The sequence below is a fragment of the Helianthus annuus genome, chromosome 9, assembly GCF_002127325.2.
Source record: "Helianthus annuus cultivar XRQ/B chromosome 9, HanXRQr2.0-SUNRISE, whole genome shotgun sequence".
Taxonomy (NCBI): domain Eukaryota; kingdom Viridiplantae; phylum Streptophyta; class Magnoliopsida; order Asterales; family Asteraceae; genus Helianthus; species Helianthus annuus.
Genome location: NC_035441.2, coordinates 65,151,490 through 65,223,578, shown reverse-complemented (window position 1 = coordinate 65,223,578; position 72,089 = coordinate 65,151,490). Strand labels below are relative to the sequence as shown.

Genomic DNA, 72,089 nt, shown 5'->3' with positions numbered 1-72,089 from the left:
GTGTATATTGCCTACTTGTTAGTTACGTAGTACATTGCTCATGGTATACTTGATTAGTATAACTACTGTTGTTTGAACACGTGCGTGCTTACTCTATCCTACTATCGTACTTTCGCGAACCTCTCTCACTCGTGTTACTCTTGTTATGAAGAATCATGTCTGGACGCGTTAACATGACACAAGCCCAGTTGACGGCTTTGATCAACGAACGAGTTGCCGCAGCGCTTGCAGCTGCAAACGCAGGAGGTATATCCTGCAGTCCGAACTTATCCTAGGATCTTTAGGATCCTACTCTCGTGAACCAACCTTTGTGTTAAACTCTGTCTTTCTTTCACCTACCTTAGGTCAATATGCTCAGGCACCGGTGTGCACTTTTAAGACCTTTATGGACTGTCGACCCACTACTTTTAGCGGAACTGAAGGAGTAGTAGGTCTCCTACACTGGTTTGAGAAACTAGAATCTGTGTTCGAAATGTGTGAATGCCCCGAAGCGCGCAGGGTAAAGTATGCTACTGGTACTCTCGAGGGTTTGGCCCTCACGTGGTGGAATGCTCAAGTGCAAATGCTGGGGTTGGTTGCTGCCAACGCCACCCCATGGGAAAATTTCAAGGAAATGATCAGGGAGGAATACCGCAGTCGCGATGACATCCATAAGCTGGAAGATGAGTTCTACAACCTCAAGATGACGGGGTCAGAGATTGAGGCATACACTAAGAGATCGCATGAGCTTGCCTTGTTGTGTCCTACTATGGTGGACCCTCCGTATAAGCGAATTGAACTCTATCTCAAGGGCTTGGTGCCAGAGATCCAAAGTCATGTGACTTCAGCAAATTTGACTACTATCCAGCAGGTTGTTCAGTTGGCTCACCGTCTTACTGACCAAGCGGTGGAGCAGAACAAGTTACCAAAGCGCATAGGTGCTGCAACTACTTCTGGTACCTCTAGTGGGGACAAACGGAAATGGGATGGAACTTCAAGCAAGGGTTCAACTTCTGTGCAATCACAGTCTCAGCAAAGAAAGACTGACGACCACAAGAGCCCCAGTCAGCAATCGTCTGGTGGTCAAAGTCATGGTGGGTACAAGGGGAGTCACCCTAAATGCAATCGTTGCAACCTACACCACAGTGGGCCATGCACCAGGGGCAACTGTCATCGGTGCAACAAGCCTGGTCATGTTGCAAAGGATTGCAGGAGCGCATATCCCGCCAATCAGAATCGTCAGCAACCTCAGCAGAACCAGCGACAGCAACAGGGTAACAACAAAGGGTGCTTTCAGTGTGGAGCTGAAGGCCACTTCAAGAAAGACTGTCCCCAACTGAACCAGAACAACAACAACAACAATCAGGGGAATGGTAACAATGGGAACCACAACAACAACAATGGTGCTAGGGGACGAGTGTTCGTGATTGGTCAAGGTGAAGCAAGGAATGATCCCAACGTGGTGACGGGTAAGTTCCTTCTCGACGACTTTTATGTTACAGTCTTATTTGATTCGGGTGCCGATACTAGCTATGTGTCACTAGAAGTTAGTAAAATGCTTAAGCGTATTCCAACACCCCTGAGCGACAAGCACACTGTAGAGCTAGCTAATGGTAAGAGTTTGGAGGCCTCGCACGTAGTCAAAGGTTGCCAACTTATTCTCGCTAACCAGACTTTCTCTATTAACCTTATCCCTATCGTCTTGGGTAGTTTCGACGTTGTCATTGGGATGGATTGGTTATCCCAACACCGAGCAGAGATTCTTTGCAACGAGAAGATCGTTCGTAATCCTGGTTCGGGTAGTGAACCACTCATGATTCGTGGCGACAAGAGAAGTGCTGTTGAGAACATCATCTCTCTTCTTAAGGCCCAGAAGTGCTTACGAAAGGGCCACACTGCGATTTTGGCTCTAGTTACTGATACCACAGAGAAAGAAAAGAAGCTAGAAGATTTTCCAATAGTACGAGACTATCCTGAGGTATTCCCTGAGGAATTGCCTGGTCTTCCGCCCCATCGCCAAGTCGAGTTTCAGATTGAACTAGCTCCTGGAGCTGCGCCCATAGCACGTGCACCTTATCGTTTAGCGCCATCAGAGTTGGAAGAACTCTCCACGCAACTACAAGAACTCCTGGATAAAGGTTTTATTCGTCCTAGTTCATCGTCTTGGGGAGCCCCAGTACTATTTGTGAAAAAGAAGGACGGTACTTTCAGAATGTGTATCGACTATCGTGAACTCAACAAGGTGACTGTGAAGAATCGTTATCCTCTACCGCGCATTGACGACTTGTTCGACCAGTTGCAGGGGTCGAGCTACTATTCAAAGATCGATCTGAGATCGGGATATCACCAGCTGAGAGTTCGAGAAGAGGATGTCTCTAAGACAGCCTTTAGAACCCGTTATGGGCACTATGAGTTTTTGGTCATGCCGTTTGGGCTGACAAACGCACCCGCAGTCTTCATGGATTTGATGAACCGAGTGTGCAAGCCTTACCTAGACAAGTTTGTTATAGTCTTCATCGACGACATCCTGATCTATTCTAAGAGTAAAGAGGAGCACGAACAGCATCTACGGCTTATTTTGGAACTCCTTCGAACAGAACAGCTTTACGCAAAGTTTTCGAAATGCGACTTCTGGCTTCGCGAAGTCCATTTCCTAGGGCATGTGGTGAACAAGGATGGGATTCACGTTGATCCATCCAAAGTGGACTCTATTAAGAACTGGCCTGCACCTCGCACACCAAAGGAAATTCGCCAATTCTTGGGATTGGCAGGTTACTACAGGAGATTCATCAAGGATTTTTCTAAGATCGCGCAACCTCTCACCTCGCTAACGCAGAAAGGCGTTGTCTATCATTGGGGAAATGCACAAGAGTTAGCTTTTCAGCATCTAAAGGACAGACTGTGTAGTGCTCCTATCCTTTCATTGCCAGAGGGCACAGACGATTTTGTAGTTTACTGTGATGCATCAATTCAAGGTCTTGGTTGTGTATTGATGCAACGAGATAAGGTCATAGCCTACGCCTCACGACAACTCAAAGTTCACGAGAAGAACTACACTACGCATGATTTAGAGCTGGGAGCTGTTGTTTTCGCACTTAAGTTATGGCGGCATTACCTGTACGGAACCAAGTGCGCCATCTACACCGACCACAGGAGCCTAGAGCACATATTCAAACAGAAGGAACTGAATATGCGGCAGCGACGATGGGTCGAGCTGCTGAACGACTACGAGTGCTCCATCAGGTATCACCCGGGCAAGGCCAATGTAGTGGCTGACGCCCTCAGTCGAAAGGACACTGCGCCTAAGCGCGTAAGAGCTCTACAACTCACGATTCATTCTAGTCTACCTTCGCAAATACGAGCTGTTCAGATGGAAGCACTGAAACCAGAGAACGTTAGGGCCGAAGCCCTACGCGGGTCAAGGCAACGCTTAGAACAGAAGGAAGACGGTGCTTACTACGTAACAGGACGTATTTGGGTCCCACTCTATGGCGACTTACGAGAACTTGTGATGGATGAAGCGCACAGATCTCGCTACTCGGTACACCCTGGTTCGGACAAGATGTACCACGATATTAAAACTACGTATTGGTGGCCTAGCATGAAGGCCCACATAGCAACTTACGTCAGCAAGTGTTTGACTTGTGCGCGAGTCAAGACAGAATACCAGAAACCCTCAGGCCTACTCCAACAGCCAGAGATACCACAATGGAAATGGGAGCAAATTTCCATGGATTTCGTTACTGGCCTACCTAGATCACAGCGCGGAAACGATACTATCTGGGTGATCGTGGATCGACTTACAAAGTCCGCACACTTCTTGGCAATTAAGGAAACGGATAAGTTCTCCACTTTAGCGGAAATATACCTCAAGGAAGTTGTTTCGAGGCACGGGGTGCCCACCTCTATCATCTCTGATCGAGATGCACGTTTTACTTCAGAACTGTGGCAGGCAATGCACAAGTCTTTTGGCTCACGTCTAGATATGAGCACAGCGTATCACCCACAGACGGACGGGCAGTCCGAGCGCACGATCCAGACATTAGAAGACATGCTTCGCGCTTGTGTAATCGACTTTGGCAACAGCTGGGAAAGGCATCTGCCACTCGTGGAATTCTCGTATAATAACAGCTACCACACTAGCATTAAAGCAGCTCCGTTTGAGGCATTGTACGGACGTAAATGCCGGTCACCTCTTTGTTGGGCAGAGGTGGGGGATAGTCAGATCACTGGTCCTGAACATGTGGTAGACACTACTGAGTGGATTGCTCAAATACGACAACGCATGGCGGCCGCTCGAGACCGTCAGAAGGCCTACGCCGATAAGGGCAGGAAACCACTTGAGCTCCAGGTTGGGGAGCGGGTATTACTCAAAGTTTCACCCTGGAAGGGTGTAGTTCGTTTTGGTAAACGAGGCAAACTCAACCCACGATACGTTGGACCTTTCGAAATCATTGAGAAAATAGGCAAGGTGGCCTACAGACTGAACCTACCAGCAGAACTCGGTGCAGTTCACAACGTTTTCCATGTGTCAAATCTGAAGAAGTGTCTGTCAGATGAGACCCACGTAGTTCCTCTGAAGGAACTCACGATCGACGAACAGTTGAAATTCGTCGAGGAACCAATCGAAATCACGGACCGGGATGTTAAGGTCCTCAAGAGCACTAGAATACCTCTTGTTCGAGTTCGTTGGAACTCACGTCGCGGCCCAGAGTTCACCTGGGAGCGCGAAGATCGGATGAAACAAAAGTATCCCCAACTGTTTGAGAACAGTACAACCGCTACTGAGGCTGAAGCTACGGAATTTCGGGACGCAATTCCAGATCAACGGGGGGTGGATGTGACACCCCAGGAAAACCGGGAAAACCATACAACTTGACTAGCTTCCTCAGTGAGTGCCATCAAATTTCGGGACGAAATTTCTTTCAACTTGGGGATGATGTGACAACTCGAAATCTAGAACCTTCGTTGTGTCTTGATGCAACATACTTGTACGTTATGTGACTAGTTAACTGATTAAACTTAATGATAAACGTGAACCTTTTATGTGTTATGTGCTTTGTTATATGTGCATTTGTATGTATATATGTACGTGTTATATGTGAGCCGAGAACCCGACCGAGAACAAAGGACCCGACTCGAGACCATGAGGTCTCGAGTGAATAGTGACCGATTTGGGCCTTTGGGCCGTGACCTCCTTAACCGGCTAGTAAACCCTTTAGGGTGAATCATGAAGGACTAGTATATATACTACACTCATGGCCACACTCACCATTTCTTTGGACACCACACATACTCCTCTACACACATTCTCCTATCTCCTCTCTCACTAAAACCCAAAGAACACAAACACACATCATTTTCGGATCCAATCGGTTGGCACTAGGACTTTCGGTTCAAGCTTAGAATCGACACTTGGAGTTCACCTTTCCCATCCCTTAACCGGTTAGTGATTCTCATTATGTTTAGTGTTTGAGTTTGATTGTTAAGTTGTTTATACATGAGATGATTGTTTATCAAGATGTTTGTTTGATAAAATAGCTATTTGTTGTCAAAAGATGAAACTATATGCATGATTGTGACAAATCGGTTGATATGTCTTGATTTCGGATACATTGCATGATGGGTTATGATATCTTGTGTTAAATGGAGTTCAAAACTACTAGTTGTTGATGTTCATGAAACCGGTTTACATGTGTCATAGAATCGGCTTAGTATAGAACCGAGTTTGTAGTGTTCGGTTAAATGTGTTGATTTGTTATTCATGACTATGTTGATGATTGATGCAAAATGTGTTAGAATAAGGGTTGTTTGTGATTTGAATATTTGAAGAACTTGTTGAATGTTTGAAGAACATGAAGAACTACTTGAATATGCTTTGAATGTGGTTTGAATATTTGAAACCTGCATTGTTTGATCCATTTTGGGTAAATTTTAGACAACAAAACATGTTTAGTGGCTGGTACATATTTCTGCATGAATTCTATTGGATAGTACGATCTGCGCAGAATCAGCAACTGTTGGGGAGTTGGAACCCCTGGTTGCGACTCGAAACCTCCACGTTGCGACACCAGTTGCGAGTCGAGAACACCTGGTTACGACTCGCAACCATAACATGACAAGCCGAGACCACAGGTTACGAGTCCCGTTGCGACTCGAGACCTCAGCATGACGAGCCGAAACCATGGTTTATAGTATTAATAGTAGTTTAACTTATGAGGGGATCAAAGAGTTTGGACCCCCGCAATCCAATACCTATGGGTATTGAAGGAGGTCCTACTAAATTTGACCCAGGTCCCTTGCAGGACCTCTAAACGCTGAACAAGGGCAAGACCCTTACCAAACCGTTCCCTTAACCCCCGACCAGGTAGCCAACATACCTCCATATAGACCGTGGAGATATGAATGGTGAAAATCTTTTATTTTATATAGACAGTAAAATAATGCCAAGACACCACGGACAAACGATAAGGAAGAGTCACCTTCAACATAAGAAACTAGTTATTAAAGTCATTAATACAAAACCAATTAAGAAGTGCAAAAGATTAAAAATAAAAAGTATTATTCTAAACACTTGTCTTCACCAAGTGATGTAAGAGACTTAGGCAAACATGGCCTTGATTGTTAAGAACTCTTACGATCAATCTTGGATCCCGAGACGACTCACACACTCTATGATGGACAATGGATGATGGTGGTGGATGATGGTGTTGTGATGGTGGTGGGTGGTGGATGAAGTGTGAGAGAGGTGGTGTGCCAAGGGATGAGTTGCAATGGCTCCAAGCACTCCTATTTATAAGCTGAACAGAAGCCTGGGCACGGCCCCATGTCCGCTGGGCACGGCCCAGTGCCCGTCTGACACTCTCTCTCTTCATTAATTGTAATTCGCAATTACAATAAATGCGCCTGCAGTACTTTGGCCACGCTCCCGTGTCCGCTGGGCACGGCCCCGTGGTGGGCAATAGAAGCTTCCACAGTTTTGTCTTTTCTGTTGCTTCTTGGGCACGGCCCCGTGCTCGCTGAGCACGGGGCGTGTTCAGTCTTCTGTCTTCTTTGTTTTGCTTGGGAAGATGTTGTCGAGGGGTCGGGCAATCCACTTTTGTTCCTTTTCTTGTATTTATGTTGGATTTTGCTGTCTTTTTGCTTCTTTTGTTAATTTGAGCTCATTTAATCTTGAAATACAAAAGGAAGACAAAAGCACATTTTTCCAACATTAGTACTAAAAAGGGTTAGTTTTATGCCACAATTGATATAATTTATATGTTGCATTTTGCGCGTATCAGCTCTCTACGTCGGAAAATGCCTGACTTGCGCAAGGGTCAAGGCTGAACATCAAAGACCCTCTGGCTTACTCGAACAACCACCGATCCCTATGTGGAAGTGGGAGAGTATAGCTATGGACTTCATAACGAAGCTTCCGCACACGTCATCAGGTCACGACAGCATTTGGGTTGTTGTTGATCATTTGACCAAATCTGCTCACTTTTTGCCAATACGGGAAGAGTACAAAGTAGAACGATTAGCCCAAATCTACACCGACGAGATCATTTGTAATCATGGTACGCCTCGTGACATCATCTCTGACCCTGATGCTCGGTTTAACTCGCGATTGCAGGAAACGTTTCAAGCGGCTCTCGGTACGACGCTTAACTTAAGTACCGCATTCCATCCTCAAACCGACGGACAGACTGAAAGAACGATCCGTACTCTTGAGGACATGCTCCGCTCGTGTGTCATAGACTTTGGTGGTAATTGGGATAAAAACATGCCGTTAGTTGAATTCTCGTATAACAACAGCTAGCATACCAACATACAAATGAATGCTTGTTTGTTATGTTTACACATGGAATGTTGTCTGCCTGCCTTAACGACAATAGTACAATAGTTTGGACTCATCACCCGCTCATGCGGGGGTTGTTAAGGACAATTATTTGCATGGATTACAGTGGTGATCATGTATTACGAACTGCCTCGGGCAGTCAACCCGCAGTCATTGGTATCGATAGGTTCATGTCGATAACTAACATGCTTTGTTTTCCTATGTGTACGTGCTGGTTATGCGTAAACTATTTCGAACTCTATATGCTATTATCAAACTTGTATACTCGCCTTTACACTATGTGTATTGGCTTTATTTTAACGTATGTGACAGGTGTTTAGATGTTTTTCTGCTAGGAAAGTGAGGCTAGAATAAGGCTCTAGAGGCCAACAAATAGTTGTCTGTACAAACAAAATCAAGGGTCTCTAGAAGCAGATAAACAATTGGGCTTTATGAAAAATCTGAGTTGTCGGAATAGAACTATTTGCCTAGATTCTGTCTGTAATAATTTGTTTACCTTTTGAGACATGGTATGTGATATGTTATTTTAAATTGAATGGTAATGATAATTATTATGGAAACTTCTGGACAATCTGTTTCGCTCAGTGCCACGCCCCGATGTTTCCGCCATCGGTTGGGGTGTGACAATATCTGTAGCTTACGTCTCGTATCGAGTCTATGTTTAATGTTTGTGTATGTATTAGTATTAAACTGAAATGGTTTTGTAATGTGTAAGTCCCTTCGTAGGAAGGGACATCATAGTTCAGGTTAGTACTAAGTGACTTAGACACCCCGGTTCGTACGAAGCTGCATGTAGCTTCGTACGAAGCCATGACAACTATATATAGGGGTGTAGGGTTCATTTGTTATGTAACATTTTGGCAAACTCTAGCGAAGCTCTGCCAAATTTTCTACAGGTTTTGTACAAGTTCAAATATCAATCAGAATGAAGTTTAATGGTGTCTGTGTGATTATCACGTCATTTCTGTGTCATGGATTCCGCACGTGTGCATAGAATTTAAGATCCGGTCGGAGCGTTACGAAGACGAACACGGTCCTCACAAGTGGTATTCGAGCTTGGAGGCCGGATTCGTGACTGAAAATCAAATGATACCGGCGTTTTCTATATGTTTCGAGTCGATTCGAATCACATTTCATCTCATTTCTACTCCTATTTCTTCTTTTTGAACTTTTGGAACTTTTTCAGACTTAAAATCAAAATTCACGTCGAATAACAGACAAGTTCAACTGAATTTGTGATATATTGTGCGAAACTCATTATTAAACAATCCTACAAAGTTTCAGACCTAAATTCAACTTAAATCTCATAAAATCAACAAAAAAACCCATGAAAAACAAACAAGTTTCTTAGCAAGTTAGCTTCGTACGAAGCCACACTCTCCAGCTTCGTACGAACCCACGTCTCTGTTGTTATTTTTACAAAAGTTTGATTTATACGAAGCTTCTGTTACAGCTTCGTACAAACGCACTTTCTGTCTGAACAAATCTTCTTTTGCAGCTTCGTACGAAGCCACAGTTTCAGCTTTGTACGAACCGACCAGTTTGGTTATTTGCATTCTTGAAATTTCTAAGTGTTTGATTTGTGCAGGTATTTTCAAAAGATAGTAATCATGTCGGACGAGTTCTACAATGAGTTTTACAATGCTTTCACCACATCAACACCGACGTCTACTTCCAACCCGAAGAATGTTTCAAGTGTCATTTCTGAGACACTAAACGTAGACAACGCATATGGAAATTACCAAAAGCCGCCAAAGCTTATGAACATCGAGGACTACAATCGATGGGCTCTGAGGTTTATCAATTGGCTGAAGGCTTATGCGTACGAGAGTTGGAAATATTTAGAAACCGGGTATACTCTTCCATTAACTCCACAAGGAGAAAGAATCCCATTTACAGCTTTGGGAAAAACCGATCAGAAGAATTTTGCTGCTGAACAAAGAGGGATCGTTCTTATTCACCAATTGGTTAGAGACGACATCATATCGTTGCTTCGATATGATAATACAACAAAAGGGTTATGTGAATCTTTGAAAAAGAAATGTACTGGTGGGGACGAAATAGTTAAAAACAAAAAGTCATTATTGAAAAAGGAGTTTAATTATTTCAGCTGTATGAAAGGAGAGGGTGTTAAGCAGATGATTGAAAGGTTTTGCCATTTGAAAGTTGAACTGGATAGATTTGGTATTGAAAAGACAGATGAAGAAGTTAACGAAAAGTTGATCGATGCACCGTCGAACGAGGATGATTGGCAGTATTACGTGTTGATTTTGAAGAATAATCTGAATTTGAGTACGGTTAGTCTGGATACTCTGATTGAGAAGTTAGAGGGGCATGAATTAGATATCAGAAAACAAAACAAATCAAATACCTCCAACTATCAACAGAATGTGAATCTCTATTACCGAGGAAGTCTACTTTCACCAAATGTTCAATCACCAAAGATTGGGACAGCCTTCAATGTCAGAAGTTCTAAAGAGTCACCAACAGCAGTACAAGTGGTGGATCTTTAGGAAGTAGTGGTTTCGGATATTCAGGGTCAAACTCAAACACACAATCACAGTCTGCACCAAATACACAACAGAGTCAAAACAACTCTAACACCAATGTAGTTCAATGCAACATTGTCGTAAACCTTAGCAACGCACAGAGTCTCAGTGTAGAAGCGGCAAAACAGCAGATGGTGTTCCTCACGTCTATCCTCGAGAGCTATGAAAGTCTGGTTGCAGGTAAGATCGACAACCCAAATATGATGAAAGAGGATTATGATTAGATAGACCAGAGAAAATGGAGTTGATAGATATCCGCTGGTGTATGGCGAGTGTGATCCGACGAGCACAAAGATTTATAGAGATCACAGGCAGGGAATATGTGGGTGGTCCGAATACCAAGCTGGGGTTCGACAAGTCAAAGGTCACCTTCTTCAAATGCAAACAGAAGGGGTATTTCAAACGAGAATGCCAAAATCAAAATGTGAACAACAGTGTCAACCGTTCCATGAGGATTACTATAAGAAGGCCATTTACCACCGCAATATAGAACAACCTCTGAAAATCAACCGTCCACAAATCAAAGAGGGATTATCTTTATGTTTCACGATCCTTACGTTTATATTTTGTTTGTGTATTAATGTGCAATAAGTAGTTCAAATAAATAAACCTAAATTTAGACTCAAGTAATAATAATCTAGACTCTCTAACTTGACTAAACTACTCACCAACAAGTGAACCGGTCGACTCTAGTAAAGAAAAGCAAGTGCGGATGTCGAACACACAAGGACTCTAATTAACTACGTTAACGACTCTATTTAGACTGTTACTAACACGATTTAACTATTTTTGTGTTTTAAAGGGGGGGTTTACTAAAATCCTAAAATTGGAATTAAAATAAAACTAGACTAAGATACGAACAAGAACTAAGGTTTAATTCAATAGAGATTAACGACTACCTAGGCTTGAATCCAGTTTAACTAGGAATGGGTTTCTAACGGTACTATTGTGGTATGGAAACGGGATCGTGAAGTACTAAACCCTAAGGTATTTCATGTTAAGACCTCCCGACCCTTCTCAGGAAGAAACCTAGGAAACCCTACAAGGCTGTTATAAACACCGATTGTTAGACTTCCTCTCAATCCTCTAACGTCTCTAAAAGTGCCCTAATACGACAATCTACCTCTCAGCGCGAAAGTCTAAGGCAATCCTAAATTCTAACTTGGTTTAATAGACATAGGTGCCATTAGGGAACTAAGACCGACTTCTCTCAAAACCTATCTTAGCTATATATCGTACCGAGACCCACTAACTAACTCGAGCCTCTCAGCGACAAGTTAAGCAGAATACTTATTTCTAATTGTATTTTAATTACTGTTTCTAAGGCTATCGGCCGATTTACCCAAAGATCACCTGAACCCGCAAAGATACGAATAATCAACACAAATTCATTATGTGAAAGACGTCCACCAAAATTTATGTGAAACAGCAAGTAATCAACAATCAAAATTAAATACGCATACGCACCAAATTAAAGGTTCTATTTACTTTCAAAGATCAATCAATAACCAAACAATAGAAAACCATTAAAAATCCAAACTTTATTAAACTATCATCTAACCTAGGTAGTAATGAAGGTTTTAGCCTGAAAACATGATGTCTAAAATCAACATAATAAGTTCAAAGCAAGAATTCATCACTAAAGTATCGAAACAAGAAAATAACGAAAACTGGGAGATAAGACCCGAACAATCTTCTTTCCTATGCTCCGAGCTTCAACCGGATGATTCTTGCAAGCCAAAATACTCTGAAAACCGTAAAATCTGCTCTAAAATTCGCCTATGGGTTCTTGAGTTCGTCACTTCGGTTAATGAATGATTATCTTGAGTTTAAATACCAAACCCTAGCGACTAACAAACATTTGCCGTCAGACTACCCCGTCGCGTCGCGCGACGGGTTTCTTCTTTCAGCGTCGCGTGGCGCGATGAATATAAAATCCATAAATTGCTTGTTTAATGGTGGCGCTACGCCACAGATGTGAGGTGTTGTCGTGGCGCGACGCTACGACTCTTTTTTCACAGCCTTGCACGTAAAATTCCCAGCTTGCACATCTCAAAAACTTCAAAATATTTTCTAACTCTTTCAAACTTGTTCTGGGACTTAGTATTTCAGCATTACGGCTCGTTTCACTCCATTTTCAGCAAAATTATGTACCAAGACCTGTAGAACTCAAATTTATCAATAGTACGCACATTCAAACGAAAACTAAACTAGAAATAACGAGAAATTGTACAAACTATACACGAATAAAGGATGTATTTTGCAATACATCATGTATATTTTTAGAGGTTTCTTCCAAATTCCTTGTGTGCAATTGGATAAGTATTTATCTTTATGTTTCATGATCCTTACGTTTATGTTTTGTTTGTGTATATTTTTTAGAAGTTTCTTCCAAATTCCTTGTGTGCCATTGGATAAGTATTTATCTTTATGTTTCACGATCCTAACGTTTATATTTTGTTTTGTGTATATTTTAGAGGATTCTTCTAAATTCCTTGTGCGCAGTTGGATAAGTATTTATCTTTATGTTTCACGATCCTTACGTCTATATTTTGTTTGTGTATATTTTTGGAGGTTTCTTCCCAATTCCTTGTGTGCAAAAGTTCTATTTGAACAAAAAAAAACTTATATATTGTTTGATATGGAATCGTGTGCCATAATGATATTTACCTCTATAAAACTCTTTTTTTTTTTTTTTGTAAAAAAGTAAACCTCATGTAATCAAGAGTACAAAAATGCTTACAACTAAGGTGGTTAGGTCAGTTTTTACAAGTTATTAGTTATTCATTGGAACTATTTTTAAATTATGAAATCAAAGTTATAGTGTTTTAAATCTTTAGAATCAAATTGTGTTTATAGTTGTGCTACCTAGAATTAATTTGATACCTTAGGATAAAAAGATTTCTTTGGCATTTCATGTGAGACAATTTCCATTAGCTATATGTTTCGCGATGACAATCAACAAAAGCCAAGAATAATCACTATCTAGGGTTAGTTTGTACTTGAAACAACTCGTTTTCAGTCATGGTCATTGTACGTCCCTTTATCAAGAGTAAAAAACTAGAGATGGAGTCATTTCTTTCAATTTAGTGTAATTTAATATTGACGTTAGTAACTGAACATTTCTTTCATTAAAAAGATAGAGTAGAAACTCAATAAATTAATACTCGATTATTTAATAAACTCTCTAAGATAATATTTTTTGTCGGTCCCGACTCGGGGATAGGGTGCTAAATTAATAATTCGCTAAAATTATAAGATAATACATTTTTGATAATTTCTTTAGACCCCATATAAAATATAAATTAATAATTCCTTATATATAGCATATTACATGAATGATTTATGAAGGTTTCTTGAAAAAATGACTAAATTGTCTTTTGTTTTTTGTTGAAATCAATTTCCCCTTGAATCTCGTCTGTAATCTCGTCTCTAATTTTCCTGATCAACTTTGTCTCTTATGGATTTTAATCTGTCCTCCATGCCCTCCATTTCAACAGATCCACTCTCTCCAAAACGCCGAAAATTTTTAATTCCATATCTTGCTTTGAACTTTCCAAGCCAACCAATAGAAAAAGTAAAGTCTGGAGTATCCACTGGATACATATCTTTCATGAACTTTTTCGCCTTCTCGATGATTAGTTCACCTGTCATATTCACATGTTCTTGATATTGAAGAATCCATTCATAGAGAGATTTTTCTAGGTCAGGAAATTTTGCCGGTTTGTGTCGCTTAACATCGCCTCTTTCGGGAGCAAGTGAGAGATACTCTAAAGACCGCTTAACTGTATACGGTATTGTCGCTTGACTCACCTGCAAACCATAGTTACTATGAACCCATTCTTGCAATTGCTTTTGAGTGAGACTTGGATTATCCTTGTTGTGCTTGCATAATGCTCTTCGAATCTCGTCTGTCATTGTTGTTTTTTTCACACCTTTAAGATGGGAAGCCATGTTGTGTGTATGATTTGTTTGTGTTAACCTATTTTGATCTTGTATTTGTATAGAAAATATTTTGAATGTCCATAAAGTGATACATTGAACACAAGAAGCATAATAAGGTGGGAGATTGAAGGTTTCTTTCAAATTGGGCCGTTCATTTGATATACATGCATTGTATACAATAATTAAGTGGAAGCTTGAAAGATGTTTGTAAACTAACTATTCTACTATAAATTAACTAGAGGGAAGGCCCGTGCGATGCACGGCATGACCAACAGTTAGTGTCCTTCATTTTGTTGTGTGTTTAGGGAAAATGTTTATGTATGGATAAAAGATAATTAGCCAAAAGACAATGTAAGAGAAGCCATACAAAACGTGATAAGAGTTTGTACCATAAGCTGGCCACACAAAATTTAAGGCGTGCATAGCACAGGAAACTTGCCAAGTCTAAAAACATACATTACAGGGGAAAATTTAAAGGAGTTCATAAAGCCTCCGTTTTTATTCAATAATCCACGAAATCTTCTGCTGCTAATGCATGGCCATGTAGTCGACGTTCCCCTTAGCTACCCACAGAACCATCTGAATCAGAATCTTCATAATTAGGGCTGTGAAAGAAAGAAGGGAAATGTTAGGCTGAACCTTAACTTAGATGATGTATATATATCCATTATTTTGTACTAAAAACTTGATAGAATGTAACTCCGTTCAAGTAAATTCCCATCTGTGAACTGCAGTTCAAACTTGTTGAAGATCAATTAATTCCATTTAGCTATTTGGCATGTAAAAATAGGGGGAAAACATAATCTAACGATTTAACTTAAATATCCAAACGAAAAAAAGCATAAACAAATTCACTACAAATTGCATCATAATCGACATAAGGAAAGGTAACCTTACGCAATGTGGGAATCTAGTGGTGATGCCCGCGCATCGCCGACTTGTCGCGGGTAAGTTCCATTACAATTCATTTCAACATTAAAGCGATGGGTTCGTATGCGTTCTCAAATCGAAAAAGCACATATCAAAACCAGTGGTGTCATTGTAGTCATAAAGAAATAAACATGATGTTTGTATCATATATTATTCAATTTTAAACATTTACTAAAAGACAACACAAATGGACAGGTAGTTACGTGGTTCATGGAATTTCGTAAGTCAAAAGTATATATAGAAACTTACATGTACTTGCTGACTGTTTCTTTGAGCTTAACCGGTGTTGGTATTGTCATCACCCCTTTACCCTTCCTAGTCATGGGAGTAGGAGTGGTAGATCCAACGGATTGACAATTGGTTTCGTCTGGGAGCACACATTTGCAGTTGAAGCTCTCAAAGGCCCCATGATGGTAGTATGTGGATGTATCAACTTGGATGGTTCGGGTGGTGCCTATAAGTGAATGTAAGCAGTTTGGGAGCGTTGAGATGCTACCGTTAGAGGTCTGTATCATGACTGGAGTGAAGCTATCCTGGTTGCTTGCGGAAGAAACGGTGTAGATGTGCGAGAGACCCGATTCCACATTGAGTATAGACTGAGCAGTGGTGCTTGTTAGAATCTGTGCAGTGTCATCGAAGCACACGATGACCACATTTGCCGTGGAATCGAGCACATCAAGTTGAAGATGGAACCTGTTGAAAGTTTTTTTTTTCAGATGTGAAAATGTATAAAGACGTTTGCCAATGCACATAACTGTAGAATACCAAAGACGAACCTTGCTCGGGGAAACATAACTGGGTTTTCACAGCCAATACACTACATCTCCCCGTGATCATGCGATACACCTTTCATGCATTTTCCTCCTCCACACGTAAGTCTGAACCACTCTTCGCTATTACGTACGCCTTTAATCACCACACGACAATTGAACTCAGCATTCTGCATGGATTAGAAGAAGCACGTTTAATGTATGGATAACAATAATGCTGGGGGAAACAATCGAAATTATAGAAAGTGTTGATACCGTGTGTTTCTTATTTTCTCGACCATGGTTTAATATTTCTTCAAGAGTCGCCAAACTTCATGTACAGTTAGCAACAGCAGTAGTTTTCTTCATGTTCGCAGGTGTCTTTCGATATTCAGCCACAGGTTGTATAATGAAAGGTAGGATGCTTGAATGTGGCTGTGTATTTATAGAGACATGATAAGTAGGCTCTTGGGATGACCTGTGGCAGTTTTCATTTTAATGGAAGTTTAAATGCAAAGATGTTACAGGATCTGAATATGAGAATGTAAAGGTGCTCACACATCTAATTGCATTAATGATAACCAATAATAATAAGTTGATGTTATGGAAGTTGAATATGAGGAGTCTATACATATATAAATCTATATTATTAAATCTATATAAATCTATAAATCTATATCAGTCTATATACATATCCCCTATATGCAGATAATATATATATATATATACACGCACATATTTAGATATGCATAACAAGGGAAAACCAAGCTCATATGATCTATAACCGGTCAGAGCCACCAATGAAACTGCAGATAATGGTCTCATGAATCTGAAATCATAAAAACCGAAACATTTCCAACCAATTAAATTCTGAATGGTAAAAGATAGAATGTGTAACATGATTCAAAACTAACCGTGTGATATTACGCCAAAGTCCACTAAAACGAAGCACAATTTGAAGAGTTGAAGCAACAATAGCAGCAGTTCCTTGAGTCCCTCTCATAATCCTCTCCAATTTATATATAATCATCAACATGTGGGAGTCAATTGGATGTAATATTGAACGAAACACTATAAGTTTTATAAAAGGTTGATTTGCAAGTGTGTAACCACCTCTTGAGGTTCCACGGTGTCGTTATATTGACCAGCCAAAATGATTGAAACAGTAGTAGGCACGAAAGTGTATGACCCCCCCCCCCACCCACCCACAAAATGACAGATGGCAACCGTGTCCAAATATGTGTTTGTGTCAATGTGTTCAAACCAGCAACAAACAATAGTCTTTGAATCATCGTTGCTTTTTCAGCCTAAAATAGACAAATAAACCAACCATCCCATGTATCTGAATAAAATAAAATAAAAAAACTAAGAAATATAAAAGAATATGAGTTTTCAAAATTTAGTGGAAACTGTAAACACTTACATTCCCACCACTCGTGGCACAGAAGTAGTTGTTGCGCTGTCGTTATTGGCAGACTGTGTAGATAGCTGGTCGTCAGCTGTTGTGTTTGGAACGGAGCAAACAAAAACTGGGTTTAGGGCATGCATTAGTTATTATGTTGGATTAACGGTGACAAAGGTGATAAAAGTTTCTTGGCATAATATGTGGCAATCGAATCTCAACACATTTAGCAACCTACAGAACATTAAGGAAATATATAAAACTAATATTTTTAGGCATAATTAGCATCATTCTATAAACATATCCCCTATATGCAGCTAATATATATATATATATACACTCACATATTTATATATGCATACCAAGGGAAAATCAAACTTATATAATCCATAACCGGTTAGAGCCACCAATGAAACTGTAGATGATGGTCTCATGAATCTGAAATCGTAAAAACCGAAACTTTTCCAACCAATTAAATTCTGAATGGTAAAAGATAGAATGTGTAACATGTTTCAAAACTAACCGTGTGATATTACGCCAAAGTCCACTAAAACCAAGCACAATTTGAAGAGTTGAAGCAACAATAGCAGCGACTCCTTGAGGCCCTCTCACAATCCTCTCAAATTTCTATATAATCATCAACATGTGGGAGTCAATTGGATGTAATATTAAACGAAACACTATAAGTTTCATAAAAGTTTGATGTGTAAGTGTGTAACCATCACTTGAGGATCCACGATGTCGCTATATTGACCAGCCAAAATGATTGAAATAGTAGTGGGCACGAAAGTGTATGACCCCCCCCCCCCCCAATGACAGCTGGCAACCGTGTCTCAAGATGCGTTTGTGTCAATGTGTTTAAACCAGCAACAAACAATAGTCTTTGAATCATCGGTGTCTTTTCTTCCTGAAATAGACAAATAAACCAACCAGCACATGTATCGGAATAAAATCAACAAACAAAAAACCAAGAAATAAAAAAGAATATGAGTTTTCAAAATTTAGTGGAAGTTGTAAAGACTTACATTCCCACCACCCGTGGCACATAAATAGTTGTTGCGCTGGTGTTATTGGCAGAATACGGGGATAGTTGGTCGTCGGAGGGTACACGCATAATACTCAATGTGGTACGTATATAGCTGTTGTGTTTGGGATGGAACAAACAAAAAAATTGGGCTTAGGGCATGCATCAGTTATTATGTTGGATTAACAGCAATAAAGGCGATAAAAGTTTCTTGGTAGTCCAAAAATATATGGTAAGGCAAGTATTGTTTATTGTGTCCGATCTGATGTGGCCAAATTGTTAAACGTTTCTTTGTAAACGATGTTTCTGGTATGGTTTTTCATGCTACCGTTGCCATCCCCGACGATGACAATCTTTAAACCTTCAGGTGTCGTAACCCTTGAAAGCGCGACATAAAGCTGGCCATGGCTAAACACAGGTCGGGGCAAATACAGACCAACAACTTTTAATGACTAGCCTTGACTTTTATTAATGGTCATTGCATAGCATGGTTTCACTGGGAACTGGCGTCTTTTCATAATAAATGGCCATTTTGATTTCGTGGATGAAAGGGTTATCCTCGGTATTAATGCAGTATCTCCACGATTAGACTCAGTAAGTATCCTAGCCTTGATAACAAATTTCCCAAGGTCTGTGATAATAAGACGGGTGCCATTACATAATCCTTGCAAGGGGTTCACATTTCTGAAAAGCATGATAGGGAGGCCTTCTTTTAAATGCAAAGCGTGCGGTGGCATACCTGACAATGTCAAATAATTAAAGAATTTAACTGGTCACAATCTTTTTGTCTGTAACTAATATTTTAGTGTCGGGGGGTGGGGGGTGGGGGTACCTGGGAATGTCAAAGAGTTTAGGAATTCAGACGGATAGAGCTGTTCCTGTTCTAATACATCCGTGGATGCGCGACATATCTCGTCAGAACTCTTGTACGTCTTTGTGGTCCGTCTCAATTGTGCAAACATGTAATCATTGATTTCGTCCGCGTCTATATTGTGTGGGGTTAGTATTGCTCTTTCACACAAAAAATCGTCATCGGCCTGCCTTTCTGTAAACGACGGGAAGACAGCGTTAACAATCGATTCCACAGGAAGGCCACAACTATCAACGATGAACCTGGCGGGTATCTCGATCCAGGTTGGCTCATCTTCACCTTCTTTGGCTTTTGAGGGAATGATTCCATCGCCGATTTCTAACAACCATTTGTTGAAACGTTGCCTATCCATGTCTAGCACACCTGTTGAGGTGTATTCGTTGACACGCATACTACGGTGGAGTCTGAAGAGTTCACAACTTTTCCACATATACGATTTATTTATGCATGCCTGAACAACATCTTCTCTTTTTCCCTTTGGGATGACGGGAAGGATTTGCCTGAAATCACCACCAAGCAAAACAGGCATGCCACCAAACACACGTTCCCTGTTTGCGTAGGTAGAAAACCCCAAGATATCTCTAAGTGTTTTATCAAGTGCTTCAAAGGCATATTTTTGCATCATTGGTGCTTCGTCCCAGATGATTAACCTTACCTCTTGTAACAGGTGTGCCAACTGGGTATTTTGTCTGATGGCACACGTGCTATTGTGAAGTAATTCTAAAGGGATAGCGAAGCGGCTATGAGCTGTCCGACCACCGGGTAATAGAAGGGACGCGATACCTGACGTGCGGGGATAGGTAAAGTCAGTAAAAACGGAGTTGCGTTCGCAACCACATACATTATGTAGCATGAGAATAATTATACAACATTACAGAATTATTTTTTTACCTGAAGATGCAACCGCAAGGGCAATCATGCCCATAGATCTTAAGCGTGACAGAATGACTCTATACAGGAAAGTCTTGCCTGTCCCACCTGGACCATACACGAAAAAGAACCCGCCTTTTCGGGTGGTAACAGAATCAATGACTGTGTCGTATATGACCGTTTGTTCCATGTTGAGTGATGCATATAATTGATCGTGTTCGTCTGTCAACTTTTTTTATTGTAACTCAACTCTTCCCTGATTAGACGATTATCCATCTTATCGAGGAGCGACGTATCCGGTTGTGGCATATCTGTGAAATCCGCCAACGATTTTCCATTTTTCTCCAATAGTTCATTTAGTTCAATCAGGCAGTAGTTCTTAAGCTGCTCGTCTGATAAATGTAATCCTGGGAACATGAAGAGCCTACGTTTCAGGTACAAAATATCATCAGATAGTATCTCCCAATTCTGTGCCCACAGTTGCGCCGGGCGGTTCACTTCGCAAAACAACAACATGGTAACAAACAATTCCCGTAGCTGGGAACCGGACGCCCATAATTTAGCCTCTGAAAGGGCATCATTCCACTCCTTGTCATCATTAAGCAAGCCATACGCATAGCAGGCTTCTTTGAACGTTGCATACACGACTCCGTCGACCGTTTTTGTTTCTTCGAAACTTCGGGGCCCTCTCACAATTCCCAACAACATCCTTAGATAATACTTTGGCCCAGCTGCTGGATTGCAATACACAATCCGCCCAATGGCTGTCCGCTCCAACCGCGTTTTCCATACCTTGTTATCCTCTTGCCACACATACCTTGTTGGTATCTCGGCGTACGTTAATTTTCTTGCCGCTTCATCTCTGTTGTTTAGCGCAAAGCATTGGGTGAACATTGTGTCTCGTATCCCGTCCCGGTTTAACAGGGCCGGCAAGCTGTCCGAATCACGTAACGTGAGCAGATGTTGATTAGATGTATGGAACGTTAGCTTCATGACGGATGGGAATGAGTAATGCATAGGAAATGCAAGCATTCTCCACACAGCTTCACATGGCGATAAGTACCGGCAATCCAGATAGTTTTTAATCTCATCGAACTTAACAATCTGTTATGTATGCTTTTCACCATCATTGCCAATGTTTTCCTGAACAACCATTGTAGCCCTGTCTGGCCCCTTGTTTAAGTATTTAAACAGGTATTTTATTGCTCGGGACTGGTTGCACCATTCAACATTGATGTGCGATTCGTACTTTAAGAGGAGATAACGGTTGTATGGGACGACAAACCGGTTGTCCAGCTTCGTTTTGCCCTTATTAAAGAAGATCTTGGTATCTCGTCGTCGATAAACCGGGTAACCGTCTTCATCAATTGTCGTTTCTCGATAAAATGGTTTCGGAAAGTGTTTCATTCATTTTCCATCTGTTGTACACGGAGCACTGCGCGCATCATTCCCACATGGACCATGCAACATGTAATCTGTTACAGCCTTATAGCCGGATGGATCGTCAATTTTCGATGGGATCTCTGCTGAAATCAAATCATCTATACCAGCAGGCGTGCGAGACGCGGCAGAATGTTCAAGCCACAACAAAAGGTGCGCGTGCGGTAGGCCTCGTTTTTGAAACTCAATTGTGTAAACATCTGTATATAACCAAGAGGACAAAGATTCAAGTCAGCGAGGGAAAAAAGGGAAAATTAGAAAGCTAAAAAAGGTTAGTATTTGTGGGAGAATTGATAGCAAAAGAAAGAGGCGAGGCATTACAAACTTTACCTGCTTTGCAGCTGCCAAAGATTTGTTTCTTCATAATATCTTCAAGAAGGTCAGCTTTAGCCTAAAAACGCGTGATATAACATCTGCACGGTCATGAGACTTTTGCCCTGGTATGAGAGATACCATGTTTTCGATTTCAGGCCATTTTGGGTTAGCTGTGAAAGTTATAAACAGGTCGGGGTTCCCAAACGCACGGCACAGAGCCATGGCGTCTTGCTAATTTTGGATCATATATCTTGGACTGCCCGTAAAGGTTGCCGGCAAAACTATACGTTGCCCGATAGCCTCAACATTTGTATCCCCACGCGTCACAGCGTCACAAACATTATGGTAGAGCTCAACGCGCAGCTCATTTTGGTTATTCCTCATCCAGCGGAACCTTTGTTCTTTGATGGCTGCGTATGAGTCAACCAAATATTGTTGGAATAAACGACCGCCTCTTAACAGGGTGGTGCCTTCGTTGTTGCGATAATGGATTCTGTAGCAGTAGTATTCCCGCATCGTGACACATTGTCGTTTAGTCGCCCGACGTCCGGTGTTGTCATGGCAGCGTATTCGCTCGTGGAACCCGGTCTCTCTGTACGGAAACAACAACGGATACTACAAAGGCATGTAAAGCTGATGTAATTCTGATATCCGTTGAAGCGCGCCGTGCTTTGTACTGACAATAACATCACGTGGTTCGGTGTTTTCCCCAAAGTCGTTTGTGATAAGAACAGCAACTTCAGACATATTAGGGCGATTGTACTGTGGATTGTTTATTATTTGGCCTAGTAAGCGTAGTTGACAATTGTTGCTTTCATTTTGAGTGCACCAGTCGCACGCCATGCGGAAGGCGTTAGCCAAAGGACTGTGGGTTTCTAACATTCTGATGAGGGACGCAACAATTGCTTCATCACATGTGTCGGGACAATGGGTCTGGCCAAACAAAGCAGTTATACGGTTTTTGACTTCGTTTTGCGTGTCGTAGAAATACAGTTGAGCATATCTGGGTTGTTCACCTTCAACTGGCAACATGGCGCCTATTCGGTGGTAGTTCTGACCACTTATTCGGAAGGTGTATAGGCTTCGACCACTGTTTATAGCGTGATCAATCTTTCCCCAAATGATGTGAAACAGAACATGCTATTGTAAACTCTAATATGTTCTCTGAATCTAAGTGTCTCCGGGTCGTTACAATCAAGTAATGATCTTAATGGTTCAGGAGGATCAAGAAGGCGAGCAAGCAAAACCTTGCCATCCTGGCAGCACGAAGAGAAAGTCGTCCCATCAGACGACTTTGTATTTTTATTCCTCTCTTCATACCACATGATCGCTGCACAATTATGGCACGTGAAGGTTGGACGGCCAACGCTCTGGTACCTAACATGCGCACCTATGATATTTGTAACAGGCAAACTTAGCACAACGCACGGATTGAGAGTAGCATATCAAACAGCAGGGTAAATCCAGATGCAAAAGGGAACAAAACGTGCATGGTAAGAAATAGGGTTGGAAAATACCTGTTGATGCAAGCGTTGCCCTACGTGGGGTGCGAACACGAACACCTGGTAACATATTAAAATATGGCAATGTTATTCCTACGTTGCATGATAGACGGGTAGAAGCATAGTCAGGTACAGGGTAGTGATGGAGATTTACCTTCTGTTTTTTTAGGGCGAGAAGGGCGCAGGCGCGATGGGTTCGCTACGTTTTGATGAGAATTCCGTGTAGTGCAGGAAACATTGTCTGTAAAAACGTAATAGTTACGGAAATGATAAAAGGATAGTAGTAAACATCGTAGATAACGTTGTAGACCTTGGGCAGATACGGAGGGAGAATATGTTGTTGGTGGGCATAAAACAGGCTGCATCTGCACTGCATCGCTCCGCATGATGTTTTTACCTGTAACATATGTTAAAAGAACAACTATTATGTAGGGCTCGTAGCGGGATGAGGGATAATGTAAGCGTGCAATCCAGAAAGTATGAATAGGCGTACTGCGTCCCAGAGGGACGTTGATGAGGAAATATGGGGACGACCTTTTATTGATGCTCATGTGCGCACTCTAGCGGTAGTACCAGTGGCCACTGTAACAGCTGGCGGTTGTATTTGAGTGCAACCTGCAAGAGGCACAGAACATGCAGATAGAACAAAACACAACATAGTAGGTACAAAATGTATAAATATCTAACTAAGAAAGTAAATTCCAATGCATTGTGTGCGGCTTGACAGCAGTGGCATCAAAATTGGAGGGCCTAAACTGTTTGCAGCCTAGTTAGAGTTGTAATTTGTGTGTGCACGCATGTCGGTAAGCGGGCATTATGGCTAAATGGTTCTGTTTTCACGAACAGTATAGCTAACCTACGTTGGGGTCAGTAGAGGAAGTAGATGCATTTATGGTAGATAGGGTAGGCCCACAGTATGTCACGGCCTTCCCACCAAGACCCACATAATTACGACTTTGTATATGGATAGAATGTTTGCTACCCACGATGCTAGCATCGCTGCAGCTGTTAATCAATGTAAGGCCAAAATATGTTTGTATATTTCCGTCAGTCAACGTATGGGAACAAAGGCGGGCCTGTATCGAATTACTAACCACATCAGGAGCAGTAGGCCATAACCTGCAAACCTCGTCTATTATGAGGGAACAGGAAGGATTAGAATTCAGTATTTAAAACTCCATATGCGGGGTCGGGGGTAACACTACAATTAAAAGTTTCATACCTCTGTTTGTTCCAGCCTATTCAAGCAGTTTTAGCCCACAAACGTATTGGATCAACCCGTTAGGCATAACACGTGAATATGCATGAAAGGCGAAAGAGGCTTCGAGCATCACAAAGGGGCGCACAGCCAGCTGTATGTTACATACAATGTTACATAATACATCGTCCAAAATGAAGCATTCATACATGTCCCCGCGGCGGGGGGGGGGGGGGGGGAGGGGGGGGTAAAACAAAGCAAGTTGATGTGAAGGAAAAGGCACAGAATATACGGCAAATAACTCTTAAAGAATGCATATTAAAGCTGGTTTAAATATTATATTTATTGTTGGCCATGCGCCTGTTTTTTTACCCAAATAACAGGTACAGGCACAGTCAGATGGAAAAGGTCATATGTCGTAAGGTATTTGTTTAGCACAAGTCATAATTTGCTTATTTCGTTGTTGTTTGTAATGCAGACTTCCACGTAGGTGCTCACGAAGATTGTATAATGACACGGTCATCGCTTGTACATTTGCATTATTCTATATGCTTTATTCAACATCTTAGATAAAAATTCATGTAAGTCTTATATGATTCCAAAACTTATTTTACGTTGTGCATTGGTATTATTCTATTGGAGTATGCATGATTCTGAACAAACATTTATAGAACCCTTTTACAGTGATTGGAAGTTATATGTGACTTTAAAGATGTAACAAAAGGGTTGGGTAAACGTATTTGGAAGCGTATGTTCGGAGGTGGCATATTATGATCCTATTTGGACTCTACCATCGCTTTTTAGGCGGAGTATTTTTGTTCGTCGTAAATATGTGGCTGAATTGTTTTAATAAATCCAGAGAGACTGGTAAGGCGGAAAAATTACATATATTGCGCAATAGAAAAACATCACAGTTTTGGTGTAGGAACAAGTCATAGGTGTCGCCACATTATTTGAATCCATAAAAGAGAAAGTCACAAGAGCGCAAACACTTGAAGAAAATAAGAAATGACCACCGCCATATCAGCGGGAGCCCTTCTTAGCATCCCCACTATCGTCTACCACATCGGTAACATGCACACGGTCAACGGACACCCCCTCATCATCGTCATCCGATTCTTCAACGTAGCTGCAAAGAAAGATGGGAATGTATGTATTGGCGCAAAGTTCCAACATGTAAACATTCGAAACAGGGGACAATTGGTAGGTGTAACTTACAGCTTTCTAAGTTTGCGTCCAGTTCCGGGTGTCGGGGGCGGGAGGCTCGAACCACGCTTTAGGGAGTCAGATGGTACGGTACCCAAATCCGACGTGACAACCTTAACGCTCCCATCTGTATCATCCATACCAGGGCCAACAATCTTCGCGCAATTGAAGCTCTCATATTCTCCATAACGGTAGTATGTGTGGCTCTTAATCTCAAAAGTGTGTTTTGTTCCAATAAGGGATTCGAGGGCGGAGGGTAGTATGGGAGCATCAATAGAAGTATCCTGCATACCAAATACAAACCAGAAAAGTTATCGTAGCAATTTCACATATGCTTCAAAACCACCTTGTAATGAGTAGTGCGCATACCTTCAGCTGTTCCTCTACCAAGGATTTTGCGGTCCTCTTAACCAACTGCTCAGCAACTTCATCAAAGAGGGTGACAACGGTGCTCATTGCTCCATCAGTTACATCCGCTTGAATCCGAAACCTAACAGGGTATAGTAGATCAATAATAATGGTACTACGGGGCCAAAATTGTTTGGTGGTGAAGGTAGAAGGGCACCAAATCACCCCAGACAACAAAGAATCATGGCATGATATGGGGAGGGGAACAAAGTAATGAAGTTGTGCATGAGATGTTGAAGTGTATACCTCGTCCTTGGATAGTCAACCTTGGATTTGCACGCCTTGCAAATGAAGTAACCGCCCTCTCTTGTTAGTCCCTTACGACACTGGCTCCCTGAACACGCGAAAAGATACCAGTTGTTCTTGGTTATAATAGACGTAATCTCTACAACGTTCCGGAAAAGGATGGCCTACAACGAACAAAACACAAGTAGGCACATAGGCAGGTTATGTCGGGGAGGGTAATCCCTATTTCCACACATTTGGTAGATTAGGCAGTTCTGTTTAGCAGTGGATCAATAAAAGATCAAGAACCCTAGATGTTTCTTGTGGTTTTTTTTTTTTTTGTGATTAAAAGTTGAAGAAATGAGATTGGTATGAGCCCAACGGTGGTGGTTCACAGTGGTGGTGTGGTGGCGCCGGCGGTAGCGGTGGTGGTGAATCTTGAAATTTAAAGCATATGCTAGTTATGTTCTTGTTTGTTTTATACAGAATAATGGTTATCTGCACATACTCTGGCCATCTTCTAATGTTTTAATTTAAGGATGGCGAAGATGGAATATGCTAGTTATGTTCTTGTTTGTTTTATAAAGAATAATGGTTGTCTGCACATACTCTGGCCATCTTCTAATGTTTTAATTTAAGGATGGCGAAGATGGAATGATGCATTCATTAACTTATACTAACTTTAAAAAATAATAAAAGTTTTAAAAAAACAAAAGAGGATATGAGAGTTTATTAAATTATATTCTATAAAATCTAGTATGCACGAATGGTTTTAATGGAGAGTGTGTGTAGCAGTTCAGTACTTATTCCCCCAACCAACCCAAGCGAGGACCACCAGGTTGCCGTTACCATCACGACAACGCACCCTTTGTCAAATATATAGTTTTGAACCTATGAAAAAGGTCTTGTTTGATTTAATTTGTAACTATCAACCAATCATTAGGATGATTTAAAGCTCATAAAGTTGGTTAATCATTTCTTTTAGTTTCTTGTTAGCTGCTAAAGCCAGTTTTTTTTAGAAAAGGGTTTGAGTATTGCGTTGGTTAAAGTACTGGTTTACTGGTTGAATCGGTATAAGGGGAGAGACGAATGCAAACAGTCAGTTGGGATAAATACCTTCTTTTTGGATTTTTCAGCACGAACTCTGTCCACAAGCTCTTCTAGGGTACCAACACATACCACTTCCTCGGTGACTGGATCGCTAGTATCTCCAACAGCAACACAGCTGGGAAGCATAGTTTCATATTCAGCCAGAGCAATAAACGTATAAAAAACAGATAATTAAAGTGTGTGTGCCAAAGGCTGTAATAGTACCTGATAGACGACTTAAAAGTTTGCAGTGCGGGAACCTCGGAGGAATCAATGAGCATAGTTGACGATGAACTGGACAAACCAAGGACACCTGCATTGTCTTAAGTTAGGTAAAGATTTCTGAAGTAGCACGCATAATAATTTACGCGTCGGAAAACAATCGTACCCAGGTAAAACTTTGCACTCATGGAAGTCAGGATTAGAGAATAGACAGCCGGGTTTTCGTCCTTCTTCTTAATCATAACATCACCCAGATCACCCCACAGCGTCACTCTAACTCGGCGATTGCTCTGAGAATTTTAAAAAGGTTAAAAATTTAAAGACTTAGGTTAGGGAAAAAGAAAGACCAAACAGGCAATAAGGATGAGGTACCTACTGTTCGTTGGTTAGATTGAACTCAACCGCGTGAGCACCCGATGCTTTCACAGACTGCGACCCCACCTCAGTAACATATCCGATAACATCTGCAGTGCAACGAAAATTAGTCTGAATTATAAACGTGTCCAATAGCCTAACTGAGCCAAATTCAACTGAGTACACTAATTTATTCGGTTTAGTTAGCTGATCGAACCAGTTATTGTCTGGTTTATTCGTTTTCATTCAGTTTGGTTATCCGAATATGCAAGGTTTGTGGAACCCGGATTCTGAATTTATATTCGAATATGGCTAGGGGTTGAATTAAAAACCGGATTCACCGTTCGTTCGGTTATTTCTCGTACGGACATGTTTTTGGTTTTTGGGTTTTCTGTTTCAACGACTTGTGTGCATGTGAATTTTTACCTGGAAGAATAACGTTTAAATGTTCCAACTCCTAAGAGAATTTCTAATGCGTTCGAAGGTTGAAGGAGAAAGAACGTATCACGATAGAGTAGCTGCTATTCTACACCAGATAGTCATTAGTCTTTGTAGATTCTTAAAGCAAAATGATTCTTACGTTTAAATGTTCCAACTAGTTTGGCCCATTACTTGACCCGTTTACTGTGCACATGTTTTACATTTAGTTAGTAGTCTTTGTAGATTTTAAGAGTAAAATGATTTTCTACCCAGGTGGGCCCTTTGGGATGGTCTGAAGGATAATGCAGAGGTAGAAACGGGTGGTTCCCACCGGCTTATGTGGAGAGACGTCAAAGGCTTCCTAACACCAATGGAACACCCGACTTTTACTAATTTGCGATCTTATCCACTCTATGTGGATTCCCTTTTATTTCTCTCAGCCGGTCATAGCATTCTCCAAACTAAATAAAAGATCAGTTCCATACTATGTGGTGTTACTACTGGTTTTCGAACCTGATTTCCGCCGCAGAACCGTTACACCAGCATGAGGAGAGTAAACATACCTACAAAATACTTGCCCTCTGTTGGTTCGAGGTCCTCAAACGCCGTAAGTAAGAACGGGTAGCGCGTAAATGAACCACTGGCATCGTCAACCTTCTTAACTACCGTGGAGCCATTTAATCCGATAACAAAGGGGCTGTCTTTCAGAATCCGGTATTGATCGGTGCGTTGGACTATAAAACCCTTGAGTAAATATATCCCACCCTCTTTGATCTTGTCAAAGAAGTAATGTGCAATGTTATTCCGGGCGGTACAATGCATCACACCTCCTTGTGCAAACCAAACAGCAGACTTTCAATAACGATGAAACTCGTAAAAGGGAAAGGGTATGGGGGTTAAAAGGGTGATAGTTACCTTTATATCACTGACGACATAGTCGGTGCTCATAAAGCGTCCATTGACACTTGTGACGTCCCACTTTCTGCAAACCATAACCGTGATGGGACCGGTACTCCCTTCACGGAGGTCAGCAAGGACCAATTGGTTGCCAACACCAATTCCTGATGTATTCACACTAAGAGAGCTAGACATGATAGTAGAGTAACAACTCTGAATATGGGCCCACAACAATAGGGAGGGTGGAGGTCATATAATAGAAATTAAGACCATTCACCTTCCTAGGAAGAAATTGGTGAATAATCAATGCAATTAAACCCGACCGTAAATTGCCCCATTGAATGATCATGCAATTGTGGTATGTAAAAAGCCTCATTAATCAATATCCCTAATTAAAACCCTAAAATCTATACATAATCTATTATGAAATAATATGATATAATGAGACAATTTTAATAATATGAAGAATCATTGATCAACATCGAATTACTACAAAAAAACAAATATAAATAACAGGTAACGATAACGTACTGTTAATGTTGGAGAAATTTTTTTTGCTCATGTTATAACCCAACAACCAAGATTCTTGAAATTATATAACACCCACAAAGATTCTTGAAATTGCCAAATGGGCCAAATGGGTCAAGTGGGTATGGGCCAAAGTTTCGAAAACAACTTGATTTAACTAAAAAAGACAACAAAACAGTAAATTCTAATGAAAAGCAGAGAATATGGATATGTGTTGTTGAAATACAGACCATGAACCTGTTTTGTAGTGTATCTAGAATGCTCATTGATTTATCCACTTTCAAGAACATCAGCTGTAAAATCCATAAAAAATTTGATTTTGTGATAGGGTTTTGGTTATGGATCAGATGGTGTTTGAAATGTGTAAGATTATGGGAGGCTTGTGACAGATGAGGTTTATAATGAGTTAGATGTATATGAAGTTTACCTGTTGCTTAAGATCATAAGGATCAGCACCCTTCTCCTTCATGTCAGCCATTTTGGCTGCTTCCCTCTCAACCTCTTTCTCAACAGAGTGTAGCTCCTTGACGATACGCTTGCATGCTGCTGTCTTGATTTTCAGATTTCTAATAGTTGCCTACCAGATTAAAACTGTAACTACAAAAACATTCACATTACAAAGTCCACTTCAAATCTGACAACTGTAAGCCTATTCCTTTGCAGATTTAATTAAAACGTGACATATACATATCGATAGGTACGTTCAATACATAACCGTATTATAAGTAGAACCAACAATGGCGTATACCTGCAACACGAAGAAGATATACATATACTTCACCATCAGATACATCTCATGAAGAAGATGAATCAATAATCCCCAAACTCCAAACCCTACTTACCCAAAAATAATCAAAAAAAAAATAATCAAAACAAAATAACAAAAAAATAATAACAACGCTATTTGTCTTTAAAGACAACCATATTCTCAAATGTTTTGGGCTGGGATGGCCCGAAGCACTTTCTATCATGAATCAATAATGTATTTTTTAAAATTTTTGTGTCGCGTCAAATAGTATGCTTTTTTCAAAAATAATATTATTTTGACATAAAACGATTAAAATGTTGTATGCACTAAAAGTTTATATTATGTTGGAACTCATATTCTCAAATGACTAATTTCAAGATGCTAACTGAATCTTACTTCTCGTTTGAAGGTTCGTTACGAAGAACTTCAGGTGCCATCCATTGAGGCTGTAAAAGACATAACCATAATCAATAATTTTTTTGCCAGTTTTGACACTTCACCAAGAAAATAGCGAAAGAAAATGTTCTTACCGTCCCTCCCCGGATCTAGCAGATAAAAAGGTTGCATGCTTCACTTTTAAAAGACCGAAATCACCAACCTGATGAATATCATGGTAGATTTAAATCATAAGCTAAAAAAAAAAACTTTGAGAAGGGTAAAAATGGAAATGATCACCTGAAGATTCTTGAACAACCAAAGAACCAACAATGGCGTACGCTTGCAACACCAAGAAGATATACATATACTTCACCATCAGATTCATCTCATGAATAAGATGAATCAATAATCCCCAAACTTCAAGCCCAGCTCACCCAAAAATAATCAAAACAAAATAATAAAAATAATAATAACAACACTATTTGCCTTTAAAGACAACCATATTCTCAAATGTTTCGGGTTGGGAAAACCCGAAGGACTTTCTGCCATGAACCAATAATTTATTTCTTAACAATTTTTTTGGTGTGTGAAATAGTCTACTTTTTCAAAAATAATATTATTTTGAAATAAAACCATTAAAATGTTGTATGCAGTAAAAGTTTATATTATCTTGGAACTCATATTCTCAGTTGACTAATTTCAAGATGCTAACTGAATCTTACAGCTCGTTTGAAGGTTCGTTACGAAGAACTTCATGTGCTATCCATTGAGGCTGCAAAAGACATAACCACAATCAATAATTTTTTTCCCAGTTTTGACACTTCACCATGAAAATAGCGAAAGAGAATGTTCTTACCGTCCCTCCCCCGGATCTAGCAGATAAAAAGGTTGAATGCTTCAATTTTGAAAGGCCGAAATCCCCAACCTGATCAATATCATACTATATTAGGTTGCTTCATTATTAAAAATAACAATAATTAACAAATATCAGATCATTTAAACGGTGTTACTCAGTGAAACACTACCTTCAACCTATTAATTATACATAAATAAGAGCCATAGCATTTTACAAAATAAATAAAAGATCAATTCCATACAATGTGTTGTTACTACTGGTTTTCGAACCTGATTTCCGCCTCAAAACCGACTAATAATTAGAAACCAAAACACCAAGGATAAATAAAGAAATTAGCAACCTGGTTTACGGATGTTGAAGACAAAAACACCTAATCGACTAACAGATGAACAATAAACAAAAAATCACAACGAATTAATTCATAATATCAAAACTTAAATCATCAAATCAAACCAAATATAAAACACTCAAATTAACCCAACTAATTTCATCACTACATATTCAAAAAACCAAAACAAAAATTTGAACTGAACATGTAAGATCAAACGAAATCAGAAAGTACCATTTTTAAACGAATCGCACCATCGTCAGTGGTTTAGGGTTTAGTGTCGTCACATTCAAGCGTGCATCACTGACGTCCAGTACCGCCTTCGCACACATCAGCGACTTCATTGCCTTCGGAGATTGATGCATATCGCGGTAGTGATTGAGGCAAAGGGGGATTAGGGTTTCAAAAAGTTGAACTGTGAGAAAGAACCCCTTAAAATTCATCAAGGAGGGGTTTGTTTGTGGAAGATGGATTCTACATTTTCAGAGGTTGAGAGAACCCTAATTAAAAGGAATAACGTGGATGGAGGCGGATGATGGAGACGGATTATGATTTTGTAATATATTATTTTAATCAATTTTATTTTAAGAATTGAATTTAAAACATCATAAATTTGACTTTAAAATAGAACATGTAACTAAATTTTAGATTATATATAGATATAGATAGATAAAATATTAATTAATATATAAATTAATAATTATTAATTTATCGGTTAATTAATAACTCTTTTAATTAATAAATTTTGATAATTCTAAGTGTATTATTTTATAGAGTTTGTACGTCAAAAGTGTTAAATGATATATTGTGAGATGTAATAGACAACAACTTAAACTAGTATAGAGATTAAAGAAATAAAAAAAGTCTAACAAGGGTTGTAGGAAAACAAATATTTACGCGAGGGACAACACCAAAGCCAACAGAAACAGAAAATGGCTATTCCATTATCCTCTGTTAGCCACACGACTTCCATACTCTGTCACCGGAGCGTCGTCCACACGCGCCGTCCCCTCTCCTCGTTATTCTTTCAGTTGCCACACAATAATAATCCGGTCTACATCCTTACACACTCATCAATCACATATTCCTCGAATCTCTCACCGGTTGCAGCGATACCGTTCGATCTCTCACCGCCTCCGATTGACCATGACCTTTATGTAATTTTCCGACTTTTTAGTTTCTGTGTTTGTGTTGATTGAAGTGTTAGATGTAGGGATAATAATTACAAGAAGTTAGCTTTTATAGTTTAGGTTATTCAATTGGTAATTGACCTGCTGCATTCATCAAATTACTTCAAGTGCCGAGCTAATGATTTTATCATATATATGCTGCTGCACTTCATGTTGATGTATGAAGCAAAATTTCTAACCGAACTTACGCTCTACGGCATTTGGTTTTAAATTTAGCTTAGTTTCGGTATCATCAGTACTATGCGGCCGGTTCCAGTCCTAAACTATATTACATGTTGCAACAAAGGACTTGCTGCTTTGATTTTTGTTCCGGAAAGGTCATATGAGGCAAGAAACACACAGTTGCCCTCACATCATCATCATACTCAGTAAATCCTATCAATAGCAAAGCTAAGGTAGGGTCTTGAGGAGGGTAAGATGTAGACAGCCTTACCTCTACCCCGTAGGAATAGAGAGGCTGCTTCGAGTGAGACCCCCGGCTCGATAGTAGTTTTGCATCAAGCATTGGACAAAAGGCACATAACACTCAACAATCGGGACAAAGGCCGATTAGTGCATGTACCCTTTTGTCTTTCGGCTATCAACGCCACCACATGATGCATGATTAACCATCCCTCTCTTTTAACGCTATTTTCACGAAATTAGTAAAATAACGTTAAAATTAGTGCAATTTCACTTTTGCCCCCCGAGCGTCCACACATGTATACATTATATGTGCATACCGCAAGCGGGGCTACAGTTGACCTCACATGATCAGACTACACTATTATGTGAGAGTAATTGGGATAATATTTCTACATTGCATTTATCTACTAGAAACAAATTATAAGCCTCATCCTTATGTTTAAGTAAATACATTTTAGGGGGTGTTTGGCCTAGCTTTTATTTTTTGGCTTATGCTTATATTTTTAAGTAGCTTATAGCTTATTTTCTATCATTTGATAAGCCTTGTTTAAGTGTTTGGATTAGCTTATAGCTTTTTTTGTATCATTTACCCTTACACAAAGAAGCTTTTTCAAAATAAGCTAAAAAACCATCTTCAAGTAAGCTTCTTAAAATTAGCTTATATAAGCTAATAAGCATAAGCTTAAAAAGCTAAACCAAACACCAAATTAAGCTTATTTTGTAAAAAAAGCTAAAAAAGCTATAAGCTTTGTTAAAAAAGCTAGGCCGTGTACTTACTAAAAAATCACTAATAAAAGTTGCATAGCGCCTGTGATCATTGTTAATCTCAGATCTCCTACGCTAACAAGAATTAGGCTAAATAATTATCCTTTTCTATCTACCATTTACACTTGAATTAAAATTGATATAATGCATGATATCCACTTCCACTTGTCGGTTAAAACAAAAATGTTATTTGGTTCGCCTGTTAATGTGTGTGTGTATCTTGTTTCTGTAAGGATGACATGGCTGTTGCCGGGGCAAAGGTATCCGAAGATTGGGTTATTGAAACTTTCAACAACGATGAGGAGGCACTAGATGCGGTTGACAGTGGCACTGTGGTGGGTACTAAAAGGTGCTTTATGCTTTTCATTTTTTATTTGTTTGTGCCTATTTGAACACATAGTGTTTTGTGTTGTTTTCCATTCACTTTATATAACAACATAAGTTAGTGTTGTAACTTATATATTTGGATCAGAGATCGTCATATGTGTTCTCATTTAATAAAACATATCGCTTGCTGATTTCTTATTTCACAATTTCAAGTTCAATAAAAGTATAGCCATAGGACACGCTGTATTGTACAATATGAAGACAATGCTATAACTCACTAGCTTTGAAACCAAACCACTCTTGTAACTATATTAAAAGTTCTCCATTTCTTGTTTGTACTTCACGTTTTCTCTTTATTGTTATGTTCCAACAGAGTGTTGTGCTGCAAATGATTTAGTTGAGTATGGTTTCAAATAACTTTTTTTAAGAGTATTGTTTATTTTGTTATTTTGTTTCTATAATTGCAGGTTGTTGATCTTTCCCATTATGGTAGGATAAGAGGTAAACCATCCGATTTCCAGTTCTTCAAATCGAAGCGTGACATTATCTTATTCACATAAACACGCATTTCCTTGAGAGATGCACTTTACCTAGATAAATCTAATACATGCGTAAAGCATACTGTTAAGCAAAGCATACTACTGATCTGTATTGATGTATTACAAGTGTGTTCTTGTTATATGCTACCTTCCATTCTCATCCACAACCTTGGTTTTAAATTGCGTGATGCGCTCCGATGCGTTTAGTCCAAAAATCTGATGCGTGATGCGTGATGCGCGATGCGAGCGCATCACGTATGTGATGTGTTCTTTATAAAAAAATAGTTAAAAAATTATTTATAGATAAAAACTTATAAAAACATACTTAAAGTAAAACAACTGACGTAATTAGAAGATAAGAGTTGTGTTTTTTGGTTCAAATCAAGCATACTAAGATGTTAATTATGGAAAAAGCCGAACACAGTTCATAAAATCTGGAAAAAAAGCATAAGAAACAATGTTGCGTGCATCAAATCGCATTTATGCGATGATCGCATTATGCGAAATGCACGCAATATTCTCGCATCAGCTGTTGCGATGCGCTTTCATTAGTGCATCGGGCGCATCACGCATTATGCGCGCATTTTAAAACCAAGTACACAACAACACTAATGTATATTGTATTAACTATTAATTTGGTTACTTTTCTCCCTTTTGCTTATTTTCTATTGATTAAAGTCAGTGGAGAAGATCGTATTAAATTTCTTCACAACCAAAGTACTGCAAACTTCGAAGCACTTTCTGAAGGAGGGGTAAGTCTTTGAAGTACTACTCATTTCAAATCAAACGTTCTTTTAAGTTTTAACACATTTAACCAACCTGCCACATATATTTCGGTTTTGATTGTCATAGAAGACTGATATTTTAAAACTGAATCTTGTAGGGATGTGACACCGTTTTCGTAACTCCAACTGCTCGAACAATTGATCTTGCACAAGCATGGATCATGGTAATCTTCTTCCTGAAAACGTTTTTTCGACCCGCTTTAAAAGATCTCAATATTAGCCGAGATTGATATGATTTCCATATTATTGTGATTATATTGTATTTATGTACAGAATATAGTTTCCATGTTTAGTGCTAGGGTTAGTTCCTATTTAAAGGGACTCTTTGTATTCAGTTGATTCATTCAGAAAATAATACAATCAGCACTTTTATGGTATCAGAGCCACGGCTCTATGTCAGCTCCGGTTAAGGCCACGTGTACACCTCTTGATAGACCGGGTGGTATCAGAGCTTCGGCTCTTCTACCTTCGATCCTTCCTGTCTTTTCAGTAAGAGCTTCGGCTCTTCTCTTTCGTTTTTTTTCCGATCCAAACCCACCCCTGCACTTCTACATGGCCGGCGAAGATAAAACTGACACTCAGCCAACCCCGTCTGATAAACTCACAAAACCCCTGCACCCCGCGTACTCTGTTACCAATGTCCAATCCAAGATACGTACCCTTGATGGTACTAAGGTCACGTATACCTCTTGGGTTAAACTCTTTAACCTTCATGCCGTCGCCTATCAAGTCATTGATCACATTGACAACACCGATCCACCAGAAGACACAGCACCCGAGTATCAATCCTGGAAGGAACTAGACGCCTTGGTCCTTCAATGGATACTCAGCACGGTTTCTGATAACCTGCTGCCCCGGGTCATGGATAATACCACTACTGCTCGTCAGGCTTGGTTGAAATTGGAGAAAATCTTCCTCAGTAATAAGAAGGCAAGGGCTGGGGCGCTTGAAACAAAATTCTGTAACCTAACTTTGGCCGCCTGTTCGTCCTTGGACGACTATTGTGAGCGCCTCAAAGACCTTGCCAATCAGTTGGAGGATGTGGACCACCCGGTTACTGAAGAAAGGTTGGTGTTACAACTTGTTCGAGGGCTGCCCGCAGAGTATGACACAACCGCATCACTTATCAATGCCAATAATGCCGACTGGGATCTTGCTAGAAGTATGTTGGAGGACGAAGTTATTAGACAAGAAGCACGCCAGAAGAATACTCAATCTGTTCTTGTTGCCACCAACCAACAACAACCCTCCCACAACCAATACCCATCGAACTCTACCACCGGATCTCAATCCTATAACTCCTCACAACAGCAGCCCTATTACAATCGGTCCCGTGGCCGAGGACGTGGCCGAGGGCGTGGAACTCGTGGACGCGGCTCCGGCCGTGGTCAATCCTCTTCGTCACCTAATTGGGCACCTCCCAACTTCTCCTACCCACAATGGGCTTGGTGGAACACTCCACCTTGCCCATACCCGACTCAACCCACCCTACAATCCCCCGCCCCATACTCGATGCCCACTAATCAGCCCCCATCGGCCCATTACACATCAGCCCAACACCCACATATGACCCCGCCTTCCTTCGGGCCGGCCCAAAACCCAACAGCCCCATACCCACCTGGCTTCGCTCCTCAGGCCCACGTTGCTACCAACCAGCCCACCGGTTTTAACCCCCTGTGCCCATCTGATCTAAATGCAGCCTTCTCCTCAATGCAGCTCAACTATGACCCGAACCAGATCATGGACACTGGAGCTACGGGGCACTCCACTGATGAACCAGGTATGATCAAAATCCCTAACTCTTTTCCTGTTTGCAGTAAAATATTGGTCGGTAATGGCGCGTTTTTGCCCGTTCAAGGGTCTGGAACAGGCTATTTAACCTTACCCAACCGCACCTACATCCTACCCAATATCCTTTACTGCCCTCAAATTATTAAAAAGCTTATCTCTGTTAGACGGTTTATTCGTGATAACAGTGTTTCCATTGAATTTGACCCCTTTGGTTTTTCTTTGAAGGACCTTCGAACTGGGCGTCTTCTTTCCCGCCACAATAGCACAGGGGACCTCTATCCAGTCACACCACCGGAACTTCCCTCACAGGCCGCTTTTATCGCTTCTACATCCCTTCCATGGCATGATCGTTTGGGCCACCCCGGCGCTCAAGTCTTGGATGTCCTTAGTCGTCATTCTCAGTTTAAATTTTCTTGTAATAAAAACAAATCGTCTAGTATTTGTCATTCTTGTCAGCTTTCTAATAGCAAACGTTTACCTTTTTATGCATCAAACTCTTTTACCTTTTCACCTTTTGATATAATTCATTGTGATCTTTGGACTTCTCCTGTGTTAAGTAAGTCCGGATATAAATATTATATGGTTTTGATTGATAATTTTTCACACTTTATCTGGGTGTACCCTTTAAAATATAAATCCGAAACATTCTCTACATTTGTCAAATTTCACCGCCTAATTGCCACACAATTTAACAGAAACATTAAAACCTTTCAATGCGACCTTGGCGGTGAATTTGACAACAACGCTTTTAAAACCTTTGCCCAACAACACGGTCTGGTTTTTCGTTTTTCCTGTCCTCAGACGTCTTCCCAAAACGGCCGTGCCGAGCGTATGATTCGTCGCCTAAACGACATCATCCGCGCTCTACTTATTCACGCCCATCTCCCACCTAGTTTCTGGGTTGAAGCCCTACACACCGCTGCCTATCTCCACAACATTCTTCCCACCAAACGCCTTAACTTTTACACACCCACATATACCCTCTATCTTCGCCACCCTACATATGACCACCTTAGGGTGTTCGGATGCGCCTGCTATCCGAACACGTCCGCCACCCAGCCACACAAACTTCACCAGCGGTCCATCCGGTGCATCTTCCTCGGTTACCCACCAGACTTTCGTGGGTACCGGTGCTTTGACCCCACCACCGGGAAGGTTTCTATCTCCCGGCACGTTACCTTCGATGAAACCACGTTCCCATATACCATTCCTACATCCACCTCTTCCTACGGTTTCCTCGATGACTCTCCTCCTATCGGATTTAATTTTTCTCGTCCTTTGACCCAACTCCACTCACCAACACCCCCAACCCATGTGCTACGGCCCACCTCCACCTCCCCTTTTCCCTTCACTTATTCCCGCCGCCCTCGTCCAGCCCAACAACCCCCTGTTTCTCAGCCTGCCCCTACGGCCCAGACCCATTCTCACACCCCCCCAAACTCACTACAGCCTCCGGTTCCACCGTCATCCCCTGCCCCACAGCCACCAAATCCGCCAGCTGTCCCACAACCGCCTGTCCATCCACCACCCTCTCACCCGATGGCAACCAGATCAAAAACCGGTAGCCTAAAGCCACCCTTAAACCTTACCACCACTCACCTATCACCTGTCCCTAAAACCTATCACCAGGCCTTCACCGACCCGAACTGGCTGCGCGCCATGCAGGTTGAATATACTGCTTTACAGGAAAATGAGACATGGGATTTGGTCCCTCGACCAGCTGATAGACCTGTTATCAGATGTATGTGGCTCTTTCGCCACAAATTTAAATCAGATGGATCGCTTGAAAGGTATAAGGCGAGATTGGTTGTTAATGGGAAATCACAAACCGTGGGCATTGACTGTGCGGACACTTTTAGTCCGGTTGTAAAACCTGCCACGATGCGCACCGTGTTATCTCTTGTCGTTTCTAAATCATGGCCCATCCATCAGTTGGATGTCAAGAACGCGTTTTTACATGGCCACCTTAATGAAACGGTCTTTATGCATCAGCCGCCAGGGTTTGTTGATAAACGCTTTCCGGGTTTCGTGTGTAGATTGAAGAAATCTTTATACGGCCTTAAACAGGCCCCACGTGCTTGGTACACAAGGTTTGCAAACTATATCTTATCCCACGGGTTTAAGAGCAGTGCGTGTGACAATTCCCTTTTCATATACAGTAGCGGCCAGGAAATTGCATATCTTTTGTTATATGTCGATGATATTGTCCTCACAGCTTCCTCTGACAAGTTGCTGCACGACATCATTCAGACACTCTCACAAGAGTTTGCTATGTCTGATCTGGGTACATTGCATCATTTCTTGGGTATTCGAGTCACACGCCAAGCCAATGGCCTATTTTTGGACCAGACACAGTATGCCAAAGACATCATTGCTCGGGCTAGCATGACATCTTGTAAGCCCTGTGCCACTCCAGTTGATCTCTCGTCTAAATTAAGTGCCACGGATGGTCCTCTGTTTCATGATCCAACTCTTTACCGCAGCCTTGCGGGAGCTCTTCAGTACCTCACTTTTACCCGTCCAGACCTATCTTATGCGGTACAACAGATTTGTTTATTTATGCACGAGCCTCACGATCCTCATTATGCTTTCATGAAGCGCATACTTCGGTACATTCAGGGGACTTTGGACTATGGCATCCGCATGACACGATCCAATACACAATCATTGGTTGCCTACTCCGATGCTGACTGGGGCGGGTGCCCGGATTCTCGTCGATCCACGAGTGGTTATTGTGTGTTTCTGGGAAATAATTTACTGTCTTGGTCCTCTAAGCGCCAGCCCACTGTTTCGCGTTCCAGTGCAGAGGCTGAATACCGAGGTGTTGTCTCTGCGGTGTATCTGTCTGACAATCCTGTCCAACATCAGCGTACAAAGCATATAGAAATCGATATCCATTTTGTTCGCGAGAAGGTCCGCCTAGGACATGTCCGGGTTTCTCATGTCCCTGCTCCGTTTCAGTATGCAGATATATTTACTAAAGGACTATCTCGGCAGCTTTTTCAATCGTTTCGATCCAGTTTGACCGTTTGCCCACGGATCGTTCAAACTGCGGGGGAGTATTAGCCGAGATTGATATGATTTCCATATTATTGTGATTATATTGTATTTATGTACAGAATATAGTTTCCATGTTTAGTGCTAGGGTTAGTTCCTATTTAAAGGGACTCTTTGTATTCAATTGATTCATTCAGAAAATAATACAATCAGCACTTTTACTCAAGTCTTACAAATGTTTCTCATCTGCAGAAAACAGCAGTTACACTTGTTGTGTCACCAGCAACAAGTAAAAGCATCAGTGAAATGCTCAATAAGTATGTTTACAGTTTACGCTCCTTTCGAATTTATTTATCTGGATTTCATTTCATATTTAGCCAGTAAATTACATAATTCATTTCGTAATATACTAACCTATTTTACGATGTTTAAACCAAACATACCTCAATCTATTTTGTGGTCAGTGTAGGTACATATTTTTTGGTGACAACGTAGAAATTCAAGATATCAGTGACAAGACATGCTTGTTTGCACTTGCTGGACCAAAAAGTAACCAAGTATGCTTTCCGTTGACTTCAAACTGAAGTATCCTGTTCAAATATATGTAATTGAGTAAAATGCCATTTTCATCCATGAGATTTAGCCAGTTTTGCGACTTTCGTCTAAAGGTTTGTTTTTCCGCATCTGGGTCCAAAAGGTTTGAAATCTTGCCATTTTCATCCGGCTCGTTAACTCCATCCATATTTCTCAGTTATGTAAGGGGTATTTCCGTCTTTTTTGTTACCTTAAAGAGCATATCGGTCTTTTTCAGGGGTGGTCGGTCTTTTTACATACAGTGAAAAAGACCAAATTTCCCTTTAAGTTGGCAAAAAGGACGGAAATACCTCTGACTTAACGGAGAAAAATGGATGGAGTTAATGAGCCGGATGAAAATGGCAAGATTTCAAGCCTTTTGGATCCAGATGTGGAAAAACAAACCTTTGGACAAAAGTCACAAAAGTGGACAAACCTCAGGGACGAAAATGACATTTTACTCTATGTAATTGCTTAATGTTTATCTTCTCAATGGTGAAATCATTATAAAAATGCAATCTTTGACATTTTAACAGGTAATGATGGACCTGAATCTTGGTGACCTTATTGGACAACCTTATGGCTCACATAAGCATTACAATGTAAGTCATTTCTCTTTTCATTTTATGTGTGCGTAATTGGGGGGGGGGGGGGGGGGTGTTGTCTAAATAATCAGTCTTTATTTGTGAGTGAATTTTTTAAAGGCTTATATGCAGGTTGGTGGTAATCCGGTTACAGTGGCGGTCGGAAGTGTGATATCCGAAGAAGGTTTCTCACTGTTAATGTCACCGTCAGCTGCAGGATTGATTTGGAAAACGATTTTGAGTCACGGTGCAACGCCGATGGGTTCTAATGCATTGGAAATATATAGAATTCGCCAAGGTTTGCTTCTTATTTACTCGCTTAGTGCGAGCGGTATCTTAATTAGAGAAAAACATATCGAGTTACTTACATTAGTTTACAAAATAATTACGTAAATTTTGTCTGAAATAAAGAACCATTTCAAATTATGGAAACTCACATGTATTAGCTTTCATGACTAAGATTTGTGAGGATGTTTCATGCATTGTAGTTTTAAATGTTTTATACTTTTATCATCATGATATTTTTCTTTCAAAAGGTTGATCGCGATACGGTCTTATATAATACTAGTGAGTTACCACCCACGCTCCGCAGCGGTTTTGAAACGTAGATAAAAATAAGCAAATTGAGAGAGTTAAAAGTCGTTTGATGTTTTAGTTAAGGGGCTAAACATGTCATTACTAAATTTGAGGGGCAAAACATGTCATTATTAAAGTTGAGGGGCTAAAGTTGTCTTAGTTAAGGGACTAAACATGTCATTACCAAAGTTGAGGGGATAAATATGTCAGAGGCTAAAGTTGGTTAATGCCAAAGTTGAGGGGCCACAGTTGGTTGATGTGACAAAATAGCATATTTATTTATAGTATACATAATTCAATCATTTTTATTTTCAAGTTATTTATGATCCACAGGACGTCCCGCACCAGGTAGTGAGCTTACAGACGAGTTTAACGTTCTCGAGGCTGGTCTTTGGAATTCAATTTCCTTAAACAAAGGTGTTTCTATCATCTCCTTTTTTCCCTACTAACGTATGTTTTCACCAATTAAATTTACGTAAAATATTCCTAGGTTGTTACAAAGGACAAGAAACCGTTGCCAGATTAATCACATACGATGGCATTAAGCAGAAGTTGTGGGGCATTCAACTTTTATCCCCGGTGGAACCCGGTAGTTCAATTACAGTTGAAGGAAAAAAGGTATTATGACTCGAACCTGTTTTGACTTTTGACCAATCACGCAACTTGTTTGCCACTCGTATGCATGATAATGCTAAGTTAGATATATGTGTATTTTAGTAATTCTAAATAGGGGTGTTCATTGAATCGAATAACGAATTTTCGAATTACTCGAATCGAATTTTTCTTTCGAATATTTTTTTTTTTTTGCTTGAATTCGAATTCGATTAAAACCTGGTCAATTTGATTCGAATTCGATTAATAATTCGAATTTGGATTGAATACGGATACATTCATTTTGATTCAAATTCATTTAAAATATGTAAATTCGTTATGGTTTATTTGGGCTTAGTAATGGGCTAATTCAAAACTTAGATTAAATTTATAGATTATCTATACTATAGCCCATATTAAAGTTTTATGTGTGTATTATATATAAATTTGATAAATAAATAGGTATAATTTGAATTCGAATTTCGAATCCAATCAAATTTAAAATAATAAATTCGCTTTCGAATCGAATTTTGAACACCTCTTAATAGTTCCTGATAGAAGGTAGACCTACCTACCCTTGTAAAGTGATTTTACCATAAAAAAACATAAGCTATTGCAACATTTTTGCAGGTAGGAAAGTTGACGAGTTACACGGCTGGAAAAGGGGGAAATGAGCATTTTGGTTTAGGTTATATCAAGAAGAATGCCGCTTCAAAAGGGGATACAGTTATCGTTGGAGACAATGTATCTGGGATAGTGGTGGATGTTCCTTATCTTGCACGACAGCAGCCCTCCTCGGTTTCGAGTTCAAAACCATAGTTTCTTCCATTAGTAAACTCCCAATATTGTTTTGGTGTTCACTTATGGTTTTGAGGACAGGCTCATAGTACAAGGTGTCGGTTTTTGTTGTGTTTCTTTTATTTATAGGTTTTTATTATTCTTAGGTGTTCTATTATCGAACAATATTTAGTAAATTTACTGTTGTACAAATCAGCTCCTTTTGGTGGAGCTTTTAGTTGTCGCAAATGATTATTTCTGGTCTACTATAACTTGAAATGTGATGTAAGGTATCGATAAATACCACGAGTTTATGCATGCGGCTAAAGGGTCTATGGTTTTACCAGTCAAATTTTCTATTAACAGAAACATCTATTGTCTTTTTAAGTTTGACTTTGACCTCTCAAATTGTCCTTGGTAGAAAAAAACTGCACCGCGATCACCTGACAATGAGAGCTTTAAATTTAAACATCCTCAGGTGGCGGGTTCAGAAGTCATAGTTTCGGGGCAAAAAATGGCCTGGGTAAAAAGCGAGTCGGCATTTGTTTACCTTAGTTGAAGCTACAATACTAAGGGGCTGTTTGTTTACCTCTTAAGGAGGCTCTTAATGGTTCAGACCTCTTACTGGTCAGCACTTAATGGTTCAGACTGTTTGTTTCGAGCAAATGTCTTAATGGTTCATACATTTGCCTCTGAATGATTAAGTATTATACAGAAAGTATTATACAGAGTCTTCTGAATGGTTAAGAGCTCTAATCTGAATTGGTCAGGCATTTGCCTTTGAAGGGTTAAGCATTATACTAGCTCTTAATGGTTCAGACATCTTATTGGTTCAACACTTAATGGTTTAGCCTCTTACTAATTCAGCACTTAACCATTCAAAAGTTGCCAAACAGCCCTAAGCCCCAATAAAGCGGGTCGTTTTCATATAGAATACATGCATCAGCATAATACTAAACAAGATGGACAAAGATGAGGGAGGTCATAACTTTGCAAATAGCAGCATAGGAATTGTACAAACACTGAACATCTTGGCATAAACAAATCAAATGATATCTAAAACAAGCCCAATACCAGCATCAGATCTTAAAACTAATTAAAAAAAAAAAGTCACAAACCTTTGCAGCTATATGCATATTTCTACCTGGCAAAACGGTCATATGTAACATGCGTAATAATTGTCAAATAACATGTGTATTTTATTTTATATATAGAATTTATTTGCTTAAACGATATAGCGAGTAATGTTATATTTTTTTTTACTTGGTATGGATAGTTCATGTTAGGGTAATATGTGTTTATATTAAAATTTATATTTAACATGTGCAATATCAAGAATAATTAAATTTTGTAATTATTATGTTCTTCGGATATAACCAATCTTATCATTCAACCCGTGTAACACACGGGACTATAAACTAGTTAATTATAGACAAAATTGCAGTTCACGTCCTTTACATTTACATTAAATTGCACGGCACATTCTTTATGTATAAAAGTTTCAATGCACGTCCTTTACCTTTATTTTTTGTTGCAATATACATCATTTACCACAAACCTAGTTAGTTTTCCTAGTTAACTTAAACACATGCTTAGCACATGATGGGTAAATTAGTCAATTTAAGAAAATACTTAATGCGGTGTAGAAAATAATTGATGACAAGGATAACAAGAGTGTTTTTATACCTTTTTTTTGCTAATAATATTTTTTGGTCATTTGGGGATATATTTTGTCATAACAGTTTGATCAATTGTTTTGGTACTATTATGTTATGTTATGATTACTATGTTAATATTTATTTGGTCATGATTTGATCTTCGTTTTTTTTCTTTTTGCATTTTCTTATGAACATGATTTGCAATTTATTTATTGGTCACGCTCCAATATAAAAAGGGTTTAGGCTTTTATACACTTCATTATTATTTTCTTAAAATGACTATCATGCCTATCATGTTCTAGGCATGTGTTTAACTAAAAAAACTAAAATGCTCGACAGGCTATGATCTATCGTGCTGCATGATTAGCAAACATGCAGGGGACAAGAAGTACACAAGGACACATACGTGGCACTAATCAGCGTGCGCCGACCACTACTCTATGATCTCCACCTAACTGCTGATGACAGACCAGACAATAAGGACAACCGTCAGGGCATGTGGATCCATGCAGCGTGCGCCAACTACGACCTCGCCTGTAAACCCTAATGGTCGTGACAATGGAGGCAGAACAAATATTCCTTGTTGTCGATCTCGGGTCCAAGGCACATCAGCCCGTCTCCTACACAACTAACCTCGGCTATAAATAGAGAACTTCGGCTACAGGTTCAAGGATCGTTCTCTTACTCTCTCACTTAATACACACAGTTTTATCCTCAAAGCAAGTTCTTATTCTCACACTGGAGGGTGGAACCCCCTATTCTCCTCCTTGTAACTACAAGTTAATATCCTGATTAACTTAGTGTTTCTTCAGCCACATTTAAAAGTTTAGGGTTGTTTTTGTCGATGGCCTAAAGTTAAGGGTTGTTTTGGTCGTGGCACAGGCCATCGATGTCACACCCCGCAAAAAGGCAGAATCACCGGCGGTATAACATGAAAGATTTTCATAGCTAAATGTGATACAAACATTCTAATGATTAATTAAAAGAATTTAGAAGTACCAAAGTGTTTAAGATACAACATAAAATGTTTTAGAACCAAAAGTGTCTTGAGAAAGTAAATATTGTTCTTGAAACAACAACAAAAGACTGATCATGACTCGAATGCATGCCTAGTGGGGGAACCTGAATATTATAGTTGGGGAGTCACAATAGCTTTTGGTACCTTTATGGCTTTATGTTCCATGGTATACAACGTAACACCAATTGAGTTTTTATAAGTCTATTTATCAAAGTAAAAAGCAAATCACGTGTAGTTTTTTCATGGTGTGTTAAATGGTGACCTCCTCTAGAAGTTTAAGTGGTCGAGTCGTGTTATGGTGTTATGGACTGTAGAGTGAAATTATGAGTAAATTAAATGAATGTCATTCTAAACATATATATACATAAAAGCAAAAACTTTTAAGGTTTACTATTTTGAAACCATTGAAGCCGGTTAAATTTTAAAAATTATAAAAACGTTTTTTGAACAAAGTATAAACAAAAACTAAAGTTAAAATCTTAAATTGAATAAAGTGATTTGTAATGTATAGTTAAGGTAGGGATTCTGTACATTAATCCAGAAGTGTGAGAAGTGTATTATAACACTATATATAACACTATATAACACCATATAAACACCGTATAACATTATGTAACACTATATAACAATATATAATACTATACATCTATCATAAACATGCTATCAGACAAAATATAGTGTTATATTTGTGATATAGTGTTACATAGTATTATATGGTGTTATATGGTGTTAAATAATGTTATATCGTGTTTATATGGTGTTATATAGTGTTATAATACACTTCTCACACTTCTGGATTAATGTACAGAATCCTCTATCTTTATAGTTATATACATGCAATTAACTAAAAAAATATGCATAAATAAAACATCATAATAATGAAGTTAAAAAATACGTAGGATAGTTAATATTGATAAAATATGAGAAGATAAGCATTATATAGAGAGAGATGGGGTAAAATAGGAACCACCTTTAGATGCGAGAACCGTAGGAACTATTATCCACCCTAGATCTCTCATGTATGAGTGGTTGAGATTGAATTGTTTAAGTTTGATTTGTCTTGTAGTGATTTTATTAATTAAAAAGGAACAAATAGCACAAGAAGGTTATTTTGAAAAATTTGACTTGTGTATTATTCATGTCAACTTGTCAAATTGACAATCAAACATCATAGACTACATCACTTTTCATGTCAACATTAATTACGTTTATCTATTTAAAAAAGAAATTAATTATAACAGATAATTTTTATACAAAAAAATACACTACATGTACAAAAAGAAAACGTCTTCAATCTCTGATCTTGATCTTCATTTTTTGTTCGTTATCCTCGTCATTTGAACATAAAAGCCCCAATACTTACGAAAATCAAAGAAAAAAAGGCGTTTACATTCCACAAACGTTAGAGAAGCTCGGGCCGGCGATCAGGGGGTAAAAAAATATTTTTTATCGTATGTAATAAAAAAACATTTTTTACATTCGACACTGTGCGTGAATTTTTTTTACATTCGACACTCTGCGTGAATTTTTTTTACATTCGACAACGTACGAGAAACAATTTTTCAAACGTACGTAAAAACTAAACATTTACGCGTGTGTTTTTACATACGTTTGAAAAACAGATTTACGTGTGACGTTTAGAGGAGCTCGGACCGACGATCAGGGGCGTAAAAATTTTTTTTTTCATTCGACACCGTGTGTCACACCCCCAAAATACCACATGTGGAAACCCCCGCGAGGCGTGTGACGTACCAGGATCTAGCCACTAATCACATTGAACTAGCAGTATTATATTATAATAATTAAAATTCTCATTCAATGTAAATAGTGTATCTCAAGACATTAGTTTAAAACAAGTTTACGTTCAGCGGAGGCATAACTCATGGTTTAAGCAATTCAAAACCAAATAGGTTGAAAACTAATCGACACATCTCGTATTTCCATATTTCGCCACCCATGACCACTCCAGCATCCCCGAATGCAAGTTCCACATCACGTATCTATCGACCTGCAAGCATGCAGAAAAGTGTATCAGCATAAAGCTAGCAAGTTCACAGTTTTGTTACATGTTTAGTTACCAAGTGTTTAGTTTAAAGACATGTTGATAATAACTCGATAACGCAGTGACATCAGTTTGTTTGCCCTTCCCCAATGCCTATCAACATTGGTCAAGTGGTTAAGGTCATTAGTTCACGCCCGTCCTCCCCGGTACGGTGTGTGGTTGTCAAGCCTAATAGCGCTATCAACTAATACCCCGTTGCCTCCCTGGCAACTAGTTCGGTAGTAAGATGGGACTTAAAGTGATAGAGTTGAGTGTATTGTCCAACATTGAAGTTAAACTACAATAAAAAGTATTCCTCCCCGGATTATTAGTTTGTTTGTCCTTCCCCGGGACGCATGCTTGTGAAAGAGTAGTGAACTCACCTTAGATTTGCTCGGTTAGTCGTGTTACTTTGTTCGAAGCTGGTCAACCAAGTCCTAATAGGGTTACCAATAACAGTTAGGTTCACGTTACAAAGCAGACCACATATTTAATAGATGGTACGAATCAAAGTCATCATGTAACATATAGTACACATTTAGGCTACATACAAACACGTAGCACAATCTTACAATCCAAGTAGTAACTTAACAGTTCATTCCAATCATTCAAAAGGGTGTGCGGTTCATCAAGTTGACGGCCCACTTGATAGTGTGCGACTCATGTTTTGTTTGTGGCCCAATAACGAGTGTTTGGCCCAGATACATTTAAAACCCCAATGAGTGTGCGACCTGGTCTCCACTGTGCAGTTTAGCAGGCTTCGTGGCCCAAACTACGTTGTGTGTGTGAGTGTGGCCCAGTATCAAGTTGTGGCCCAAATGAGAGTGTGTGACAGGATGAGAGTGTACGGTCTCACCTTAGTGTGCGGCCATACTTAACATAATTGTCCCACTTGCATCAACTATTTCCTAATAAAGGAGTGTGCGATGTGCATTGATGAGTGTACAGATCCAATAGTGTACGGTATACATGTGTGTACGGCAAGTAAGTGTGCGACTCATGCTATACTTTTCCTTAATACCCGATCAATCAGTTACATTCCATATTCGCATAATCACCCTAACTTCCTTGAATTCAGTAAGCTATCAATGGCAATCATCATGATGATCATAACTCAGATTCAATCAGATAACACAATCAGTTCAATTAATCTATGAATATCATGCAAAACTTGAGTCATCGTATAAACAAACTTAGACTTCTAAATCATTGCAACTCATAAGAATTTTAGTATATTCAATACCCTATATCATCGATTAAACATCATAAACAATTTCTAGTTTCGTGATAATTGTTGGTGCATATTTCGTATGTCTGCCACTGTGCGAATAGTTAGATAGAGCGTGTGTTGAATATTGTATAGAATAGGAGAAAGTTGGACAGGTTTTGTAATTGTCAATGTCCATCCGGACAGATGACCATCCGGTCGGATGGCTATCTAGTTGGATGGCAATCCGATCGGATGGACACATATGTGGTTGTCTATAAATAGGGGGTTGGGGCTCCCATTTGGACAAGCTTTTGGTTCCCAGAGGGGAAATGTTGTCCAACTGGTCTCGTGGTGCTGTAAACGTTGAATAATCAATAGAGACCAGAATGAAATTGACTGATCAGTGTCGTATTCTGTTTCTACTCCTTTCTTAGTCGTAATAAATGCACTGAACATGTCGTTTCAGGACCGAAGCTCCGTCAAACTCGCCGGATCCTGGAGTCAGCAGTGGTATCAGAGCTACGGTACCGATTTAATCGATCTAACAGTCGGTTAAATCACCCAAAGCTCATCAATTTTGGGTTAAACGGGATTTTTGACATTAAACGGAGAAAATCATCAAAATAAAGGTCAATTCACAGATGGATTTTGGAATTGAAGCCATCAATCTGTTCGGAATTGTATCGCGCACAATCCTTTGAAGTTTCATCATGAAATTCACACAAATAAAGATTCTAGATCGAAAAAACGTGATTTGGAGTGTTCTTGAGCTGTTAGAACATTTCTGATCTTATGGAAATCCGATCGGATGACCATCCGATCCACATCACTATCTTGCTTGAAGGATTATTGGAGGATAACTGCTTTTCAATCGGATGGCAATCCGATCGGATGACCATCCGATCCATGTCACTATAGGGTGTTTGAAAGATCAAGTTATTTTCAACGAATGACAATCCGATCAGATGGCAATCCGATCGGATGACCATCCGATCTACAAACACTTGCTGGTTTCTTTTGTAATCCGATGGTATGGCAATCCGATCGGAAGACCATCCGATCCATCATACCATCTTCCTTCAATCGGATGGCAATCCGATCGGATGACAATCCGACACCTTGACATTCGACCAGATGATCAAATGCCTAAAAAAGGCATTTTTTATCACAACGACGAGGAGAGTCTCTAGAAAAAATTTGGTGATTGACAATTTTTTCGGGTTTTTAACGACCAAGCTGGGTTGTTCGGGGACACCGTCGGGGGCTTCAAAGTACATATTTGATGATGCGATCACGGATTGTGGAAATTAGTAGGGTAGTCAGAATATCGATGCAGAATTGTCATATTCTAAAGTATCTGACTATTTATGGGCCAAATTGTAAAATCCGCAAAGGCGAAAAACTGAGAATTGTGGCGAATATTGTGATATTCTAGTTTGGTCAAGTTTTTCGGAGAAGAGAATTGAAAACTGAATTCAGTTTGAGGGTGAATTCAGTGATAGAGACATCAGAATTTGCACAAATGAGGGGGAATAAAAATTTCATTGTCGTATGTTGAAATTCCGGCATTTTTGAAATTCGTGACACTACAACTATATTCGGGTAGTTTCGACTTCAGATTGTTAAGGGGGAATGTGAATTTGATCGTGAGTGTAAGATTCCGAGATCAAGATGATCCGAGGTGTTGATATCTGATCGTGGAAGAATGCTTCAGAGATCTGAGAGTGATCGTGGGTGAAAGCTTCTGATATCTAGATTATCTGAGGAGATGAATCTGATTGTGGACGAATGCTTCGGAGATCGGATTACATTACCAGATAATTTGTTCTTCCGATGAAGATTTGCTGATTGTGGAGAATACCGGTTACACGGATCTGTCATTCTTAGGGTGCGTTAATGTGGATCACGGTAAACGGGATATCAGATCTTTAGGGGGAATCACGGATTTGAAGTTAACCAGTGGGGTATTTGAAGTTTCTATCAATTGCCGGTTGAGTTTTTGTACATTCTCAGATCGAGCAGGCGGAATGCGAAGATCATGGTGCTAACTTGTGATATCAAAAACTGAGCTCGGATGCGGTTAAAGTTGAAACAAAGGATGCTGCATTGATTAGTTTTAAGTTGGTGATTGCTCGTGAAGGTTGCAGTTTAGCAAATCAGAGGAGAGTCGTAAACTGTACAAAAGACCTGAAGATTCATTCCAGGGGGAATTCGTGCTTTACTTTAGCAAAAGCAAACCCAAATCATCAATCGAGGGGGAATTTGGATAGTTAGATTTCAAGATACCTGATTGAAGTTGCAGAAAAGTTGAAGGTCACAGAATATTTAAACACGACTCAAGGCTCTCAAAGTTTTAAAGACGATTCGACAGTGACATCCGAGGGGGAATCTGTTGGTGCATATTTTGTACGTCTACCACTGTGCGAATATTTAGATAGAGTGTGTGTTGAATATTGTATAGAAATATAGAATAGGAGAAAGTTGGACAGGTTTTGTAATTGTCAATGTCCATCCGGACGGATGACCATCCGGTCGGATGGCAATCCGATCGGATGGACACATTTGTGGTTGTCTATAAATAGGGGGTTGGGGCTCCCATTTGGACAAGCTTTTGGTTCCCAGGGGGAAATGTTGTCCAACTGGTCTCGTGGTGGTGTAAACGTTGAATAATCAATAGAGACCAGATTGAAATTGAATGATCGGTGTCGTATTCTGTTTCTACTCCTTTCTTAGTCGTAATAAACGCACCGAACACGTCGTTTCAGGACCGAAGCTCCGTCAAACTCGCCGGATCCTGGAGTCAGCAATAATCATTATCATCCTAGCTGATTCATTTAAATTGTATTCTAATCATACATGTTAGTAGCATTCCACAAGATCACAGAACTTTCATCAATTTCATTCAAGATAGTTCACAATACATAAACAAGGTTACCAAGAATGTGATTCACATAAATGACAAAACGTACCAATCTAAAAGAGTAGGATGAAGGCTTGAATATGGTAGATGATGCTTCCCGAACAAGAGGTTTCGAAGAGGAAAGCTGTCGTCAAAGTAGAGGAGGGCTAGGGTTTGCAATTAGATGTGTTTGTGATAATAGAAAACCACACAGAATATTGCACGTGTATGCGTTTGATAAGATGGGTCGGACTCATTTTGGACTCTGTCTCGGGCTTATGGTAGTTGGGCCGAGAGCAAAAGAAACAAATCTATGCGACTGTGAAGGGGTGTGCGCCTCGGCGAAGTGTGCGACTAAATATTTCTTTAATAACTAGTTCATAAAATATTCAAACAATTCCTGTACATTCGATAAAAATCACGTATATCCAAGCAAGTTTAACGTAGTGTGCACATGTTTACAACGTATAGCGGCAGATGAAACGTAACGATACTAGCTAAAAGGTTGTGAAAGTAGGTAAGGCTAACCTTGAAAGTTCGGGTTGTCACATCATCCCCAACTTGAAAGAAATTTTGTCCCGAAATTTGGTAAGCAGTCCCAGAGAAGTGAAGTGATAGGTCAAGATGACTGAAGATTTTCTTCGAGTGCCACATCATCCCCAACTTGAAAGGGAATTTCATCCCGAAATTCACCAGTTGCGTCAGGATTTAATTCTGCAGTTTTGAGTAGGTGAGGATACTTGAGCTTATCTGATCCTCGTGTTCCCATGTGAACTCCAGTCCACGTCTTGAGTTCCAATGAACTCTCACGATTAGGATTCGACAGTGTTTACGGACCTTAACCTCCCGGTCCATGATTTCGATAGGATACTCAACAAACTACAACTTGTCATCAATCTTTAGCTCTTGCAAAGGTACCACAAGTGTTTCATCGGACAAACACTTCTTCAGATTTGAGATGTGAAAAACGTCATGAACATTACCCAGTTCGTCAGGTAACTCAAGTTTGTAAGCCACCTTACCGATTCTTTCCAGAATTTTGAATGGTCCAACATAACGCGGATTGAGCTTGCCTTGTTTCCCAAAGCGAACCACACCCTTCCAGGGTAAGACTTTCAATAAAACACGGTCGCCCACGACGAACTCCAAGGGTTTTCTGCACTTGTCAGCATAGCTCTTCTCAAGATCACGTGCTGCCGCCATACGATTTCTGATTTGAACAATTTTCTCAGAAGTTTCGAGTACGAATTCTTGACCCGTGATTTTCCTGTCACCCACCTCAGCCCAACAAAGAGGAGATCAACATTTTCATCCGTACAATACCTCGAACGGAGCTTCCTGAATGCTAGAATGGTAACTGTTGTTGTAGGAAAACTCTACCAGAGGTAAATGTCTTTCCCAACCTTTGCAAAATCAATCACACACGCTCGCAGCATGTCTTCGAGTGTTTGGATGGTTCATTCACTATGACCATCCATTTAAGGGTGATAAGCAGTGCTCATATCTAGATGTGAATCAAACGATTTGTGCATCGCCTGCCACAAATCAGATATAAAATGGATCGTGATCAAAGATGATAGAGGTTGGCACCCCATGCCTGGAAACCACTTCTTTCAGGTAGATGCCAGCAAGCTGCGAGAACTTGTCGGTTTCCTTGATCGCAAGGAAGTGTGTAGATTTGTGAGACGATCAACAATCACCCAAATGGTATCATTTCGGCTTTGCGTTCTAGGTAGACCGGTGACAAAGTCCATGTCAATCTGTTCCCATTTCCACATGGGTATTTCTGGTTGTTGGATCAAACCAGACGGTTTTTTTTTTTTGGGTAAAGGGTTACCCCGGTGATTCTATATATTCACAACCAATCAAAACAAGTAGTGTAGAGACACCCATACTAGTTCAATCATGAGACAGGCCCCATGAAAGTAAACAATGAAAGTAAACAAGAACGACAAAATCAAAACACATCAAACCAACCACTAGACTCTAATCTAGAACCAAACCCATATGAAAACGAGCAACTACTCAGCCACCATCATCATTCCTGAGAATGTTGTGAATCTCCCAATCTCCAAGAAGCCTTCGGACGCCCGCAGTGTTCTTCAGCTTCATTCCCATCAGTTTATAACGAATCATTTGAAAGATAGACGCACTAATAACTTCTGGTGGTCTTAACTGATTCTTAAACAACCTCGCATTCCGCTCCTGCCAAATCACATAAGCAGTAGCCGCAACTGCAATTCTAGTAACAAGATTAGCCGCTGTCTTCGACCGAACACGAGCTGAAAGCCAATTCACAATATCCCCCCATATAGGTTGGACCGTATCCATGCCCACCTTTTGTCGGACCATAAGCCACACTTGAGATGAAAATTTACATTCAAAGAATAAATGACTGTGAGAGTCATAATTCTCATAGCATAAGAGGCAACACATCATGTTCATATTTTTCCTCCGTGATAAATCCCACATCAAAATTTTATCCTGTGTGAGTAACTTACCCCTCATGATTAACCACATAAAGAACGCATGCTTCGGGATACACTGAGGAAACCATACAATAGGGCTCCAATCAATTTCTGGTTCTGCATACCGAATCGAATCCCAGACATACGAAGCAGAAAAATTACTAAGTCGATCACCATTTCGCCAAACAATCCGGTCACATTTCGTCGGATCAATATACATCTGGTCCAACTGAATAAGGACTAGAAATAAATCTCTCCATGCCGCAGGCCACATCCACGACCCATTTGACCAAACATCAGCAACTTTTGTATCCAGACTGAACCCCACATTTGTGATCGTTCTCGGAGTCAAAAAATCTCCCAACGGACCGAATGTACACCAGTTATCATACCAAGCAGAAGTTCTAGCACCATTACCTATCTCGGACCAAAAATGATTTCTCATTAGAGGCCGAATTTGCAACAGCTTGCGCCAAGACCAACAACAGTTTGACGGAACCGTACATGGCCAAAAGCTTTTACCTTTTAGTCTGTAAGAATGAATCCATTCAACCCACAACGATTGCCATTTGGTAATGATGCTCCAAATGTGAAAAGTCATAAGAGCTTTATTTACATCAGCAATGTGCCTAATGCCCAAACCCCCTTCATACTTTGGAATACAAATAGATTTCCATGAAACCTTCGCCTTTCCTCTTTTAAAAGAACAGTCTTGAGACCAGAGAAAGTTCCGCATCCTAGCCTCCAAATCATGAATCACCCGAGTGGGAAGCATAAAGACAGAAGACCAATAAATATGCATAGAAGACAGAGCTGAAATGATAAGTTGAACTCTGCCCGCGAATGAAAGCATCCTATTCCTCCAATGCATAATACGCTTATCAAGCTTTTCAACCAGGACATTGCAATCTTTATATAAAAGCCGCGTAGATATGAGGGGCACCCCCAAGTACCGCACGGGAAGCACACCTTCCACAAAAGGCATAATTCTCAAGATAGCACTCTTAATATAACTGGGGACATTGCAAAAGAAAACCGTGCTTTTTTGAACACTAGGCACCAACCCTGACATCTTGGTAAAAGTATCAAGAGAAGACATAATAAATTTTGCCGAAGCAATTTCACCTCGAGCAAAGAGAAACAAATCGTCTGCAAAACATAGGTTTATAATCTGCTGTTTTTCACATCTATTGTGAAATTTAAACGACGAATCAATCCTTAAGGAATGCTGCAAAATGGCTGTAAGAATCTCCATAACAAGAGTAAAGAGATATGGGGACAACGGATCCCCTTGCCTTAGCCCGCGATTACCCTTGAAATACCCATGAATATTCCCATTAACACAAATAGAATATGAGGTAGTAGAGACACATACCATAATCCAATTGACCATCTTTATATTGAAACCAAACCCAATAAGAATACTCTTAAGAAGCCTCCAATCAACAGTGTCATAGGCTTTTTGAATATCAACTTTAAAAGCGCAACGAGGAGGACCCGCATTCCTATGATAGTTGTGCATCAGCTCTTGGGTTAACAGAATATTATCAGAAATTCGCCTACCAGGCACAAACGCAGATTGGTTAATACTCACAATATCATTCAACGCTCCCTTAATTCTTTCCGCAACAATCTTGGAAATGTATTTGTATAAGACATTACAGCACGCTATAGGCCGAAAATCAGTAACAACCGAAGGCGTAGGGACCTTTGGAACAAGCACAATAAGAGTATGGTTCACTTCACGCAACAATTTACCGGTATCAAAAAAGTCAATAATAGCATTAGAGATATCATTCCCGATAATATTCCAAGCACTCTTGAAAAAAGCAGCGGAGTAGCCATCAGGGCCAGGAGCTTTATCAATACCAATAGAAAAAACAGCCGCTTTAACCTCCTCAGCAGATACCCGACGAATCATATGCTCAGCAATATCCGGGTTTAGCGTTTTAGAAAATAAATCTGGAGCCGGACTAAGAGAAACATCTCCCTGACACCCCCAAGAAATTCTCATAATGGTTAAGAAAAACTTTATGGACCAACTCACCTTCAAACACATTACCACCAGAATCATGGATAACATCAATGCGGCTGCGATGATTCCTATTTTTCACCGAAGAGTGGAAAAACGCAGTGTTCATATCACCAGCGCACAGCCAATCCACTTTAGACTTTTGTTTCAGAAAACGTTCTTCATCTAGCAAAGCTTCCTGATAAGCATTCGTGATGTTAGCTTCTTCGGCCCGTAGATCAGCATTCATAGGGTCCCGATCAATAGTCTCCTGGAGAGTATCAAGTTTTTCACGAAGACCTTGAGTTTTAGCATGAAGATTACCTTGCTTAAAAAGTAACGCACGAAGCGGCCTTTTAAGCATTCTAAGTCTTTTAACCACAGAAAACTGATGCACTCCATCGATTCTAGTACCCCAAACCCGGTTAACAATATCTAAGAATTCTGGTTTATAGACCAAAAAATTAGCAAACTTAAACGGTCTCGGTTTCACCTTACCAGCTTCAGGGATTTTAAGAATACAAGGACAATGGTCCGACAAACGATATGGTTGAAACAAAGCAACCGCAGACGGAAAAAGAGCAACAAATTGAGTATTCCCTAGAATACGATCAATTTTCTTTAGAAGACCGACGCCCTTTTTTGGTTTTTGGTTCCACGTAAAATGGAGACCCGAACTGTTTATGTCAAACATCTCAATATCGTCCACACACGATTGAAACTCCTTCATGCCAATCGAAATCGAAGAGGTCCCCACGGATTTATCTTCCAGATTCAGAGCCGAATTAAAATCACCCATAACAAACCACGGATTATCACCCACTAGAACTTTGTGCATTGAAAGACTTTGCCATAAATTTCTACGAGAGACATAATAGTTGGCGGCATACACAAAAGATCAAAAGACCATCCGCTTATCCAATTTAAAATTAAGCTGAAGATGCATAACCTGATCAGATTGAGCAAGCACCATGACATCAAATATAGCCGGGTTCCAACCAATAATGATTCTAGTACCTTTAACACACTTGGCTCCATTGGATGTCCATTCCCAAGAACGAAAAACAGATCTACACACTTTATCAAGTTTACCAATGTCAACATGTGATTCCAAAATCGCACACAAACTAATATTATAATCCTTCACCGCCTGACGAACCTCCGATTGTTTAAGAGGGCGGTTCAACCCTCTAATATTCCACGAAGCTATACTAACCATCATTTACCGCTGTAGAAGGAGTGCTTGCCCCTTTAGTATCTTTCAGATTGTAACTACCTCCCACCATAAATTCATTCGTTTCATTATAAACCTCTATCACCTCCTCATCATCAGAGTCCTCAAAACTATCACCAGTCGGGCCTTTACTACTTTGTCCTTCATCCGCATCAACCGAACTTAAAACATTAAAAGGGTTCGACGACTGTGCACTTGTACCAGCCGATTTACTGGTTAAACCCGGATTAGGTTTATTGGTAACCGGCCTATATTCAAATTTTTGTTTCATTTTTGGGATAGCAATACCCGGTTTCCTAGCAACCTTCTTGCCTTGCACTTCCATATAACCGTCCTCATCTACTCTAGGGGTGGCCTTTGTTTGAGATTTAACTTGAATACCCGGATTCCTACCACCTTTTTGCAGAGCATGTTTCCTTGGATTTTATGGGCATGAATCCTTAGAATGACCGAATACACAACAAGTCGAGCACCTTAGTGGGTCCCATTCGTATTCAACATACATCGTTTCCTTGATAAAACCCTCACCATTTGAATTTGGAATAGAAATAGTGATTTTCTCTTTAAGTTCTTTATCCGCTGACACTTCAATAAGAGCACGTGCATAACTACTTCTGCCCCAATTATCCACACACATAGACGTTGTATATGGGTCTAGCAATTTAGGATCACCAATCGCTGTAGCAATCATACTAAGTCCGTCTTCCGTATAGGCAGCAATCGGAACTTCATGGACTTTTACCCATAGTTGAACTTTCTTAACCTCCTTCTTCTCTAGCTTGGTAGTAGGCGTCCATTCCTGAAGAAAAAATGGTTGTGACCGAATAATCCACGGACCCGTAGCTAGAACATCCAACATACCTTTTTGATCCTCGAATTTAAAAAAGAAAAAGCCATTTGCATTCATCATCGACTTCTGTAACCCAAACTTTTTCCAGTTATTTTTCACAAAATAATCGACCACAGGATACGCTATCCGATCTCCCAAGAAATATCCATACAACGTATTCGCTAACTTATCCTGAACAGCCCTAACCGATTCAACCGGAAGAACAATGTCACAATCATCATGATGTAGGGAACTAGCCAGAGACCTGAAATTAACCTTCTGGGAATTCTGAGATTTCAATGAATCTGCATAGGATAACGGCTTACCTCGACTGTCATCTCCATGTTTGCTGTCATCAACCCTAATCGGCTCAACCTGAACTAAATTAGGGTTTGCATGACCATCAAAAACATTATGGTTTGCATGGGGCTGATTTGCAGCCGTCGCACCATTCCCACCATACCCCCCTTTGTATTCCAGATTCACAGGCTTAGAAATATTCAGCAATCCATCTATGACCGACTCATTATTCGAACGGAACATACCTCTTTTTGGAAAGAATGCATTCCCTTCGATATTAGTAACACGTAGACTAATACCCTTAATCGGAGTTGTTCCAGGGGTTGTTTCAATAGTCTTAGTTGAATTAGACGACTTTCCCCTGTCACCCTTATCAGATTCACCAGCTTTTGACCGATCATCCATAACTAATCAGTTCAACTCTCACTTGAAACCAGAAAAATAAACAACCATGCACCCGAAATCCAAAACCCTAATGCCGCAACCAGAAAACGAAAACACAGAAAGACAAAACCCTAATCCTATAAACCCTAGGCTGAAAACTGAACCCTTAATCGATTAAACCTGAGCATCAATCTAGCTAAATTAATCTCAGTTAACCGCAATCAACGACTACCAGTTTAATAAATCAGGGTTCTTGAGTCAAACCTAGAGCGGCGATTATAAGAAAAACGAAGAAAAAACCCTAGTTCTAGATCGATCCCTAGTGCTAACGAGTTCGTTATAGAGTTTTGCAAGATCAAAACCTCTAATCACAGACTGTTATACACAAGATCACAAAGAAAAACATAGGATTCATAATGAACAAGGAAATCGCCTATAGGAGAGAGAGCATAGGGTATTCACTTTCAAACCAGACGGTTTTTGGTACTCTACCTTGACTTTCGTACAAGTCAAGCACGTAGTCACATACATCGCTATGTGGGCTTTCATGCTCGGCCACCAGTACAAGATTTTCAGATCCTGATACATCTTATCAAAACCTGGATGAACAGAGTATCGAGACTTGTGTGCTTCATCCATCACAAACTCTCTGAGGTTACCATGTAAAGGGACCCATATTCGCTCCATGATATAGCGAATACCATCAGATTTCATCACAAGTTGCTTTTCCATGCCTCACATGGATTCGGCTGGGAGGTTTTCGTCTTTCAACGCTTCAGTTTGGGCAGAACGGATCTGGTCAGAAGGTTGGAGTGAATAGTGAGTTGTAATGCTCGAACACGTTTAGGTTTTGTTTTCTTCCGGCTGAGGGCATCGGCTACAACGTTAGCTTTGCCTGGGTGATACTTAATGGCACCGTCATACTCATTTAAGAGCTCGACCCAGCGACGCTGTCACATGTTCAACTCTTTCTGGTCAAAGATGTGCTTCAAGCTCTTGTGGTCGGTATAAATAGTGCATTTAGTACCGTACAAGTAATGCCTCCGGATTTTAAGCGCAAAAACCACGGCTCCTAACTCCAAGTCGTGAGTCGTGTAATTCTTCTCGTGAACCTTAAACTGCCGAGAAGCATAGGCTATCACTTTCTCGCGTTGCATCAGCACACAACCGAGACCTTGAATAGAAGCATCACAGTACACCACAAAATCATCCATACCATCGGGTAAGGACAATATCGGTGCACTGCAGAGTTTTTGTTTCAGAAGCTGAAAGGTGCTCTCCTGTTTCGCTCCCCATGAATACACAACACCCTTCTGTGTTAAAGCGGTAAGAGGCTGAGCGATCTTCGAGAATCCCTCAATGAATCTGTGATAGTACCCTACAAGACCAAGAAATTGTCGCACCTCCGAAGGAGTCTTCGGTGCCGCCCAATTCTTGATGGAATCGATTTTTGCTGGAGCTACATGTATTCCCAACTCATTGACTATGTGACCAAGAAAGTGTACTTCTCGAATCCAGAAATCACACTTGGAGAATTTCGCATAAAGCTACTCCTTCCTCAGAAGTTCCAAGATAAGACGCAAGTGCCATTCGTGGTCCTCCTTGCTCTTAGAGTAGATCAGGATGTCATCGATAAACACGATGAAAAAGTCATCAAGATATGGTTTACACACACGGTTCATGAGATACATGAAAACTGTTGTTGTGTTAGTTAACCCGAATGGCATGACCAGAAACTCATAATGGTCGTATCGAGTTCGGAAAGCTGTTTTAGGAACATCCTCCTCTCGGACTCTCATCTGATGATAGCCCGACCTTAAGTCAATTTTTTAATAAAAGCTTGACCCTTGCATCTGGTCAAACAGATCGTCGATGCGAGGTAGAGGATAACGGTTCTTGACCGTCACCTTGTTGAGTTCATGGTAATCGATACACATACGAAAAGACTCGTCTTTCTTCTTCACAAATAGGATTGGGCTCCCCGTGGCGAAGAACTAGGTCGGATAAAACCTCTATCCAACAGTTCTTGGAGTTGATTTGACAGCTCTTGCAACTCTCCCGGTGCAAGACGGTAAGGGGCGCGAGCAATTGGGGCTGCTCCCAGTGTAAGATCAATCTGAAATTCCACTTGACGGTTTGGAGGTAGTCCTGGAAGTTCTTCGGGAAACACATCGAAAAAGTCACAAACAACTGGTAGATCTTCAATCTTCTTTTCCTCAAGCTGAGTATCGGTCACGAGTGCTAGAATAGTAAGATAACCCTTCCGTAAGCACTTCTGGGCTTTCATAGCCAAAATGATGCCAACCGTAGCACCACTTCGATGGCCTTGAACAAATAGTGATTCTTCACTAGAGAGAGGTGTACATACGATTTTCTCTTTACAGAGAATTTCTACTCGGTGTTTGGATAACCAGTCCATACCAATGACTACATCGAAGCTACCAAGAGTGACAGGAAGAAGGTCAATGTCGAACACTTGACCTAATAGATCGAGTTTGCACCCAACATGAACGTGAGACGCTTCAGTTGACTTACCATCAGCCAGTTCTACAACATATTCGGTTTCGAGATGTGTTGGAGTTAACCCTAATAGTCTACTGAATCTCAAAGACACGTAACTCCAATCGGCACCAGAGTTGAATAATACAGAGGCGAAAAGATTGTTCACAGTAAACATACCGATCACAACATTTCCATCATTCCTGGCATCACAGCACAAATGGTAAATGCTCTCCCACGAGCACCATTTCCACCATTATTCCCATTGTTGTTGTTCCCAGCGGCGTTGTTGTTTTTGTTCTTCCCAACATTGTGGTTAGCATTCCGATTCAATTGGGGGCAATTTCTCTTGACGTGGCCCTCATTTCCGCACTGAAAACATCCCTTCTGGTTACCTTGATCTTGCTGAGGTTGCTACCTTTGTTGCTGTTGCGGCTGTGGCAGTTGTTGTTGCTGTTGGTATTGCTGCTTTTGTTGTTTTGGGAATGGATCTCTACAATCCTTTGACATGTGGCCCACTTTATCACACCTATGACAGGCTCGAGTACACAACCCGTAGTGGTGGTAATTGCACTTGTTGTGTGACATTTGTGCTTGTAATCATTGTAAACAGTTCGGTTATCAATGAAATAAAGTTATTTGATCCCTATGCTTGCTTCTTTATGTTTAATGTTTTTCATGTTTTGGCTTTTATTCGATTTCAAACTCTATATTGCTTTCTGGAGGATTATATGCAAAATGGTACGAAAACGTAATCAGTTATATGCAACAAATACTCCGGAACATCAATTTATGCTTAACATACCTTAAATAACCTTTACATAACTTAGAAATAAGTTTTGAAGGCTTTGGTATGGCAAAATCTAGTTTATTCGCTTACAGGGACTAAAATTGACAAACTGCGAAAGTATGCCGATTTGAACTGTAACGAACATTCCGGAACATGATCATAAGTTAAACACACCTTAAATATCCTTTACATAGCTTAGAAATAGGCTTTGAGGGGTTCGGTGTGCTAAAATAAACTTTATGCTCATTCAGGGACTAAAAATGTCAAAAAGTGCATAAGTTTGCACTTTCGCGCATATCTTACGTTCTGAATGCTTCCGGACATCCAAAAATTTATGTAAGCATTAAAATATTATGTTTTAATGTTTGGCATGAGAAAAATCCATTCGTCGCGCAATTTGGATAATTTTTCGCGCTTATGCGCATTCCGTCGTAATTAAGCGAACATCGCGATCGTACGACCAAACGAACCGACATCCGAGATATTTTTGAGCATGTTTTGAGTCCCCTATACTTTAACTTCATTTTAGAGCCTTGAAATGAGGTTAACGGGGCTTAAACGTGTCAAAAAATGGGCCAAAACGCATGTTTCTAAGCTGCAGGGACCAAAACTGACAATTCTGTCAAAGTTTGCTCAGGCGGGGCGCGTAAGGATTCCCCCAAACTTTAGGCGGGCCGCGTGAGGTCCCCAGATACGAAAAATTGTTGAAAACAGCTATATGCAGCTGTCTTGCACCTCTAAACCCATTGCAAATGGTATTTTCAAATCAGGGGACTGAAATAATGGGCTCAAATGGTTTTTAAAAACTATGGGTACACATGGATGGCCAAGATCGAAGCACGCTTTGCGAGGAACGATCTTAACGGTTCACCAAATCCTATATATACCCCTCCATGTCTTGCCCATTTCCCTCACACTTGAATTCAGAGGTTGCTCTCTAAGTTGGGGTGCTTTGACACTTCATACCTGAGAGTACTCGGAATTCAATCTTGCGGGGACCCGTTGTAAGTATTCTTTCGTTCTTTTATTGCTTTTCGAGTCCGAAAGTCAAACTTTGTTTGACTTTCTGCATTGACCAGTTTATGGTCAATGCGAAGTTCGTTTGAACTTCATAACGTGAGCGTAATCATGTTGGTTATAGTCCCTAGCGACTATACCTACTGATTACCACGTTATCTAGGCTTAGTGACGAGCCGTAGTTTCGGTCAAAATGCGTTTTCTTGCGCATTTTGTAACTAAACTACTTTAGGGTATTAAAACCGTTTGTTTTAATACCAAAACCTGTTTTCTAAACATGTTCTAGCATGTTTAGCTCGTCGCTTTTAGTTTTGTGCTTGTTTAGGGTCGTAAGGGTAAGCGATCTAATCAATCGCTTATACTTACGAACCCGACCCATTTGGTCGATCATTAGGATCCGACCAAACACATTAGGTGACCATAGTGTATAGGGAATAACCTTTCAAGGTTATACCTTATGGTCACGCCATTTGAGTAGTTGTATGACAAGTGGTTCTTATGCTTTAGGTAAATTACCAAAATGCCCTTTTTACACTAAAATTCATTTTAAACTTATGTAACATAAATTTTGACACCTAAACTGATTTAGCAACAATATTAAGTGTGTTAAGGCATATCTTGCTTGTCATATGGCTAGTTAGGCGTTTCAAGCGCGTTTTACGCAAACGACGCGTTAAAGTAGCATAAGCTACCTAAGCGGGTCGTAACGGGTCAAAAGCACTTAGGATAAGTTTCGTTTTAGTATGTAGGCTTTGTCAAACCATATTACATAAGTTCCCACACTTATTTGGTTTGCGAACCCTCGTACTACCCAATCCTCCGATAGGTCCGTTTATTAATGTAGGTGCCTTTATAGGTGCTGTTTGATTCCGTGATCTTCTAGCATTGCTTGGTGGTTGTTCTACGACTTCTAAGCAATCTCAAGTGAGTACATAGTCCCCTCTTTTACTGTTTTTCAACATTTTGGGGTGAAACACATGTGCCTACTTGTTACTTTCGTGCTTTCATGTTTTCTCATCATACACTTGCTATGTTCATTAAATACTTCGATTTATTTTACATGACATTTTCTTGCTATGTATGTTCATCATACTTAGTGCATTTGTTTTACATGACATTTTCACACTATGTATGTTCATCATACTTAGTGCATTTGTTTTACATGACATTTTCACGCTATGTATGTTCATCATACTTAGTGCATTGTTTTCACATGCTTACATTTTGGGTATGACATTTGGTTTGTTTAAGTGGGACAATATACATTCATTAACATTGATCACGCCGCTCGTTAGTAGGTAATGGTACCATAGGAATTGACAACTCCCGTTCCTGAAATCCTGGGTATGTTTGGATTGGAAGGAATGACCGAATTCGATTAAAACATTTAGACAGATAGACCTTTAATTTGTTTAAAGGTTTATCACCACAGTTGCAAGGCTTGGATGTATGCATTTTCACAATACCGCATAAATGTCTGTATTCATTATAGCATGCATTTTCCACAAAACATAGCGTTGATTTAAACCATGTTTTACTTCAATACACTGTTTTGTGCATTTTTCCTATGGTTTAGTTGATACATATTTCACTAACCATACATTGACATTTTGATTACACATTACATGATTATATTTGACATAGACAATGTTGATATTGATATATACATTTTGACATGGTTTTCACAATAACATTGGGCAAATGGTTTAGACATGGGCAACTTTCATTGGGTGGTTTATTTAAGTCATTCAACTTGGACTTATTCATTTTTCTTACAAATAACATATTTTTCACAAAACATTGATTTACAACACTGTTTGATATATATATACAAACTCATTTTACTTAATTATTCATTTAACCTTACATTACTTTTTCACATATCATCTACTTATTCATCGCTTTTCAAATGATTTATAAAACAAAACATGTTACAAGGATCATGACTGACTTTGTTAAACAACCCTTTTCTAAAACCTAAGTCATGAATCCTATTTTCACAAAACCTATGTTACTCACTGGCATTTTTATGCTAACGTACTTTATTTTCACATGTGTTTCAGGAGCTAATGCATAGCTTGATCGTGATACGCTAGGGTGGACTTGGGCCTTAGTGACTTTAAAATGAAGCTAGTCTAATTAAAACATGTTATGTACTCTATGTTTCAGTTACTTCAAGACAATGTACCTCTTTTATTGATAAATAAAATATAACTTTAAATGCCATGGTTGTGAAACAATAATTCTGTTACAACACTCCCCGACGTTTCCGCCACGATTTGATGTTTTACGTGGTCGGGGTGTGACAGAAGAGTTGGTATCAGAGCCAATGGTTATAGGGAATTAGGTTATTAGTAATGCTTTGACCTAGACTATAACCTTTCTAGGACCCCAACACAAGTTGTCTTGTGTTTAGATTTTAAAACATGCACTTCACCTATCCTTAGGTGATCATCAAAACAAGAACCCAGATTTCTAAAACGATTTCTGAAAAACAATCCTCTATTTTTTTCAAATGATCTATTTTATTGTTTTGAACCCTTCTGACTTTTGAAATTGATTTTGGAAATTTATCATTTGCTTTAATGATTCTTTTGGCCTTGTGCCTTTCGAGTTTTCAAAATCTCGTCAAAGTTTGGGTCTAAATGATGTGAACACGTGCAAACTGGAAGGGTGAATGCCTGTACCCTGAGTTTTCTGTCTAAGGCTAGAGTGTTCGTACAAATCCACATAATCAGACCAGTCACTCTTACCTGGGAACTCTTGGGGTGAGTGTTCACTTATAGGCGAGCATGTCTTCGTTAAGCATTGTTTATGGACTCATTTACTTTGATTAGTCACTGTGCGTCATTTGTTTGCTTTGTGATACAGACAAATGACCACCATCCTTGCTTTGTTGATTTTGTTTCATCTCGTTCTTTTCATCTAATCTTCTCACTCATTCCTCTCGTGTTTTTCCTCTTTTTAGCATGCCTCCTCGACGCGAAAATCAGCTACCCAATGCCGAACTGGCGGAAATAATCGCACAGCATATGGCTGCGGCGTTCCCGAATCTTATTGCTCAGTTTAACCAAGCAAACGTCAATCAGAACGCTCCTTGTAACTTTAAGAGTTTCAATTCGGCTAAACCACTCAAGTTCAGTGGTACCGAAGGAGCAACTGGGCTTCTTCAATGGTTTGAGAGCATTGAGAATACTTTTCGTCATGTTCAGTGTCCTGATAATCGCAAGGTCGAGTTTGCTTCAAGTGTCTTTCAGAAGAGGGCGTTGACATGGTGGAACGGGATTATGAGAGATCGTGGTGCTGAAGTCGCTTTAGCACAAACGTGGGCTGAGTTAAGGACTCTCATGATGAGTGAGTTCTGTCCTCGTCATGAATTGCGAAAGTTGGAAAGGGAGTTTGACGATCTGAAACAGGTTAGTGGTGAGCACCGGGCGTATACTGATAGATATGAAGAGTTGAGTTTGCTATGCCCAACAATGGTCACCCCACTTGACAAAGCTATCGAAAGATACATCGATGGTCTACCTGATTCTGTGCAAGACATTGTTACCGGGAGTAAACCTACCACTGTCCGTCAGGCCATTGAGTTAGCTGCGACATTAACAGAATCGCAGGTCAGAAAGGGGAAATTGCATAGGAAGGGTGACAAGGGTAAGAAGCAGGATTCTGACAAAGGGGATAGCAAGAAAGATAAGAAAGGGAAGGATTCTGGCTCATCAAGGGGCTCTAGGAAGCGAAAGGCTTCCCAAAATTTTGCAATCACTGCCCAACAGAACCAGGCAGCACCCAATCAGCCAGCGCAGCCTCCCGCGAAGAAACGGTATGAAGGGAATGCACCTTTGTGCAATAGGTGCAATAGTCATCATCAGCAACAACTCCCGTGTCGTTTCTGTACCAACTGTGGGAAGTCGGGTCATCTTGCAGAAGTTTGTCGTTTTGCTCGAAATCAGGTAGCTCAACCACCTGTTCAACAGCAAGTTGCACGACCTCACTACCCTCCCGGCTCATGCTTTAATTGTGGAGACCTGACTCATTATCGAAACCAGTGTCCAAGGCTGGTTAATGCAAATTCAGTTCAGGCTCAGGCTCGTGGACGAGCTTTCAATATGAATGCTGTTGAGGCGCAGGCAGACAACGAAGTGGTGAACGGTACGTTCTTAGTTAATAATCAACCTGCGTCTGTTCTTTTTGATTCAGGGGCCGATAAAAGTTTTGTGTCTTTATCTTTCGAACCATTGCTTCGCGTGTCTAGAACAAAACTAGGTAAACCTTTAACTGTTGAAGTTGCGAATGGTGAACCCATTGTTCTTAATTCCATTCTTCGCAACTGCCAATTAAACCTTAGCAACCACCTATTTCCTATTGACCTCACGCCTATGCGTCTTGGAAGTTTCGACATTATTGTGGGTATGGATTGGTTAGCCAAGCATCGCGCAGAGGTGGTTTGTTTTGAGAAGATCGTTCGTGTGCCGCTCCCGTCAGGTGAGATCCTACAGGTTCGTGGTGACAAACCTGTTAGTAGCCTCAAGCTTATGTCTTGTTCTCAAGCTCGGAAGTATCTGCGAAAGAACTATGTGGCCTTCTTGGCACATGTTACGGCAGATAAAGACCAAGGTAAGTCTATTCAAGATATCCCTGTTGTTCGGGATTATCCGGAGCTGTTTCCTGAAGAATTACCTGGTCTACCCCCAGCACGCCAAGTCGAGTTCCATATCGATCTTGTACCTGGTGCAAATCCTATTGCCAAAGCTCCGTATCGCCTTGCACCATCTGAGATGCAAGAGCTATCTAAGCAGCTTCAGGAGCTTTCTGACAAAGGTTTTATCCGTCCTAGCTTTTCTCCTTGGGGTGCTCCCGTTCTCTTTGTCAAGAAGAAGGATGGATCCTTCAGAATGTGTATCGATTATCGTGAGCTGAATAAGCTTACCATCAAGAATCGATATCCCCTACCTCGCATTGATGATCTCTTTGACCAATTACAGGGTGCTACTTGCTTTTCGAAGATTGATCTTCGTTCTGGGTATCATCAACTTCGTGTGCATGAAGAGGATATTCCCAAAACAGCATTCCGCACTCGATATGGGCATTATGAGTTCACAGTCATGCCATTCGGTTTGACCAATGCTCCTGCTGTTTTCATGGACTTGATGAATAGGGTCTGCAAGCCTTATTTAGATAAGTTCATCATCGTTTTCATTGATGATATCTTGATTTATTCTAAGACGCGAGCTGATCACGAGCAACATCTTCGTCTTACTCTGGAACTCCTAAAGAAAGAACAACTTTTTGCCAAATTCTCCAAGTGCGAATTTTGGCTTAAGGAAGTTCAATTTTTGGGACATATTGTCAACGAACAAGGTATTCATGTAGATCCCTCCAAGATCAGTGCGATTAAGGATTGGGATACGCCAACTACTCCTACTGAGGTTCGTTCTTTTCTTGGTCTTGCGGGTTACTACCGCCGCTTCATTAAAAACTTCTCGAAGATTGCAGTTCCCCTAACTGCTCTAACTCAGAAGAACAAACCCTTTGAATGGGGTTCTAAGCAAGAAGAAGCGTTTCAGACCTTGAAGCAGAAGCTTTGTGATGCACCTATTCTAACTCTGCCTGAGGGCAACGATGATTTCGTTGTCTACTGTGATGCATCGAAATTGGGTCTTGGCTGTGTTCTAATGCAAAGGAACAAAGTCATAGCCTACGCATCTAGACAATTGAAAGTACATGAGAGAAACTACACCACGCATGATCTTGAGTTAGGTGCAGTTGTTTTCGCTCTCAAAATCTGGAGACATTATTTATACGGTACAAAATGCGTGGTTTTCACTGACCACAAAAGTCTCCAGCACATCTTCAATCAAAAAGAACTCAACATGAGGCAAAGACGTTGGGTCGAACTCCTAAACGACTATGATTGCGAAATTCGCTACCATCCTGGTAAAGCGAATGTCGTGGCTGACGCATTAAGTCGTAAGGAACGTACTATGCTTCATTGTATTCGTGATCAAACTGCTATCCAAGCTCGATCCGATATTCAAGCCCGCATTTCTCAGGCTCAGCATGCTTGTGTTTCACAAGACTTGATGGGTAAGGAATTACCCTATCACATTAAGCCTGATCTTGTTCTGAAGGAAGATGGGTCGTATTATTTCATGGACCGTTTGTGGGTCCCAAGCCAAGATGATCTTCGTACTTTGCTTATGGATGAGGCCCATAAATCTCGTTATTCTATCCATCCTGGCTCAGACAAAATATATAAGGATCTTCGTACTCAGTATTGGTGGCCTGGTATGAAGAAAGACATTGCCTTATACGTTTCAAAATGCCTTACTTGTCTTAAGGTTAAGGCCGAACACCAGCATCCTTATGGTCTTTTGGAGCAACCAGAGATTCCAGTTTGGAAATGGGAAAACATCGCTATGGATCTCATTACTAAACTTCCGCGCACTAAGAAAGGTCACGATGCCATCTGGGTAATTGTGGACCGTCTTACTAAATCAGCGCATTTCTTGCCAATCTGTGAGGATTTTTCTGCTGATGATTTGGCTAAAATCTACGTGGATGAAATTGTATCTCGACATGGTGTTCCTTTGAACATTATTTCGGACAGGGATGCTCGTTTCTCTTCTCGATTTTGGAGAACCATGCAATCTGCTATGGGGACCCAACTCAATCTGAGCACAGCCTATCATCCACAAACTGATGGCCAAACTGAAAGAACAATCCAGACTTTGGAGGATATGCTTAGAGCTTGTGTGATCGACTTCGGTGGTAGTTGGGATTCACATCTTCCATTGATTGAATTCTCCTACAACAACAGTTATCACTCCAGCATCAACATGGCTCCTTTCGAGGCTCTCTATGGTCGAAAATGTCGTTCACCAGTCTGCTGGAATGAGATAGGTGAGGCTCAGATTACTGGACCTGACCTCATTCTGGAGACAACTGACAAGGTTAAGAAAGTTCGTGATAACTTACAGGCAGCTCGAAGCCGTCAAAAGAGTTATGCGGACCTAAAACGCAAGCCCTTGGATTTTCAAGTCGGTGATCGAGTATTACTTAAGGTCTCACCTTGGAAAGGTGTGATCAGATTTGGAAAGAAAGGAAAACTTGCACCTAGATACGTTGGACCATTCCAGATCATCGAAAGAATCGGTAAGGTAGCCTACAGACTTCAATTGCCTCCTGAACTTGGAAATGTTCATCCAACTTTCCACGTATCCAACCTCAAAAGGTGCTTAGCTGATGAGAACCTCCACATACCACTTGACGAAATTCGTGTTGATAAAACACTACATTTTGTTGAGAAACCTGTGGAAATTATGGATCGTGAAGTCAAATGGCTTAAACGCAAGCGCATTCCGTTGGTTAAAGTTCGCTGGGAATCTAAACGTGGACCTGAGTTTACTTGGGAACGTGAAGATCAAATGAAGGCGAAGTATCCACATCTATTCCCACGAGTTTCCTCTAAACGAATTTCGGGACGAAATTCCCACAAGTAGGGGAGACTGTGACATTTGTGCTTGTAATCATTGTAAACAGTTCGGTTATCAATGAA

General features: G+C 40.3%; 2 protein-coding genes across 2 annotated transcripts; one reads left to right on the top strand and one right to left on the bottom strand.

Annotated features, from left to right (window-relative positions):
• Positions 1-13,800: 13,800 nt before the first annotated feature.
• On the bottom strand, positions 13,801-14,286 carry LOC110875835 (CENP-B homolog protein 1-like). Its single transcript, XM_022124032.1, has one exon. It carries the CDS (start codon positions 14,284-14,286, stop codon positions 13,801-13,803), a length of 486 nt encoding a protein of 161 aa, XP_021979724.1.
• An 18,871-nt stretch (positions 14,287-33,157) lies between these two features.
• LOC110877870 (putative transferase At1g60990, chloroplastic) lies at positions 33,158-44,516 on the top strand. The gene is made up of 12 exons (XM_022126093.2): positions 33,158-33,430; positions 34,867-34,968; positions 35,428-35,461; positions 36,178-36,251; positions 36,383-36,448; positions 41,325-41,389; positions 41,542-41,629; positions 42,182-42,247; positions 42,362-42,527; positions 43,139-43,222; positions 43,296-43,423; positions 44,027-44,516. The coding sequence occupies exons 1-12, from the start codon at positions 33,206-33,208 to the stop codon at positions 44,213-44,215; spliced, it is 1,287 nt and encodes a 428-aa protein (XP_021981785.1). The 5' UTR covers positions 33,158-33,205; the 3' UTR covers positions 44,216-44,516.
• Positions 44,517-72,089: the final 27,573 nt, after the last annotated feature.

Excerpts from the sequence above, each read along its gene's own strand:
- LOC110875835 (XM_022124032.1), bottom strand. The coding sequence starts at position 14,286 with ATGACAGACGAGATTCGAAGAGCATTATGCAAGCACAACAAGGATAAT.
- LOC110877870 (XM_022126093.2), top strand. The coding sequence starts at position 33,206 with ATGGCTATTCCATTATCCTCTGTTAGCCACACGACTTCCATACTCTGT. Across the intron at positions 33,431-34,866 it reads CGATTGACCATGACCTTTAT|GATGACATGGCTGTTGCCGG; the intron begins GTAATTTTCCGA and ends TGTTTCTGTAAG. Across the intron at positions 34,969-35,427 it reads CGGTTGACAGTGGCACTGTG|GTTGTTGATCTTTCCCATTA; the intron begins GTGGGTACTAAA and ends CTATAATTGCAG.